Consider the following 72,089-nt stretch of genomic DNA (forward strand, 5'->3'; position numbering starts at 1 on the left):
CATATCTCACTACCCCATGCATGTCACCCTGTGAGGATTAGAAACAAAATAGATCACCATATGTCACTATCCCATGCTTGTCACCCTGTGAGGATTAGAACAACAGAGGTCACCAGTATCTCACTACCCCGATGCTTGTCACCCTGTGAGGATTCCTGAGCAAGGTGATCACCAGTACCTCACTACCCCATGCTTGTCTCTCTGAGTGGATTCCAGGGCAAGGAGATCACTAATACCTCACTACCCCATGCTTGTCTCCCTGTGTGGATTCCAGGGCAAGGAGATCACCAATACCTCACTACCCCATGCTTGTCTCCTTGAGTGGATTCCAGGGCAAGGTGATCACCAGTACCTCACTACCCCATGCTTGTCTCCCTGAGTGGATTCCAGGGCAAGGTGATCACCAGTACCTCACTACCCCATGCTTGTCTCCCTGTGTGGATTCCAGGGCAAGGAGATCACCAATACCTCACTACCCCATGCTTGTCTCCCTGAGTGGATTCCAGGGCAAGGAGATCACCAATACCTCACTACCCCATGCTTGTCTCCCTGTGTGGATTCCAGGGCAAGGTGATCACCAATACCTCACTACCCCATGCTTGTCTCCCTGAGTGGATTCCAGGGCAAGGAGATCACCAATACCTCACTACCCCATGCTTGTCTCCCTGAGTGGATTCCAGGGCAAGGAGATCACCAGTACCTCACTACCCCATGCTTGTCTCCCTGAGTGGATTCCAGGGCAAGGTGATCACCAGTACCTCACTACCCCATGCTTGTCTCCCTGAGTGGATTCCAGGGCAAGGTGATCACCAGTACCTCACTACCCCATGCTTGTCTCCCTGAGTGGATTCCAGGGCAAGGAGATCACCAATACCTCACTACCCCATGCTTGTCTCCCTGAGTGGATTCCAGGGCAAGGTGATCACCAATACCTCACTACCCCATGCTTGTCTCCCTGAGTGGATTCCAGGGCAAGGTGATCACCAATACCTCACTACCCCATGCTTGTCTCCCTGTGTGGATTCCAGGGCAAGGTGATCACCAGTACCTCACTACCCCATGCTTGTCTCCCTGAGTGGATTCCAGGGCAAGGAGATCACCAGTACCTCACTACCCCATGCTTGTCTCCCTGAGTGGATTCCAGGGCAAGGTGATCACCAGTATCTCACTATCCTATGCTTGTCACCCTGTGTGGATTCTAGGGCAAGGAGATCACCAGTACCTCACTACCCCATGCTTGTCTCCCTGAGTGGATTCCAGGGCAAGGAGATCACCTGTACCTCACTACACCATGCTTGTCTCCCTGAGTGGATTCCAGGGCAAGGAGATCACCAATACCTCACTACCCCATGCTTGTCTCCCTGAGTGGATTCCAGGGCAAGGTGATCACCAATACCTCACTACCCCATGCTTGTCTCCCTGTGTGGATTCCAGGGCAAGGTGATCACCAGTATCTCACTATCCTATGCTTGTCTCCCTGAGTGGATTCCAGGGCAAGGAGATCACCAGTACCTCACTACCCTATGCTTGTCTCCCTGAGTGGATTCCAGGGCAAGGTGATCACCAGTATCTCACTATCCTATGCTTGTCACCCGGTGTGGATTCCAGGGCAAGAAGATCACCATATCTCACTACCCTATGCTTGTTACCCTGTGTGGATTCCAGGGCAAGGAGATCACCATATCTCACTATCCTGTGCTTGTCACCCTGTGTGGATTCTAGGGCAAGAAGATCACCATATCTCACTACCCTATGCTTGTTACCCTGTGTGGATTCCAGGGCAAGGAGATCACCATATCTCACTATCCTATGCTTGTCACCCTGTGTGGATTCCAGGGCAAGAAGATCACCATATCTCACTACCCTATGCTTGTTACCCTGTGTGGATTCCAGGGCAAGGAGATCACCATATCTCACTATCCTATGCGTGTCACCCTGTGTGGATTCTAGGGCAAGAAGATCACCATATCTCACTATCCTATGCTTGTCTCCCTGTGTGGATTCCAGGGCAAGGAGATCACCATATCTCACTACCCTATGCGTGTCACCCTGTGTGGATTCTAGGGCAAGAAGATCACCATATCTCACTATCCAATGCTTGTCTCCCTGTGTGGATTCCAGGGCAAGGAGATCACCATATCTCACTATCCTATGCGTGTCACCCTGTGTGGATACCAGGGCAAGGAAGTAACCAGTATGCCACAGTCAGCAATATTCCAGCTGTACGACGACTGTCCGTAAATAATCGAGCTTTGACCAGCCATTGCACTGATTGACTTCATGAACATCGATCTACGCAATTGAGATACAATAACATGCATGGACCAAGTCAGCGAGCCTGCCCACCTGCTCTTTGTAGTCACCTCTTAGGACAAGCATGGGGTGCTGAAGTCCTGTTCTAACCATGATCTTCACAGGGATACAAGCATGTGGTGCTGAAGTCCTGTTCTAACCAGGATCTTCACAGGGATACAAGCATGGGGTGCTGAAGTCCTGTTCTAACCAGGATCTTCACAGGGATACAAGCATGGGGTGCTGAAGTCCTGTTCTAACCAGGATCTTCACAGGTGTCAGGCATGGATTGCTGAAGACCAATTCTTACAGGGATACAACCATGGGTTGCTGAAGGCCAATTCTTATCCGGATCTTCACGGGGATACAAGCATGGGTTGCTGAAGACCAATTCGTACCCAGATCTTCACGGTGACACAAGAAGGATTGCTGAAGGCCAATTCTTACCCGGATCGTCACGGGGATATAAGCACGGGTTGCTGAAGACCATTGCTCACCCGGTTCTTCACGGGGATACAAGCATGGGCTGCTGAAGACCAATTCTTACTCGGATCTTCACGGTGATCCAAGCATGGGTTGCTGAAGACCATTGCTGACCCGAATCGTCACGGGGATACAAGCATGGGTTGTTGACGACCCTTGCTGACCCGGATCTTCACTGGGGTACACATAGGAAAGTCTATGGAGTTACAACTTACAAACGCTTATAATATTACAACTCCACTAACGCATCGATAACATGATTAGAATATATTGACGGTTGGGTGACGATTCTACGAGCGCTTCTAGCAATTCGTTTTCCTCTTTGTCTCGGAGTTTCAGCTTGTTCGTGGTTTTCACTTAAAATCCACCCTATTAGCTCTTCCTAAGGCGGAGATCTAATGAGTTGCCGTTCTGATTATTGCTGTAAGCTCTTCCTAAGGTGGAGATATTCTCACTATCATGGATAACCTGTGTTGTTCATGTCATGGTTGATTTGGCCGTAGTAAATGTTCTTTTCAGTGACAAGTGTCGCAGTATAGACGCTCAAGCAATGACTTGAGACAGAAGAGGAAGGTCCGGACGGGACAACAGAGCCACCAAGATGCATGTCGGATCATAGCCAAGAACTGACGTTCACTTTGTGCGGGTTCACTGTGAACCTTCATAGAGTGAGGTCCAAACTGTATGCACATCAGAAAATCAACATTTCGATAAAAAAAAACAAATAATAGATTCAAATAATATCCATATTAGATGAGACGATTAAAATAAGAACTGCTTCTAAGTCAGTGACAGTTGCATTATACGTCTTATTTACACACCTGAAACAAGAAAACAGCATTATCACTATCCCCCGCCATGGGGCACATTACAATTTGGTTTGTTAACACAGTATAGAATAACATGAAGTTAATTGTTGAAAAACGTGGAGCGAGGGATGTAACTTTTGGAGAAAAAAATAAATATTTATGGCACCAACTTTCAAACTCGGTATCTCAGTATTGATAAGTATCGCTTGGATACGCTTGGGAAGTTTCATTCAACAAAAATAACCCCATTAGAGAAACTATACACCAAGAAAAGAAGGAAACATTGAAATGTTTATTTTTTAAATACCAAAACATCAAAAGTCACCAGTTCAGCATGTGTTTCGTGCAGTACAAAGTGTCATATTAAAATATTAAACTGGTTCCGAGTTGTGCTGCGGATACGACACGTGGCGTGTGAAAGAACAGCATTCGTTCCTGTATCCCCTTCCACTTCGTGGCGAGGGATAATCTTAGATATCTTATCTACAGAGGGACTACAGCAAACTTAACACTCTCCTAACTGAAAACGAAAATCAATAATAGTTCTGCAACACCTCATGTATGTTCGGGGCGGTCGTGTAGCCTAGTGGTTAAAGCGTTCGCTCGTCACGCCGAAGACCAGGTTCGATTCCCGACATGGGTACAATGTGTGAAGCCCATTTCTGGTGATATTGCCGTGATATTGCTGGAAAATTGCTAAAAGCGACGTAAAACCATACTCACTCACTCCCTCGTGTATGTTCAGTGTATCAAATCAAATCAAATTAACTGGTTCGGAAATATAATCTTAGACGTAGAACTATGGGTAACGACTAGACACTAATGCAAAATTAGTCATAATATGTAATCTCATTACATCAGAAATTGATTTGACAAGTGCATTTGCTACAGCTAATCTATATAGTTCAGTGAAGAGTTCCGCTGACTTCCGCCGGATGTGACGTCAAGTACTACACAGCGATGACTTACATCATCAAGCACAATTTACATATTACGTACCACGTCGTTACTTTCTCTTGTTTATAAACTAACGCGTTTATTCGGAATTCCAAGCAGCCCGGCCCAAATAGTTTCACAAAGTTATACCAATACGCTACTATAAGTGCGACAGCGAGGTGCATGACACTGTCTTACCACACCAAAGTGACCGTGTCGCCAGAAACCTATAAGGCTTCGATGGATGAACGTGGAGCCGAACCATTGTAAGAAAAAGTTTAGTGGAAACAGTTTTTATATAATATTTATCAATGAAGTTTAACAACTTCATCATATATTTATCTAAATGTGTTTCCTTTTTATAATGAAACAAATAAAAAATAGTATAAGTTGTAGCAGTATCGCGGGGTATATGTGGTTTCATGCGTCTCGCGTTAGGTTGTATATCAGGAGCCGAAGCCGACTGTTAAAAAAACTTACGACGAACGCATAAAATCCGCATCTACCCAGAGTGATACTGCTACAAGGTATTAATCTTACCGACATGTTTTAATCTGCCATTGTAAATAAATTAATACAAGTTCAAAATTCATAGAAAACAATTGAGGTGATCGGGTTAACATGCGCAAAGTGTGAGGCTTCTTGCTTCGGGGCGGGGTATAGTGATTTATTCTAAAGGTCAGTAATCCACCTTAAACCTGTCTTCTTCGTGGCGGGGTATAAGGGATTTAGTCTCCCGCTCAGGAATGTATTTATCTTCTATGAGGGATAAATCAGATCACGTCATTCGACTGTGTAAGAAGGTCTTGCAAGGATGTGAGAGTGGAGCTGAACGCTTATCATGGCGGAATATACCTGTTCCCACCTTGCGCAAGTTGAGGACGTGCATAGAGAGCCTGTTTGGTTTGTTGCTTAGTTGTTTTGTTGTTTAACGACGCACTCAGCAATATTCCAAGCTATATGACAGCGGTCTGTAAATAATCGAGTCTGGACCAGACAATCCAGTGATTAGTATCATGAGCACCCATCCACGCAATTGGGATCGATGACATGCATCAACCAAGTCAGCGAGCCTGACCACCCGATCCTGTTAGTCGCCTTTTACGACAAGCATGGGTTGCTGTAAACCTATTCTACCCCGGAATCTTCACGGGTCAGAGAGCCTGTTTCGAAGTAGCCAATCAGTATGTAGCAAGAATATTGATGCTGTGTGAGAATCATCTGCTCTGAATCTCGTCTTACAGACACTAATTGGTTGGTTTGTTGTTTTACGCCGCACTCAGCAATATTCCAACTATATGACGGCGGTCTGTAAATTATCGAGTCTGGATCAGACAATCCAGTGATTAATATCATGAGCATCGATCCACGCAACTGGGATCGATGACATGCATTAACAAAGTCAGCGAGCCTGACCACCCGACCCCGTTAGTCGCCTTTTACGACGAGCATGGTCGCCTTTTACTGCAAGCATGGGTTGCTGTAAACCTATTCTACCCCGGATCTTCACGGGTACTTACAGATACACTACTAGAAGTCGAAGTGGTTCAAACAATCTATGCTGGTCGCTAGCAGTGACTACATGGATAGGGCTGTCAGGTTGATTACTTGGATGATGACGTGTCATCGTGCCCCGACAGTGTTAATCGTTGCTCTCAATATCAATCAATGGATTGCCTGGTCCAGACTGGAATATTTAAAGGCCGCCGTAAAATAGCTTAGTGCGGCATTAAACAAAAAAGACGTTTCATGTGGGGATGCAAGTTAAATGTCAGCTATTGCTACGGCGTGCCCGAGATACAGACAGACAAACACACTGAGAGGGTTAAAACTGGGGCACAGCTTGATGAGGATCTCATGTTTACACGGTGAATGTCTCGTAGGTTTGTTGAAACGATGCCTGCAAGAAAAGGAACGTTTGAAGACAAATAGCGAAGTTACAGTTGCTATTCACAGTTCACCTCATCCCGTGACTAACGGGATCGGGTGGTCAGACTCGCTAACTTGCTTGATGAATGTCATCGTATCCCAATTGCGTTGATCGATGCTCATGATGTCAAGCACCGGATTGTCTGGTCCAGACTTAATAACAGACTGCCGTCATATTTATAGCTAGGATAGCTCCGTGATTCCGAGATATTATGTAGATTAACTGCAACTACTACTACTACAAAATCTGCTACTACAACAACTACTACTACAACTACAGAAAATACAAATACTACAACTACTACTACAGGTGCTGCAACAACTACAATCACAGCTACAACTACTACCACTGCGACAACTACTACTTTAACTACAGCTACTACTACGACCACTACAGTTACCACAACAACTACAACTACCGCGACAACTGCTACTATTACAACAGCTACTACTACTAGCCACACTTGTCGTGAGTCGCTTTGCACCTAAAAACTAAACAGCGTGATGTAAAAGATAATTAATTTTTCATCGAGACATTTTCATCATGGCATATGACTGTGTAGCCCCCCGGACGCCATGGTGGGTTAACGCTGAATATAATCCTATTCACGTTTCTCCTGATAATCAAAATGGACAAATATTTACTTCTCATGGTTAATTAACAAAATAAATCTACTGAACCAAGATTGTTAAACAGGCGTACATGTACTTGGCATAAAAATACTGATCAGAATGAGACGCTACACGCCCACGTGTTACTATATATAGCTGCTAAATTCCCCGCCGCTGATGTCGCCCCAACACGACCTTTGAAGGGAACGCGCGCCACCTGTAGTGTTGACGGACCTAACGACGTAAGATAGGTCGCCGGGGTGGTGTCTCCCACACATGAACTCCTCAGCTAAACGATAGTGATGACATTGGACACAAAAACGCCAGGTCAGGTATTTTCTATCTTCTTTTGCTTGAACCCGAAGCTCAAAAATAAAGAAGCGGAAAACTAAGGCTTCATGGCATAGAACATACCGTATTTCCTAAGTTACTTCCTTTGTTCGTTTGTTTGTTTGGTTTACGCCTCGCTCCAGCTATATGAGACCCGTAAAGATTCCGGGGTAGAATTGGTCTTCAGCAACCCATGCTTGCCGTAAAAGGCGACTAGGCTTGTCGTAAGAGGCGACTAACGGGATCGGGTGGTCAGGCTCCCTGACTTGGCTGATGCATGTCATCGGATCTCAATTGCGTGGATCGTTGCTCATTATTTCAATCACTGGATTGTCTGGTCCAGACTCGATTATTTACAGACCGCCGCCATATAGCTTGAATATTGCTGAGTGCGGTGTTAAACTACAAACCAAACCTAAACCAAAAAAACCCAGCTATATGACGACTATCTGTAAATCATCATGTCTGGACCATACAATCCAGTGATTAACATTATGATCATTGATCAGCGCAACAGAGATACTATGAGATACATCAACCAAGTCACCGAACCTGACCACCCGATCCCGCTAGTCGCCTTTTACGACAAGCATTGGTTCGTGAAGACCTTTTTTTCTAACCCGGAATCTTCACGGTCGTGATATCCGTGGACCTTATCAACTTCAGTGTAGACCCGGCACATGTTAACTTCTTGCCTCAGAAGTTACTTCAAGGAATAAACGCATGCGCTGTCTCCATGCTTCGTCTCGAATGTGATAGGCACCTCAGTTTAGTAAACTTAATATTAATCAAATGTAAATAACCCTGCCCTAACTCGCTCCATGGGGATTTGGGTTAGAAAGGATCCCCAGAGGTGACTTAATAGATCGGTGCCGTTGTTACGAGTCATCTTACTCCGACGAAGAGTTAGGTTAGAATGGGTCTTCAGCAACCCATGCTTGCCGTAAAAGGCGACTAGGCTTGTCGTAAGAGGCGACTAACTTGGTTGATGCATGCCATCGTATCTCGATTGCGTGGATCGATGCTCATGATTTCAATCACTGGATTGTCTGGCCCAGACTCGATTATTTACAGACCGCCGTCACATAGCTGGAATATTGCTGAGAGCGGCGTTTAACAACAACAAATAAACAAACAAACAAACTTGCACAATGCTTTCGGAATGCATGGGGACAGTCGGGTAGGCTGGTGGTTAAAGCGTTCTCTCGTCACGCGGAAGGTTCAATTCCCAACAATGTGTGAATCCCATGTCTGGTGTCCCCCGCCGTGATATTTCTGGAATATTGCTAAAAGCGGCGTAAAGCCATACTCAGGAATGCATGCGTTTACAATCGGTCACCTGTTTCCGATCATGCCACACCAAGCTAATTATTTATCAGAAAAACAACACACAATGAAATATTCTGTACTTTCCTACGTCGAACGCTAATGGAACATCGCGTGATTGAACATCATTGATAACAATATCATGTGATCATGATTACAGATTTGTTTGATTTATCGTAACTTAAAATAATTATCTGTTCCTAATAAGAACGGAACAGGTTCTCATGATTATGGTGATGCTCACATTGTACATACGTAATATATATCAGGACATGAAATCAATAATTACCGAAGCTATAAAAAAAACACGACAGTGTCAAAACACCGTACCGCCCTGTTTCACCTTTCGCCCTCCCCAAAGTAAAATGTCGCAATTAAAATATTTTTGTCTTAAACCTACATTTGGACCTTAGCATTTACCGACAGACGACTAAAGGTTGAGGTTGCCCTGACAACACAGTGGCCTATGGCGAATATTTACACGCCTCGCGGCTCCGAGGACATAAAGGTGAAAGAGGGAAGAGCTGATTGCATTCCCCGACATTCCGTGAACAGGTAACGGCTGTCAGTCGCTTTCTCCCCATAAAGACAAAAACGTCTTCTGACTCTCGTATTAAAACAAACTTTACTAACCATTTTGATAACTTCAGAAACAGTTAATCTAGAAACCTAGAAGACAGCATCCGTAAGAGACGGGAAGCCGAAATCGAAATCATCCTCGTCAGTCAAGGGTTTTATTTTCACGACCATGAGAGAGATACTCCACATCCAAGCGGGTCAGTGCGGAAACCAGATCGGGACCAAATTCTGGGAGGTTATTTCCTCGGAACACGGAATTGACGCATCCGGGTCCTACTACGGTGACTCCGACCAGCAGTTGGAGCGGATAGATGTCTACTACAAGGAAGGCCAGGGAGGAAAGTACGTCCCGAGATGCGTTCTACTCGACCTCGAACCAGGAACAATGGATTCCATCCGGTCCGGACCTCTCGGGAACCTTTTCCGACCGGATAACTTCATCTTCGGACACAGCGGTGCAGGTAACAACTGGGCGAAGGGACATTATACGGAAGGTGCCGAACTGGTGGATAGCGTTCTCGATGTTGTCCGGAAAGAGGCGGAAAGCTGCGATTGCATACAGGTACATAAAATACGTTTTTCTTGGGGTTTTTTGAGGATTTAATGAGGTGGGCTAGCAGAAATTATTTTTTTCAATGTTCTTTCGTAGTTAATGTTATGATCACAAACATGATTGCGTAGGAGGCCGTTAACATTACATACCTGCTGTTAAAGCACGGGGGTTACAGATTAATTATATCATTCAATACATAAGTAAAATATGTATCGCTTATCATGCACGATGAAAACATATAAGACATATCATTCATAAAAGTTACAACAATTTCAGCAATACATAAGTATTGTTAAAAACAATTCATTTAAAAGATGATAATCGTTTTTACATTACTAAAGGGGTCTTAGATAAACAATACTGTAAGTCGTCTGATTTCAACATAAAACATACCTTATGCATATCATAAGAGTATAAAAACTCTGGGATACATTTGAAGCTTCATAAAATATCCGTATCGTAAATCTTCAATATTTACGAATTCTATCACACAGTAGGGTTGGTGCTTTAGAATAGCGTCCAGTTTTTACAGCAAGGGGTAAACTTCCACATCGGAACAAAGCTACAACACCGCGTTTGTCCTTATATCTAAGCATAAAAATAAAACATTTAACAGTCAAGTCTGATTTAAAGTCCTGTATGTTCTCAACTTATCACCATTTAAGGTATTTCTGCCATCCCAATACGTTTACATTCACTTCTCGTGACGAAACGTAATATCAAGGGCAGTGCGAAGATTTGTCAACCCCAGTAGCCGCACTGATGAAGAACGTGTTTAAACGTAGACTCTATAATAACTAATGTTCATTATTGCCTTTTGTGTAGCTAGCACTCCCTGCCTTTGCTCTCTGTTATAAACCAAAGTGTTTAAACACAGGTTTTATTGCACTATTTTAGCACGATGAGTGACTTTATTTGAATTGACTGTTTAAGGGTCAGTGGCGTCTTATCGGCCCTACCTGGCCGGGCGTCGTATCACAATGTGATATGTTTTTATGATGTTGTTTTATTTAAAACATATACACGCTGGACACCTGAATATAAAATTTTCTCTTTCTCTTTCTCTATGTTACTGTGATAGTCATAGGGCCAAGGGCCTCAACACAGTTGTCAGATACCTTAAAATCAGAAATGCCTCGGCTGAGTTCTTCTACTATAAAATGCTTGTTGCCTTAGTGAGGTGAGGTGAAATTGGGTTTAACGTCGCGTCCAAGATTATTGCACTTATATAGCGACATGCATGCACGTGTGTGTGTGTGGCTGCTGCCGATTTCTAGTGCTAGCCCACTGAGATACCAGGCCGCAGTTTAACATGAATACTCCACACAGACACAGTATACTGACTCCGAGCCGACCAGTCCTTGCTTTAGCCCCTTAATGCCGAGCGCCAGACAGGGTAACAACAAGTACAATCTTTTAACGTCTTTTGGTATGACGCGGCCGGGGATCGAACCCCGGACCTTCCGCTCTCCGGGCGGACTCTCTACCACTAGACCACGGAAGCGTTCTTGTTGCCTTAGTGGTAACATGGATTAGTCCAGATCATACCCCAGTTGTGAGACACCTACATTTTGATTTTGATAGGCATTTAGAAGTTGGAGTTCTAAGTAAGGATAAGAATTTATGGATGAACAACTTCTTTATTACAATTAAGAGCAACGTTTCGGTGTAGGTTCTAACACCGTTATCAAACAAGTTAATTACTCTTAATTGTAATAAAGAAGTCGTTCATCCATAAATTCTTATCCTTACTCAGATGTTAATTTGTTTTCATGATCAAATGAGGAGATCAATTACTCTACCCATTAACTTCAAACATGTTTATGTATTTGATCCAAGGCATGCAGATGACAAAGTCTATTAGGACAGGGTACCGCTGTACAAAACAACACTAGCGCTACGACTGTCGTAAGTCTATGTTAAGGTATGGGAGTTACGATCAACTTAGCGCTATGATTGTCGTATGTCTATGTTCAGGTATATGAGTTACGATCAACTTAGCGCTACGACTGTCGTAAGTCTATGTTAATGTATGGGAGTTACAATCACCTTAGAGCTAGCATCGCTTTGTACAACGCAATCCCTGATCCTTTACCACAACAGCCATCTCTGCTTCACTGTCTAACAACTAGGGTATCTGACAACTGGGGTATCGGACAAATAGGACATGACCAGGCTTTGAATACCTAGGTCCCGTTCTCATACATTTTAGTCACGGGCCCTACAGTTTAACACAGACTTACGCCGGTCTTAGCGTAACATCACTCTGTTGGAAGGCACTGGTAAGGTGGACAATCTACAATCTGCAAAACTTAATGGTCTATTTCCGCAAAAAAAATTCCCGTGACACTCACACCGGGTTGTTGTTTTAGGGGTTCCAATTGTCTCACTCCCTTGGAGGGGGGACTGGCTCCGGCTTGGGGACGCTGATCTGCAGCAAGATCAGGGAGGAGTACCCAGACAGGATCATGAACACGTTCTCCGTCGTCCCGTCCCCAAAGGTAAGTCTGGAGATGATGGCTGGTAGGGTGCCGGGTATGTCTTCAGTTCCACTGTTTGACATCGGAAGATGGCTGGTAGGGTGCCGGGTATGTCTTCAGTTCCACTGTTTGAAGTCGGAAGATGGCTGGTAGGGTGCCGGGTATGTCTTCAGTTCCACCGTTTGACGTCGGAAGATGGCTGGTAGGGTGCCGGTATTGCCTCAGTTTCACCGTTTGACGTCGGAGGATATCTGGTATGGTGCCGGTATTGCTTCAGTTCCACCGTTTGATGTCGGAAGATGGCTGGTAGGGTGCCGGTATGTCTTCAGTTCCACCGTCTGACGTCGGAAGATGGCTGGCAGGGTGCCGGTATGGCTTCAGTTTCACAGTTTGATGTCGGAAGATTGCTTGAAGGGTGCCGGTATTGCTTCAGTTTCACCGTTTGACGTCGGAGGATGGCTGGTAGGGTACCGGTATGTCTTCAGTTCCACCGTCTGACGTCGGAAGATGGCTGGTAGGGTGCCGGTATGGCTTCAGTTTCACCGTTTGACGTCGGAAGATGGCTGGCAGGGTGCCGGTATGGTTTCAGTAACCCTGTTTGTCGTCAGAGGATGACCGCAGATGCAGTCTACGTTAAGGTCCACAACACCCCATGTTTGTCTCCAGTATCGACAAACGTGGATTGGATGGTCAGGGTCGGTGACGTGACTGACTGCGCGTCATGACGGAGATCGATGCTATTTCTTTAGTGACAGGTTTGTCTGGTCCATACTCAATTAATTACACTCACGCACCACCTTTGCAGCAAACATAACATGTAGTCCGAACTAAGTTGGAAGAACATGGATTACATGACACTTTTCATGGATAGCAAATTCTTTTATTCTTTGTCACGCAAGCAAAAATGAGTGAGTGAGTGAGTATGGTTTTACGCCGCTTTTAGCAATATTCCAGCAATATCACGGCGGGGTACACCAGAAATTTGTTTCACTCATTGTACCCATATTGGGAATCAAATCCGGGTCTTCGGCGTGACGAGCGAACACCTCAACCACTAGGCTACCCGACCGCCCACACAAGCAATAAGGCAAGATACCTACCCAGTATACATTTCACTGGTTATAATCACATCATCAGCTACTATGGACATATTGATTGCCTTATTGCTTTTGTCACAATGGCCAGCACCTTGTCATCTATACACTTACAGTGTAGTTAATTGAATCTCCTCCTGTTAATTGCATTGGCTTCGTCAGTATATTGTTATCTTTGTACAATCATCCCAACTTATGTTGTTTGAATATAACATGATATATATTAACTCTATGCACTGACTAAGCATTCATCTGATGAATGAGCAAGAAGTCGCTCTGAAACGTCTTGACAAGGAATAAAAGAAGTTACTATCCATAAAAAGTGACATGTATTCAGATTCTAAACTGCCTATCAAAATGCATTCCTCGTGACCTTGTGTGACAGCACCACATTATAATAGTTGAAACAATGTCTAAAAATGTAACAAATGTTATATCGGGGATAATACTTTCTCAGTAAAGTACAGGTTCTCGTACGTTTTTGGGTTGATTCCCGTCCAGAGTGAGGCACCTAATCGCCAGCACACAAAGTCAGCGATCTAACCCACTCCGCCACCGAGGCTTCCACAAAATGAAAGCCCGGTTGTCTAGAATGTTTGAAAACGGTATCAATACGGAATATGGGACTGCCTTAATATGACGCACTGTGTACAGTTGTTGTTGAATATGTTTCAGGTGTCGGACACGGTCGTGGAGCCATACAACTCCACACTTTCAGTTCATCAACTGGTGGAAAACACCGACGAGACGTACTGCATCGACAACGAGGCTCTCTATGACATCTGCTTCAACACTTTAAAGTTGACCACGCCCACGTATGGTGACCTCAACCACCTGGTGTCAGTGACCATGTCTGGAGTGACCACGTGCCTCCGCTTCCCTGGTCAGTTGAACGCCGATCTGAGGAAACTAGCCGTCAACATGGTGCCCTTCCCTCGCTTGCACTTCTTCATGCCAGGGTTCGCTCCCCTTACGTCCAGAAACAGCCAATCATATCGCGCTCTGACTGTACCGGAACTTACGACACAGATGTTTGATGCGAAGAACATGATGGCTGCCTGTGACCCCCGCCACGGCCGCTACCTCACCGTAGCAGCCATATTCAGGGGCCGCATGTCCATGAGGGAGGTTGATGAGCAGATGCTCAACGTCCAGAACAAGAACAGCAGCTACTTCGTCGAATGGATCCCCAACAACGTCAAGACGGCTGTTTGCGACATCCCGCCAAAGGGTCTCAAGATGTCTTCAACCTTCATCGGCAATAGCACCGCCATCCAGGAGCTGTTCAAGCGCATCTCCGAGCAGTTCACAGCCATGTTCAGACGCAAGGCTTTCCTCCATTGGTACACTGGCGAGGGCATGGACGAGATGGAGTTCACCGAGGCTGAGTCCAACATGAACGACTTGGTGTCCGAGTACCAGCAGTACCAGGACGCAGAGGTAGACGAGGAGGATGAGTTTGATGCAGAGAGAGATGACGTTGAGGTAGCTTAGGGGAGGGGGTAGTGTTAACATCGAGGGACAGGTCGTTTGTAGGGTGGGGTTATAAGAAAGAGTTGGTGTGGGATTGGTAGGGCGTGTAGAGGGTGGGGTGTTGATGAGATGTAGGGTGGGATTATAAGGAAGAGTTGGAGAGTTGGTGTTGGATAGGTAGGGCGTGTAGAGGGTGGGGTGTTGATGAGATGTAGGTTGGATTATAAGGAAGAGTTGGAGAGTTGGTGTTGGATAGGTAGGGCGTGTAGAGGGTGGGGTGTTGATGAGATGTAGGTTGGATTATAAGGAAGAGTTGGAGAGTTGGTGTGAGATAGGTGGGGCGTGTAGAGGGTGGGGTGTTGATGAGATGTAGGGTGGGATTATAAGGAAGAGTTGGAGAGTTGGTGTGGGATAGGTAGGGCGTGTAGAGGGTGGGGTGTTGATGAGATGTAGGGTGGGATTATAAGGTAGAGTTGGAGAGTTGGTGTGGGATAGTTAGGGCGTGTAGAGGGTTGGGTGTTGATGAGATGTAGGGTGGGATTATAAGGAAGAGTTGGAGAGTTGGTGTGGGATAGGTAGGGCGTGTAGAGGGTGGGGTGTTGATGAGATGTAGGGTGGGATTATAAGGGAGAGTTGGTGTGGGATAGGTAGGGCGTGTAGAGGACGGTGTGGTGGTGAAATGTAGGGTGGGATTATAAGGAAGAGTTGGAGAGTTGGTGTGGGATAGTTAGGGCGTGTAGAGGATGGGGTGTTGATGAGATGTAGTGTGGGATTATAGGGAGAGTTGGTGTCGGATAGGTGGGGCGTGTAGAGGGTGGGGTGTTGATGAGATGTAGGGTGGGATTATAAGGAAGAGTTGGAGAGTTGGTGTGGGATAGGTAGGGCGTGTAGAAGGAGGGGTGTTGATGAGACGTAGAGTGGGATTATAAGGAAGAGTTGGAGAGTTGGTGTGGGATAGGTAGGGCGTGTAGAGGGTGGGGTGTTGATGAGATGTAGGGTGGGATTATAAGGAAGAGTTGGAGAGTAAGTGTGGGATAGGTAGGGCGTGTAGAGGGTGGGGTGTTGATGAGATGTAGGGTGGGATTATAAGGAAGAGTTGGAGAGTTGATGTGGGATAGGCGGGGCGTGTAGAGGGTGGGGTGTTGATGAGATGTAGGGTGGGGTTATAAGGAAGAGTTGGAGAGTTGGTGTGGGATAGGTGGGGCGTGTAGAGGACGGTGTGGTGGTGAAATGTAGGGTGGGATTATAAGGAAGAGTTGGAGAGTTGGTGTGTGATTGGTGGGGCGTGTAGAGGGTGGGGTGTTGATGCGATTAGGGTGGGATTATAAGGAAGAGTTGGAGAGTTGGTGTGGGATAGGTAGGGCGTGTAGAGGGTTGGGTGTTTTTGAGATGTATACGTAGGATGCGGTGTAGTAGAGAGGGATAGTAGGGTGGGTGTGGGGTATAGGTGAGAGTCGAAGAGATGATAGGGTGGGTGTGGGGTATAGGTGAGAGTCGAAGAGATGATAGGGTGGGTGTGGGGTATAGGTGAGAGTCGCGGAAATGGTAGGGTGGGTGTGGGATATAGGTGAAAGTCGAAGAGATGATAGGGTGGGTGTGGGATATAGGTGAAAGTCGAAGAGATGATAGGGTGGGTGTGGGGTTTAGGTGAAAGTCGAAGAGATGATAGGGTAAGTGTGGGATATAGGTGAAAGTCGAAGAGATGATAGGGTGGGTGTGGGATATAGGTGAAAGTCGAAGAGATGATAGGGTGGGTGTGGGGTTTAGGTGAAAGTCGAAGAGATGATAGGGTGAGTGTGGGGTATAGGTGAAAGTCGAAGAGATGGTAGGGTGGGTTTTGGGTATAGGTGAAAGTCGAAGAGATGATAGGGTGGGTGTGGGGTATAGGTGAGAGTCGAAGAGATGATAGGGTGGGTGTGGGGTATAGGTGAGAGTCGAAGAGATGATAGGGAGGGTGTGGGATATAGGTGAGAGTCGAAGTGATGGTAGGGTGGGTGTGGGGTATAGATGAAAGTCGAAGAGATGATAGGGTGGGTGTGGGGTATAGATGAAAGTTGAAGAGATAGTAGGGAGGGTGTGGGGTATAGGTGAGAGTCGAAGAGATGATAGGGTGAGTGTGGGGTTTAGGTGAGAGTCGAAGAGATGATAGGGTGAGTGTGGGGTATAGGTGAGAGTCGAAGAGATGGTAGAGTGGGTTTTGGGTATAGGTGAGAGTCGAAGAGATGGTAGGGTGGGTTTTGGGTATAGGTGAGAGTCGAAGAGATGGTAGGGTTGGTTTTGGGTATAGGTGAGAGTCGAAGAGATGGTAGGGTGGGTTTTGTGTATAGAGGTGAGATGAAGAGCTGATAGGGTTAATCATAACAAACCAGCAGACAAAGTGGGGTTGAAGAGATTTGGACAACATTTGCAGGGACTGTCAAATACTCACACCCCGTCCTTTTTAAGAAACACTGACACTGTTGGACAAATACATGATTTTATAACGCTTCAAGTGGTTTGGATCAGGATTGTAAATCCTCAGCTCTTCTGAAACAAAACACATTCCCGGATTATTATTTGTAAAGTTCTAGCGTTGTAGCGATATATCCTGTAGCGATGCGATGTGTATCTAGGTCGCAACAACTTACAGATGCGTACATTACTTCATCATCAAAGAGACATGACTGGAGAACAAATCAACATGTCGGCTGCCCTTGTCGGTTCAAGCCGTTTCATTTCATACCATATAGAGTGTACTCCTTATAATTATTATCGATATGTGCGTGTTATAGTAATACTCCAATTAACCGTATCAGACGTGACTCTAACAAAGATTGGGAGTCCAGAATTCCAATTATCTGGAGTAGGTCAATATTTAAAAAAAAAAATTGTGCAGCTCAAATGTACTATTTTTTTAATGACATATACGTGTCACAACAGGCCTTTCTTACTCTTTTTGTATGAGAGCCATTTGATCTATTATTATCACAATCATTATTATAAAAAAAATGTTGACAGTTACTTTTGTTTGATTTTTGTAGACGTATCTAGGTTTTTTAATATCAAATCACTTGGAAAATAAAGAAAAGAAACTAAATATTTATATTTAATTCCTGTGCCTTTTGACTCCAGTTGGTCGAATCTTTTAAGAGTTAAAAATGTGTTGCCTTTGTGTCAAAATAAATAGTCACAGTGTACAAGACAATACTCCTGAAGCATGTACAATGTTTTCAGCGCTTGAATTTCATATTGGTGCTCTTAAAATAATGAAATAAAATTATTGTATATAACTGTTTGTCGTCATCAATGTTGTGAGGATACATGTATGCATTATGTCATCAATAGTGCGACTTACGTCCTGTATGACGTCATCAATATTGTGAGGTACGACCTGTATGACGTCATCAATATTGTGAGGTACACCTGTATGACGTCATCAATATTGTGTTTCACACCTGTATGACGGCATCATATGGGTACAACCATACAACGTTGTTACTATTTAGAGAGTGCATATATTATTCATATCGTTGACACTATTTGAAGTTTACCTGAAAAGCATTATGAATATTGTTATTCCTATATCAGCGGCAAAGGAAATTATTAAGATCATATATTTAATGTTATGCTTTGTTGTTTCTCGTTATTAAGGTATTGTATATATGATGGGGAAATAAGACATAAACATCGACATATATGGTGCATTTATGATTTATGAACAAACTGTATGTTGATGACTACAATAATATGACGTCAGTTGTTCGTTTTCATATAAGTGTTGGGGCGGTCGGGTAGCCTACTGGTTAAAGCGTTCGCTCGTCACGCCGGAGACCCGGGTTCGATTCCCGACATGGGTACAATGTGAGAAGCCCATTTCTGGTGTCCCCCGCCGTGATATTGCTGGAATATTGCTAAAAGCGGCGTAAAACCATACTCACTCACTCACTCATATGAGTGTTGGGCACACCACTGCCTAGACGTACATTCCCCTCACACGCATGGGCAAAGCGTGACGTCACCCGTGTGCACGCCGTTGGTGACTCGCGTGGAACTCGCGTGGAACTCGCGTGTGACATCCATGTGCCGGCGCGTTGAACACGGGTGTGCACGCCGTTGGTGACTCGCGTGGAACTCGCGTGGAACTCGCGTGTGACATCCATCTGCCCGCGCGTTGATTATGGGTGTGCACGCCGTTCGCCACTTGTGGGCAACGCGTGACACTCTCATTTCAGAGGGAACAAACTTTTGACCAAAAAAGGACCCATTTTTAGCTGAAACTGGAGGTAGTAACAAGAAGAGCAATATCTAATATCCTGACGACAAATTTTAAAACATATCTTATGATATGTACTTTTTGGATGTGATATTGTGGGCAAATATGTGTACCGTTATGATCAATCAGATCAATCATTTATACGACCATTGGCTTCAACATGATATTTTGCGATGGTGTAAGAGATTACATGGTCCTGGAAAATGTTATTGTCGTTGACAAGTTTGTGTGATTTGACATTAAACGTCTGCAGTACAATTGTTGTTGTTGCTCTTTGTGTTTATGAGGTCGCCTTCTGCACTTTCGGCTGACCCCAAACCCCATCAACCCACCCCTTCAAATTTTTGTTTTAACCCCGGGCTTGGCTTGGGCATGGTCTTGGCATGTCAGAAACAAGTGAGCAATGGATTGAGGATGATGGATTCAGGATGATGGATTCAGGATGATTGCAAGATGGGCATACCTTGTCATAGTGCTTTTTTGCGACCGAGTCTGAGGCCTGAGATGGCTACTTCAACTTTCCGTTCATTTGAGTAAGAGCATAGCTCCCGGCCGATCTTGGGTTATATTTTATATAGCCATCTGCCGATCTTACAATGTACTTGCTCCCCTCGGGGCTTGCCACTCTTGTGCATAGGAGGCTTTGGTTTTGATGTATTTCGTAGATCATTTCATATTCTGGCCGGGGGCCTGACGTATTTTCGAAAAACATAACTTGTCCCGGAAAATTCTTGAGAAAATGATTATGCTTCAGACTGCTGAATGAAAAAACATCTACCTGGAACAAAAAATAAACACATTGTCGCAAGGTGTTTTTCCTTAAAACATCAGGCTCATGTTTTTTAATAAAAGACTAATGGTTTTGTTGCTATAGCTGAACACAAATCTCGCAAAAACCAATGAATTTTTATTAAAAGGTTGTTCACAGGGAGTTCAGTGTGCAAAAACCATACAAAGGTATTTCCTTTTGATAACGTAAACAGCACTTGCAACCTCGTTCAAACAGCTGACACAGAATCAAAATGAACAGTGAAAAACTATTTTCCGACGGTTTATATTGAAATTGAGTGTATGTTCACAAGGGTTTTGAGCGAAGCAGCACTTCCATTACGCACCGAGATTGTGCAAGTCATCCAGGCTGTTTACTATACACGTGAAGTAGATATCTAGTAATTAGCCCGAAAAGATGATGTACATACCAGTTGACTTCCCCGAAAAGATGATGTACATACCAGTTGATTAGCCCGAAAAGATGATGTACAAACCAGTTGACTTGGCCCGAAAAGATGATGTACATACCAGTTAACTTCCCCAAAAAGATGATGTACATACCAGTTAACTTCCCCGAAAAGATGACATTCATACCAGTTGACTTGCCCGAAAAGATGATGTACATACCAGCTGACTTCCCCCAAAAGATGACGAACATACCAGCTGACTTCCCCGAAAAGATGACGTACATACCAGTTGACTTGACGGAAAAGATATCGTACATACCAGTTGACTTGCCCGAAAAGATGACGTATATACCAGTTGACTTGCCCGAAAAGATTATGTACATACCAGTTGACTTGCCCGAAAAGATGACGAACATACCAGTTGACTTGCCCGAAAAGATGATGTACATGCTAGTTGACTTGCCTGAAAAGATGACATTCATACCAGTTGACTTGCCCGAAAAGATGACGTACATGCCAGCTGACTTGCCCCAAAAGATGATGTACATACCAGTGGACTTGCCCGAAAAAATGACGTACATACCAGTTGATTTGCCCGAAAAGATGATGTACATACCAGTTGACTTGACGGAAAAGATGATGTACATACCAGCTGACTTCCCCGAAAAGATGACGAACATACCAGCTGACTTCCCCGAAAAGATGACGTACATACCAGTTGACTTGACGGAAAAGATATCGTACATACCAGTTGACTTGCCCGAAAAGATGACGTATATACCAGTTGACTTGCCCGAAAAGATGATGTACATACCAGTTGACTTGCCCGAAAAGATGACAAACATACCTGCTGACTTCCCCCAAAAGATGACGAACAAACCAGTTGACTTGCCCGAAAAGATGATGTACATACCAGTTGACTTGCCCGAAAAGATGACGAACATACCAGTTGACTTCCCCCAAAAGATATCGTACATACCAGTTGACTTGACCCGAAAAGATGACATTCATACCAGTTGACTTGCCCGAAAAGATGATGCACATACCAATTGACTTGCCCGAAAAGATGACGAACATACCAGTTGACTTCCCCGAAAAGATGACGTACATACCAGTTGACTTGACGGAAAAGATGATGTACATACCAGTTGACTTGCCCGAAAAGATGGCGAACATACCAGCTGACTTCCCCGAAAAGATGACGTACATACCAGTTGACTTGACGGAAAAGATATCGTACATACCAGTTGACTTGCCCAAAAAGATGACGTATATACCACTTGACTTGCCCGAAAAGATGATGTACATACCAGTTGACTTGCCCGAAAAGATGACGTACATACCAGCTGACTTGCCCGAAAAGATGACGTACATACCAGTTGACATGACGGAAAAGATGATGTACATACCAGTTGACTTGCCCGAAAAGATGACATTCATACCAGTTGACTTGCCCGAAAAGATGACGTACATACCAGTTGACTTGACAGAAAAGATGACATTCATACCAGTTGACTTGCCCGAAAAGATGATGTACATACCAGTTGACTTGCCCGAAAAGATGATGTACATGCTAGTTGACTTGACGGAAAAGATGACATTCATACCAGTTGACTTGCCCGAAAAGATGACGTACATACCAGTTGACTTGCCCGAAAAGATGACGTACATGCCAGTTGACTTGCCCCAAAAGATGATGTACATACCAGTTGACTTGCCCGAAAAGATGACGTGCATACCAGTTGACTTGCCCGAAAAAATGACGTACATACCAGTTGACTTGCCTGAAAAGATGATGTACATACCAGCTGACTTGACGGAAAAGATATCGTACATACCAGTTGACTTCCCCGAAAAGATGACATTCATACCAGTTGACTTGCCCGAAAAGATGACGAACATACCAGTTGACTTGCCCGAAAAGATGATGTACATGCCAGTTGACTTGCCTGAAAAGATGACATTCATACCAGTTGACTTGCCCGAAAAGATGACGTTCATGCCAGCTGACTTGCCCGAAAAGATGATGTACATACCAGTTGACTTGCCCGAAAAAATGACGTACATACCAGTTGATTTGCCCGAAAAGATGATGTACATACCAGTTGACTTGACGGAAAAGATGATGTACATACCAGTTGACTTCCCCGAAAAGATGACATTCATACCAGTTGACTTGACCCGAAAAGATGACGAACATACCAGTTGACTTGCCCGAAAAGATGATGTACATGCCAGTTGACTTGACGGAAAAGATGACGTACATACCAGTTGACTTGCCCGAAAAGATGACGTGTATGCCAGTTGACTTGCCCGAAAAGATGACGTACATACCAGTTGACTTGCCCGAAAAGATGACGTACATACCAGTTAACATCCCCGAAAAGATGATGTACATACCAGTTGACTTGCCCGAAAAGATGATGTACATACCAGTTGACTTGCCCGAAAAGATGACATTCATACCAGTTGACTTGCCCGAAAAGATGACGTATATGCCAGTTGACTTGCCCGAAAAGATGATGTACATACCAGTTGACTTGCCCGAAAAGATGACGTATATGCCAGTTGACTTGCCTGAAAAGATGACATTCATACCAGTTGACTTGCCCGAAAAGATGACATTCATACCAGTTGACTTGCCCGAAAAGATGACGTACATACCAGTTGACTTGCCCGAAAAGATGACGTACATACCAGTTGACTTGCCCGAAAAGATGACGTACATACCAGTTGACTTGCCCGAAAAGATGACGTACATCAGAAGAACCGACATATAACCGAAGCATAGAACCGACAACAGAATGTAGTAAATCAAGGTATTTATTCAATGACGTCATGAATAGGTACAAGGGGATGTGGCTGGGCAGGTGGGTGTGGCTATGTAGCCCAAAAGCCACAATTTCCACCATTTGTGACCCACAAGGAGAAAAAGGACCCTCTGGGTGCTAGGATACAATTGTGCTGTGACGTCATAAACACGTTTGACGTCAACTTTCGTCAATAAAAATTGCCATGTGTGCGGGCTGTAAAAAAAAATTCGTTAGTTCATGATGTCATAAAAATCATTATAAAAGAAACCTTTCTGCAAATATGTCGATTAATCAGGCATTATGTCTAAAAACTGCAATTATTACATAAACGGTTATAAGTCGGAAATGAGTCAAAATGTTTGGTTTCATGTAGCTCTATCATAAATATGAATTGAGGCTTGTCGTTTGTAGTTTTGTGTTCCTAAGATACTGTAGTTTTAAAATATAAGAAGAAGTACAAATGTGATTTTTCACCCATAAGGTCCCTTATCTTGTGATCGGTCATAATTTTAATGATCTGTAGAAACCTATGTTTTCGAATCCCGGTTCGCCCCGATTATGTTTCTAGGTTTGTCAGCGCCATACCCGTGCTCGTGGATTTCACCGAAGTGGTAAATGTCTGAGATCTGCATCACGCCCTGATACAACTGGAATAGTGTTAAAAGCGGCGTTAAACCCAACTCACTCACACACTCGCATACTCACTTTTCACAATTTAACATCGACATGGAAACAGTTGCAGCTCTTCGTGGAAGGAAACATAGATATTCTCCACATATCTTATCAGCTGGTCCCATAATGTACGCACAAAAACATTCATGACATTAATGTTTGTTGTCTAATCTCACAAAACGGTGACCTACTGATCAAAGGCGACTGATAAGAAAGCACACATGGCGATGACGGATTCCACGGGAGGAACGTCTCGGGCATTATTTGTCCTCGCGGCTGTGCTGTTCATTGTTCACAATGTAGTGTTTGTTGTGTTCACTGTCCGGCAGTTCAATGAGGAGGAGCTTCTCAGACAGCAGTACCAGGACCAACAGGAGAGAATACGACTCCTGAAGAGACGGTGCCCCAGTCTCCAAACCAAGGTAGACGTGGAGATAGGAATGAGTGCTTCGTTATCTGTGACGTAGTGGCCATGTACAGTCCGCGGTCACTCTCCGACATCTGCTGGTCGCTTATCGTTACATATCTCTGCCACAGTAATCACGATATAGTTCACTGGACTGTCTGGTCAAGACTCTATTGTATATATGCTGCCGTCCGTCTTCTGGCAAGATTATTGCTGTGTGTGACATTAGGCAACATGCAAACACTATATATTAATGAATATTTAGTTGCTTCGTTTAACATGTAGAACAGCACAGGCCTACCCCTTTCTCGAACATATGGTGTCATCACTGATTTTCAGTGAGCCATTCATATTATTTTCAACACGACAACTTATTATTCTCTGGCGTTGACGTTTGAATTATACTCCCACATCTCAAATCATTTACCTTTAGGCAAACAAAATACTTGGCTTTACATGTAAATTGTTAACCGAAGTTTATGGTATTATGAATCAAAAACTCAAAGCTCCCGGCTTTGGCCACTGTTACTATTTTTTAGCATACGGCTTCAGGGAAAGATTCGACTGGTTCACTGCCCGTCTTTCATATGGAGGTCCGGTTCCGGATGTGAACGATCAAGTTCTTGGAAGAGGAAGGGTGTTTCATTTTACCTTAGGGACGATTTCAAAGGGAATCTGAAGCTACCAGCAGTGAAGCTGAAATTGTAATTTACGTCGCGTCCAAGATTATTGCACTTATATAGCAATGTGCATGTACGTGTGTGTGTTGGTGTGGCTGCTTGTACTAGTCCGGACTGATGTCGATTTATAGTGCTAGTTCACTGAGATACCATGTCGCAGTTTAACATGAATACCCCACTCAGTCACAGTATACTGACTCTGAGCCGACCAGTCCTTGTTTTAGCCCTTAATACCGAGCGGTAACAACAAGTACCATATTTAAATGTATTTTGGTATGACGCGTCCGGGGATCGAACCCCGGATCTTCCGCTCTCCAGGCGGACGCGCTACCACTAGACTAAGGAGGCGGTCGGAGGCTACCAGAAAATCACCGCCTGACATGACAAGAAAGTTAGACAATAAATGCACGAGCGAATATTTTCTACAACATTATCAGTATTCTTACAGCCGTTGACCGTGTGGAATTTCCATTATTGAGTGTCAAACATCCAGAAAATCGTTGCCAGGGATATATTCCGCCTTAATCCGCAATGCTGAGTTGTGTCAATTTTTGTTGTCAGAATCGGCTGGTCGATCCCAGCATGCCTGTGTTTTACCATGTGTTCGGGGCATTAATTCGTCTTCCTACTACAGTATACTGACACACCAGGATACGCATGCAACTGTATCCTGACGTTAATGTGGTGGTGTACCCAAACTCAATACACTGGTGAGCAAGAAAATTCCATAACATTCTAAAGTATTGGGGCGGTGGTGGTAGCCTAGTGGTACAAGCTGTTGGTTACCATGACGTCACAATCACATGACATCACTAATGGCTCTGCTACTGAAGCTGTTAGCAGTACTTGTTACACTTCAGACACTGCTTATCAAAGTCTAAGAACTGAGAAGGTTGGAAGCCTGATGTTGGATGATAAATAAAACATCACAATCGTTTCTTTTGATATCAAATATATCAACACTTGTTGATAAAAGTGGAAAAACTCCTCAAAAGACACTTGGGTGAGATTCTCTATTTAAGTCTGGTAACGAGATCTTCCTGGATTAGACAGAAATCCAGTTCTAGCAATAGTTACCTCCCTTGGTGTCTCATATGCAATATAAACACTCAAGATGTAAATTATTCAACGTCAACGCCTGAGAACAACCAGTCTCGATTATCTTCCGAAACAGATCCAAAATAGCGTAAAAAATATATGATTGGATTACTGAATTTCACTGATGACACCAGGTATTCCTGAAAAGGGTAAGCATGTCCTGCCCGTATGTTTACATGTTTGTTCTGCTTCACTTGTACAAGAGGGAGGCGCTGGTGGACATCCTGGATACGCCGGAGGAAGACCACTCCAACAAACGACAGACGAATGCACTTTTGGAAAGGCTAATTACAGAACAGGTGTGTTGAAACTTTCATGAATTCATATCGTATGTCAAAATATAATCACATTCTTCGGTGTATGATATCCAACAACTCCCACTGCTATTTCTTGTGTTCTAGGAGCTGATTCTGGAGAAACACTGCAGTAACGGAACAGGATTTTGTGTTCAAGGTAACCCCAGAATGAGGATAATAATGTCACTGAAGAGAGGGATTTTCGAGTTTTGAAGAAAATTATTTCCGTAGTCGTTTTTTAAACAAAAACATCCTATTTCCCGATGAAGATGTTACGGATGAAATACGATTCCGATGGTCGAGAGTGTAAATACGATGGGGAGGGGAGGCCGAATACACAAGAGTGTTTCCATTTCAGCCAAACACGAGAGGGATTATCTCATTCTTAAACTGAAAAATATATCGAAAACAATTTTTTGTTTATGTTTCCAAGACACATTCAATGAACCTTAGGAAAGGTACGTGTATGAACTTAGAAAAGATCATTGTTAAAACTGTTAAAAGCATTATGGTTCATCAGCGCCTTTGAAGCCTTGTGGCGACACCAACGGAAGTTGCAAGTGCGATCCCACTGAAATATAGGTCGTTTCAGTTCAATTCATTCCCCACATGTTTAGTCTGATCCCAACACTCACTTTCTTGTCGTAAGAGGCGACGGAAGAGGATCGGGTGGTCAGACCCGGTGACCGAGTATCATCTCACCCTGTAAGCGTTGGACGCTGCTCATAATATCAGCCACTGGGTCTGTCCTAGACTCTGTTATTTAAAGGTCGCCATGATAGATATGGAATATCTGAAAACGTCGTTAATGATAAACAAATACATAACTCACTTGACTGACTGTACTCTCCCAACTGATTTCTCTTTGAAATGTTTGATGTTTGTATCCCACCTGTTCTCTCCCAACTGATTTCTCTTTGAAATGTTTTTTGTTTTTTTCTCACCTGTTGTATCCGACCTGTTGTATCCCATGTGACTGACTGTTCTCTCCCAACTGATTTCTCTTTGAAATGTTTGATGTTTGTATCCGACCTGTTGTATCCCACTTGACTGATTGTTCTCTCCCAACTGATTTCTCTTTGAAATGTTTGATGTTTGTATCCGACTTGTTGTATTCCACTTGACTGACTGTTCTCTCCCAACTGATTTCTCTTTGAAATGTTTAATGTTTGTATCCGACCTGTTGTATCCCACTTGACTGACTGTTCTCTCCCAACTGATTTCTCTTTGAAATGTTTGATGTGTGTATCCCACCTGTTGTATCCCATTTGACTAACTGTTCTCTCCCAACTGATTTCTCTTTGACATGTTTGATGTTTGTATCCGACCTGTTGTATCCCACCTGTTGTATCCCACTTGACTGACTGTTCTCTCCCAACTGATTTCTCTTTGAAATGTTTGATGTTTGTATCCGACCTGTTGTATCCCACTTGACTGACTGTTCTCTCCCAACTGATTTCTCTTTGACATGTTTAATGTTTGTATCCGACCTATTGTATCCCACTTGACTGACTGTTCTCTCCCAACTGATTTCTCTTTGACATGTTTAATGTTTGTATCCCACCTGTTGTATCCCACATGACTGACTGTTCTCTCCCAACTGATTTCTCTTTGACATGTTTGATGTTTGTATCCCACCTGTTGTATCCCACTTGACTGACTGTTCTCTCCAACTGATTTCTCTTTGAAACGTTTGATGTTTGTATCCGACCTGTTGTATCCCACTTGACTGACTGTTCTCTCCAACTGATTTCTCTTTGAAACGTTTGATGTCTGTATCCCATCTGTTGTATCCCACTTGACTGACTGTTCTCTCCAACTGATTTCTCTTTGAAACGTTTGATGTTTGTATCCGACCTGTTGTATCCCACTTGACTGACTGTTCTCTCCCAACTGATTTCTCTTTGACATGTTTAATGTTTGTATCCCACCTGTTGTATCCCACTTGACTGACTGTTCTCTCCCAACTGATTTCTCTTTGACATGTTTAATGTTTGTATCCCACCTGTTGTATCCCACTTGACTGACTGTTCTCTCCCAACTGATTTCTCTTTGACATGTTTGATGTTTGTATCCCACCTGTTGTATCCCACTTGACTGACTGTTCTCTCCAACTGATTTCTCTTTGAAACGTTTGATGTTTGTATCCGACCTGTTGTATCCCACTTGACTGACTGTTCTCTCCAACTGATTTCTCTTTGAAACGTTTGATGTCTGTATCCCATCTGTTGTATCCCACTTGACTGACTGTTCTCTCCAACTGATTTCTCTTTGAAACGTTTGATGTTTGTATCCGACCTGTTGTATCCCACTTGACTGACTGTTCTCTCCCAACTGATTTCTCTTTGAAACGTTTGATGTTTGTAACCCTTCTGACTAATCACCATTCAATAGTACTGACAATGATCCTTGTATGCAGGAGAGAAGGGAGACACTGGGCCATTAGGCGATACAGGTAAGTCAGTTAACAATATATGCTTTCACATGTGTATCAATCCAAGTGTGATATAACAGCAAAATAACTGGTTAATGAAGACTCCGTTCTTATTGGTCGGACGAGGACTAATAAAGGTTAAACATTTTATAAAACTATTACCATACATACGCAGAGTTGCGTCCCTTAGGCGTGCCAGAAACCTATGAACCTCGGATCGAGTCCCCGAATCCCTCGTTTTCCATTAGTATCACTAAAGTGGTAAACATCAGACCTGAGACCTGCATCACTTCGGGATGTCCACCCAAATCAAACTGACACGCTGTGGTATAACTGAAATATTGCTCAAGGCGGCGTTAAAGCAAACTTACCCAGCCAATCACTAATAAATGGTTTTCCAACTAAGGTTTGTCCCTCTTCTGAATTCTGTATCGTGGTTAGAATGGATCCCCAATGACCCATTCTGTTCGTGAGGCGATTAAATGGATCGGACGACCAGGTTGTAAGTGGATCGCCTGGACTAGTGTTAGACAGCCGTGGTATAGCTGGAAGAATGGTGACTGGGACGTTACACATTCACCAACACTTACACTTAGTTTGTAGCATCCCCCATCAGTACAGCGGTCACAATATGACACTACACTACCATACACATTCGCCAACACTTACACTTAGTTTGTAGCAGCCCTCATCAGATCAGCGGTCACAATATGACACTACACTACCATACTGATACCAGACATTCTCTGGCAACCATTCCTGACAAAACCCTTGTCAGAATTTTAACACTGTAATCAAACGCGCTGGAACTCTTTTTCAAAATTCTAAAGCATTTTCTGACGATGCCACATTCTCTGTGCAGGAGGGTGACCGACTTAATTGTCTGTATAATTATGTATAACAAGTATATGTATATTATACATGCGATAAGGTAACTGCATCATGACTGTCATTGTGCAATGACCATTAAACCTTCCATAAGTGTTATGACCAAGAAACAAACTTCCACTCAGTGGGGTTCCAGGTGAATATAGATCCCCAGCAAACTATGCTGGTCGTATGCTGTGACGTAATGGATAGGTGGTAGATATGATTAATAGGTTGATAGCGTGTTCTTGTAAACTGGCGGCGGGGATCGTTGCTCACAATCAAATCATATTTCCAAACCAGGTCCAAAGGGACTTTTGGGAACAGTTGGTCAAAATGGTGAAATGGGGGATAATGGCACTCAGGGGATTCAAGGGCCTCCAGGAATCAAAGGTCAAGCTGGACAGACCGGGGAGCCAGGCTTGAAAGGGGAACAAGGGATGGATGGTCTCCAGGGTGACAAAGGTCTTTCCGGGCAACAGGGCATTGAAGGGGAGCAGGGCATCAACGGAACGTCCGGGCTTCAGGGAGCCAAAGGTATGAAAGGTGATGCAGGCATGATCGGTGACCCCGGGGCCAAAGGTGAACCAGGAGGTGTAGGGGTCAAAGGTGACGCTGGTTTGCCAGGGGTCAAGGGTTCCAAGGGAGAACAAGGAATAGATGGACATACCCCATATGTCGATTCGAACTGCACATGCGTTGGTAAGTATCAAACTTACATTTATAACAGCAATACTTTTATTGTGTTTATTTGCAAAAGCACTTTTTTTTCTTTCGAGACACTATGATTGTATATAAATTTCGTAATCTAATATTCATCAGAACTTGTAGATAACGTAAACGTGTACCGTATCGTTGATTATGCTATAAACATAGTTTCATTACATTTGATAAGCATAGTATTTACGTCATGGACCGAACACAATAACCCGCCTTGTAAACTATGGGGACCTGCATCTTTTCCGGTTTTCTTCCCAAATCATGGTGTGATATTCCTTGCACAGGGCCACGATGTGATATAACGACTTTGAGTGAAAGCGACATCAACTCAACCCACTCCCTTCCACAAGAGTCTGTGATATGACTGAGATACTGTTCAAAGCATAACAAACTCAACCCATTCACTTCTACAAAAGTTTGTGATTTGACTGAGACACTGTTCAAAGCGACATCAACTCAACCCACTCCCTTTAACAAAAGTCTGTGATGTGACAGACATACTGTTCAAAGCGTAAGAAAACTAAACCGTGTCACTTCCACAAAAGTTTGTGATATGACTGACATACTGTTCAAAGCGATATTAACATAAAGTGTGGCAAACTCAACCCACTCCCTTCCACAAGAGTCTGTGATATGACTGAGATACTGTTCAAAGCATAACAAACTCAACCCATTCACTTCTACAAAAGTTTGTGATTTGATTGAGACACTGTTCAAAGCGACATCAACTCAACCCACTCCCTTTAACAAAAGTCTGTGATGTGACAGACATACTGTTCAAAGCGTAAGAAAACTAAACCGTGTCACTTCCACAAAAGTTTGTGATATGACTGACATACTGTTCAAAGCGATATTAACATAAAGTGTGGCAAACTCAACCCACTCAATTCCACAAAAGTCTGTGATGCGACTGGCATACTTTTGAAAGTGTAACAAACTCAACCATCTCACAGAAGTTAAATACTTTCTCAGGTTAACTCCCTCACACTTCATTCCCTGAATTTGATTGCAGTACAGCCATATATAATCGGCCCCACCAAAGAGACGATTGTAGGTAAACGCAATGGTGGGGTTACATTAAACTGCACCGTTGGGGGAGACCCACCGTCGAAGGTAACTTGGATGAAAACTGGATCGACTCTACCGCTTGACGCCACACAACAAGGGTCCCTGCTCATCATCCCTGGCTCCAGGTCAACAGATGCGGGGGAGTATAAGTGCCTGGCAGACAATGGAGCGGGGCATGTGGAGAAAACATTCAACGTTAAGTTTCTCGGTACGTCATCAAGGTTTCATCTCACTTTCACTGAAACTTTACAGGAGGCCTGCGATAGGGCAAATTGGCAAATGAAGCACGATTACTTAAAGTCTCCTGAATCCCAAATCGTTGTCGTCTTACTCAAAGTCACAATATATCAATTTAACAGTTAATGATTTTCCTAATTACGCTCTGTGTACACTTGCCTTTTAAATGGTATTTGTTTCAAATCTAGATCAAAGCGTTGTGCCTCCGTGTCATTATGTAATAATTAACAGGGAGATTCCTGTGCATTATACAATATTGAATTCTAAATTAAAAACGCAGATGATCACCAATAAATGGGTTCGCACAGATATATAGTGTGTGATCAGTAAATGACCACACAAGATCAATGAATAATCAATCAATTATGTTTAAATTATATTTCAATTATATTTAACCACACACTTTTAGGTTTACAACCCAAAAAGGCAATATGATAGGCCAAATTCATAGCAGGTTGAATTAATATTAGTGCACTTAGGACAATGTTAAGGATATGCTTCAGAATACTGTAAAATGTGACATGAAAGAGGCCTGTCCTGTTCTTGAATCAAGAATAGTGTTGGAACCTGGCAGGATTTTGGTGTTTCGACCAAACCGCAGTTGGTAGGTAAATTACAAACAAGTGAGGTCGAAAAAGGCAGAAAGCCGAATTCGATTCCCCACATGAGTTCAATGTGTGAAGCCCATTTCTGGTGTCCCCAGTCGCGATGTTGCTGGCATATTGCCTTACAGTGATGTAAAACCACACACACTCATTCGCTCTTAAATGTTTCGGCTACATTGTCAAAATGGTCTTTTGAAGGCATTGCCAAAGTTTTAGTGGGGAGAAATGATGCTACAACAAATTACATTATTACGTAAGTGGTTCAAAGATGCGATTGATGTTCAATATCTACAACATACATGTGACCCGTGAAGATTCCGGGGTAGAATAGGTCTTCAGCAACCCATGCTTGCCGTAAAAGGTGACTATTCTTGTCGTAAAAGGCGACTAACGGGATCTGGTGGTCAGAGTCGCTGACTTGGTTGATGCATGTCATCGATCCCAATTGCGTGGATCGATGATCATGATATCAATCACTGGATTGTCTGGTCCAGACTCGATTATTTACAGACTGCCGTCATGTTGCTGTAATATTGCTGAGTGCGGCGTAAAACAACAAACAACCAACTACAACATACGTGTAGCGGAAACTAATCTTTATTTTTCGCATCTGTCCATGTTCGTTCTTTTTTCGAAAAGTCACTGTTATGATAAGCAAGTAAAAGACTTGATTGTTACGAGATTGATGTTCCAATAATTTTTAAACGCATGGAATGTCATTATCAGTGAGTATCAAGTTGTACCTATAAATAGAAGAAGAACCATGGTTTTATGACCTTGTCGAGGATCACGTTAACACGACATCATCGAAATCAAAGTCAGGAGGGCGCACACGTTACAACAATGGCAGAACAGGAACTGGCAGAGCCCTGTTGTCGGATAGAATAGGGCGGAACAGGAACTGGCAGAGCCCTGTTGTCGGATAGAGTAGGGCAGAACAGGAACTGGCAGAGCCCTGTTGTCGGATAGAATAGGGCAGAACAGGAACTGGCAGAGCCCTGTTGTCGGATAGAGAAGGGCAGAACAGGAACTGGCAGAGCCCTGTTGTCGGATAGAATAGGGCAGAACAGGAACTGGCAGAGCCCTGTTGTCGGATAGAGTAGAGCAGAACAGGAACTGGCAGAGCCCTGTTGTCGGATAGAGAAGGGCAGAACAGGAACTGGCAGAGCCCTGTTGTCGGATAGAGTAGAGCAGAACAGGAACTGGCAGAGCCCTGTTGTCGGATAGAGTAGAGCAGAACAGGAACTGGCAGAGCCCTGTTGTCGGATAGAGAAGGGCAGAACAGGAACTGGCAGAGCCCTGTTGTCGGATAGAGTAGGGCAGAACAGGAACTGGCAGAGCCCTGTTGTCGGATAGAGTAGGGCAGAACAGGAACTGGCAGAGCCCTGTTGTCGGATATAGTAGGGCAGAACAGGAACTGGCAGAGCCCTGTTGTCGGATAGAGTAGAGCAGAACAGGAACTGGTAGAGCCCTGTTGTCGGATAGAGTAGGGCAGAACAGGATCTGGCAGAGCCCTGTTGTCGGATAGAGTAGGGCAGAACAGGAACTGGCAGAGCCTTGTTGTCGGATAGAGAAGGGCAGAACAGGTACTGGCAGAGCCTTGTTGTCGGATAGAGTAGGTCGCAAAATCATCGTCGTTGCAAATGTAAAATCATCATAGCACAGTCGACGAGGTATTGCGTCCAGTTGAGTTAACCATCCTACAATAGAACTAGCGGACCTTGTTTAAACACATTCCCCACGTTCTTGTAGTCCTCGTGGAGCATGTACTGTAGTGCTGTCTACTTGCCTGGTTGCCTTTTTCGTGATTACAAAACCCCATTTGGAATATTTTCCTGTCTTTTGTGCCAAGCATGGTATATAGTTTGGTATAGTTTTAAAACTCTGTTTGTTGTAGCTCTGAGCTGTGACTTTGAAAGGGACTTCTGTTCTTGGACCCAGAGTCAGAAAGACAACACGGACTGGATCTATCACACAGGGGGCACTCCGACAGGATCCACGGGACCAAGCTCAGATCATACCACCGGTATGTAACACGTGTCATATAAACTCAGATTGATCACTCCACATCTTAATCACTGCAAGGTCAACTGCCATCCGGAAAATCAAGGTCGATGTATTTTCCATTTTAGGTCATGGTTACTACGTCTATATGGAGACCAGCCTAGGCAATATCAACGACAAGGCAGACCTAGTGTCCCCGGTCTTGGGAGGAAATACAGTCACGTGTTTGCGGATGTGGTACCACATGTTTGGCACAGACGTCAACACACTGACAGTGTTTAAAGAGGTACATGTCTCAATACTGTTACCAGAAGTTTATGTTTCTTGTTTAACGCTGCTCTTAGCAACATTCCAGTTATATGACATCGGCCTGTAAATAATCAAATCTGGACAAGACAATCCAGTGATTGATATTATGAGCAACGATGCACGCCGTCGGGTTCGATGACACGTTTACATCCAGGTCACCAAGTCTTACCACCCGATACATTAAGACGTCTCTGACAAACATACGCTGTAGGGGCCTATAATTACTTGGAATCCCAACGGGGTCATTGAGATTGAGATTGTAGATTGTAAGCAAGTGTATAACTGCCTCTAATCCCAGGTATTGTGTGTTCACATCTTGCTTGAATTTATTTGTTATTTCTCTCTGAGATGTTTTTATATTAAAACCTCGTGACAAAACGACATGCAGGTTCATGTTTATCAGAGTGAGGTACATAATGAGGGGATATAAATTATGTCTTTTCAGATTTGTTTATCGACAATGTAAAATACGAAAGTTATTTTCCGAATCCTTACCCTAACCCTTTTCTCTCTCTCTCTCTCTCTCTCTCTCTCTCTCTCTCTCTCTCTCTCTCTCTCTCTCTCTCTCTCTCTCTCTGCGTGAGACACCCATGGCATCCCTCTTGAATGCTATGACGTCGCTTTGGAATGACAGTACGTTATGATACAACGTGTGACGGGTTTTTTTCAGATTTGCGATTAAAACAATGATGCTTATCCAGAAAATATTCATGCACAAAGTTAATAGTCAATGACATTTCCGGGCATCTAATCCTATTTAATCACGTCATCAACCCAACACATTGTAGCGCACACTCTCATCGATGAATATTTGAAATTTTCTTCTCAGTATCAAAACGGTTCCCGAACTTCCATATGGCACGAAGATGGCGACCAGGGTAACCAGTGGACGCACATGGCAGTGACTATACCCGCCACCCCACAGTCTTACAGGGTGGTGCTGGAGGCTCAGCGAGGAAAGTCCATCGAGGGGGACATCGCCCTGGATGATATTGAAGTTACAGACGGGGTTTGCACAATGACCGGTGGGTGTCACTGACCAATGTACACGTCCTGGGGTCTTCTTGGTATATACGGATGTTGGGAAGCGTATTAATGCCACATTCTAAATGAAATATCGTCGACGTAGATTTTGAAAGTACCATCGGCGTAGAATGTGTCACTAATACGCTTCCATATGGATGAATTATATACTGCTTCTCCTGTTCAATACTGCTCACAGCGCAGTCAAACCAGACTCACTCACTCACTCACTCACTTCAAAGTTGACATGGTGGGAACCTGCTGGCTCTTAATGCACGCTCTTGAGTGGAGGCATATTTTGATTGTCAAATTCTTTCTGTAAAGATGTACTTGTACACAAATGTATTTTAGTTAACACCATTTAGACATGCACCATGCCGGATTTATCTCTTGTATGTGCCATGTTGCATATATGTTAACTTTGTACAAACATAACTTGCTTCCGTGATTGTAGCCCTTGACCTGAATTGTGACTTTGAGTCTGGCACGTGCCTTTGGAATCAAGCAACAGATGACGAGAAAGATCTGATCATAAACAATGGCGCCACACCAAGCATGCAGACTGGACCGTCGGCTGATCACACTCGGAAAGATGGTGAGGTGATCACATCATCACATTTCCCCCAAGCGACTAAAGCACTAGCATATTATCTGTTCAGTGAAAATCACGCCCTTCCACCCTTCCACCCTTCCACCCTTCCACCTAACGAACTAGAACAGCTAGTTCTTAAGGACCAACCACCTGATAGTCTTGGAAATAATAATTTTGTTTGGCTGAACACGCTTGTTATTTGTTCAACTCCTGAATCCAAGACGAAAAAAACTACCATCCTCTCTGAAACAAAGAAACGCCAACCCATCCAGCCTCCATCCATCATATTAAATGGTCGACCTCTAAACAAGATAAACAAGCATCTGTCATATCATCAATATCATATAGTATGGATGGGATTATTGCATTTATTGTGCAACCATCGGCGATGATATTAAGTTTCTGTTTTCTATTCCTAACATGAGATATTTATGATACAGAAACACCCGAGGGTAATATTTATATTCCCGTTATCACATTGGATGATGTCATTCTTAAACATAATTGATGTTTCAGAATCACCCACACTTTGGGAAACCCAAAATCTAAAAATATTGGTAATAGTTTATGGAGCAATCATCAATGTATGGAACATTGCAGTAGTTTCTGCTAAGTGGTCTCATCTGTTGTAGCGTGATATCAGGTTTATTGTATTGGTTTCTAAAACACTTTCATTATGTGATAAAACACGTATGTTATCTTTGAGAACAGCACGAGGACACTATCTTTACCTGGAGACGTCCACTGGTACTGCAGGTGACACGGCCAGGATTGTCTCCCCCTTGCTCACCAACAAGGAGGCCATGTGCTTCAGTGTCTGGTACCATATGAGTGGTTCGGGGGTGGAATCTCTCAACGTGTATGTCCAGGTAGGGTATGTCATTGTAGACACACATGCCACATGAGTGGCTCGGGGGTGGAATCTCTCAACGTGTATGTCCAGGTAGGGTATGTCATTGTAGACACACATGCCACATGAGTGGCTCGGGGGTGGAATCTCTCAACATGTATGTCCAGGTAGGGTATGGCATTGTAGACACACGTGGAATTCAACCATTCGGTAAACGATAAATAAATATGGCTTCACTAGTGTTGTCTTGGTCCAGAGACAATGTATTCCAGGTATTTATGAGTGAGTGATTTCCGTTGACGGCTCAGTTTAATGTGTGGGAAGAAAGAATGCGGACTGACAAACGATAAGCTGTTTTACTTGGTATTGATTAGGAACACAAACACAGACGGCGGATCAGAACACACATGTAAAGGGTGAGAGTGGGTCCTTGAGTTGGGTTTAACGCCGCTCTGTATTTCAGTTAAACCATTGCTTGTCACGTTCATGTGGGAATAACCCCCAACGCTATTGAGGTCCTATACCTGTATCATCACGCTGGTGAAACCCACGCGCACGGACATGATACTGACCATGATGCTGACCATGATGATGACCATGATACTGACCATGATACTGACCATGATGCTGACCATGATGCTGACCATGATGCTGACCATGATACTGACCATGATACTGACCATGATGCTGACCATGATGCTGACCATGATACTGACCATGATACTGACCATGATGCTGACCATGATGCTGACCAACCAAGGACCAAGGCACAAACCCACAACAAATGTTTCAAACACAGTATATTTGACCCTTTTATAGCTCTGGGTCTATGCTCCTGCAAAAAATATTAATTAAGATCATATAGAATGACACATCGGAAAGTCCACACAAAGATATTTCAATGACTGCTCGTATATATTTGTGTGAATCGGGAATTCTTTACGACATATAAGTTTTTCCATCGAACATATGTAGAGATACAGCCACGTTTTTAAAAAAAACTGAGACTCAACTCGTCAACGAGACAGCGTTACACATGAAACAATATGCGAGTTTATTCCGAATTTACGAGTTGGGTATCGCAAACGACAGAGGTGATGTAGAATGAGAGAAGCGCCACCATACACTGCATGCAATGGCGTCATCAACTGAAATTGAGTATAAAGGATTTTGTTAATTTGATCAAACATTAGCACATATGTGGTCAGATATTTTGAAGTTAAATACAGTAACTTTTAACCAATTCTGTTAACACGGCGAGGGATTACCGTTATGTCTCGTTGTACATGCAAATTATTCATAATAAGAGCGCCTACCCTAATGGAATGGGCTGGGGACCATTCTGTTTCCTTATGATCTCCTTATGCGTTTTCGGCTTCCTCTACAGGCCCGCTAAGAATCGAATTAACAATCAAAATCAGCATTGACAGTTTTTTAATACCATCTAAAGTATGAAGTTAATTTCTCTGAATGTAGACCAGCGACTTTGCTTATATACTGTTGACGCTTAACAAGTCCTGTTCTTATCTGTAACAGAAACATGGGGAAGCCAGGCAAATGATGTGGACGCACAAGGGTAGTCAAGGCAACGAGTGGAAGCTGGCGAGGTTCACCGTTCCAGCGTCTGCCAAACAATACAACATCATCATAGAAATGACCAAAGGCGCCAACTCCTACGGCGACATTGCCATTGACGACATCACGGGTACAGCAAAGTCATGTCCACCACCAGGTCGGTATTTCATAACGGAACGTTTGGGAGTATTGTCAACTATTGCTTCCAGTTTACATTAATCGTTTCATTAAATAGGTAATATAAAACGCCAACGCCAGAGAATAATCAATTTGTGAAAAGAGGAAGCGTATCCTGTTCCACTGGTAGCCCCTGCCACTCACGCAATTTTCATTAAAAAAATCTGAGTTGGTTGCCAAAAGCCACATCCAGAAATACCCTGCCGTACGACGGCGGCCTGGAAACAACAGTGTATGGATCTAAAAATCCAGGGATAGCGAGTCTGGACCAGACAATCCAGTGATAGTGCGTTTTGTCTGCACTAGGTAAGTCCGGAAACCTCCCTTTCCGGAACATGACGACAGTGGGCGGTTATAAAGGACATTACCCCAATAATCAGTATTTCTGGAAGTGCGTTAAATGTTAGTAGGAGCGTGATTGACCGGATTGACGTGGTTCCACGCCTCTCAAATCACCATTTCCCACCCACAAACTCCCCGACACATTGTATGCTTATCTGGCTGGGATGAGCGTCAGCTTAGTCAATCTTAAGGAATCCAAGCCCATCACCAATCTTTGTTTGTGTAAGACGTCCCAGGAGTCCACATGGTGCAGATGAAAGAACCTTCAGCAGCTACTCATGTATTGCCGCTCCGAGACTGAGACGCATCTCTACGACACGCCTCTACGACACTCTCGAGGACCGTACCTCTAATTCCCTCTACACAAACATAACATAATTAACGCAACACACGATTTGATACTTACGGTTTTACTGCTCCTCAGTCCATTCTAACTTCACAATCTACTAGACAGGTCTGATCGTTACAGAATCGGCAACTGGAAGCACCCAAACAGCAAAGCCCGCACTAAAAACTTAACCCTGAGAAGGTCTGTTTAAGGCTTGCCTACGACGTACCCTGATGGTTAATTTTGATTGGTTTAGAAACACATGAGACCGTGGTCACATGTCACGTTTGTCGTGAGCGGAGGATCCATGCAAGGTCATTGACTGGGACCATCATCAGTCGGTTCTCCAACCACTTTGATACTATCTTTACAGAAAACTAAACACTGCATTTTGGAACGTCATCCTGTATGAATTTTCTCAGGTTTTTAGAATTATCTTTTGCCTTTCAACAGTGGTTTCCTGGTTAGAACTGGTCTAAGCTGGTCGTACGGGGTCGTACGGGGTCGCACGGGGTCGTACGGGGTCGCACGGGGTCGTACGGGGTCGTACGGGGTCGCACGGGGTCGTACGGGGTCTCATGGGGCGACTAAGTGGATTGGGGGGTCAGTCTCGGTGACTTTGTTGATTTTGTGTCAGCATGCCCGCGTTGCTCATAATATCAATCACTGATTTGTCTGGTCCAGCCTCGTTTACGTACCGGCCGCCTGGTTATATAGCTTGGTTGTACCGGAAGTGTAGCAGAAACACAAAGGACTTTGACGATGTATGATAACATCCACCTAACCAACATCCTCATAACTCTGGCTCCCACGTTCTGAAAATGAAATAACGAGTCATTATTTCATGTTTCAGCCAATTCCCTTGACTGTGACTTCGAGAGTCAGTTGTGCAGCTGGACGCAAGCAACAAAGGACGATTTTGATTGGTCGATTAAATCCGGACCACCAAGCAGGGGCTATGTGGGTCCACCGACAGACCACACTCTTCAAACGGGTAGATTATTAACTCCCAAAACACACTTTACTACAAACAACAGTTTTATTTCAATCAAGTTGGGGACAATAGATACTTGTACAAATATTTGTATCTATATTTATATCTAATGGCTACAAGAGGGGCACGAGTCGTTATTCGGCTTGTCCCGGAATAACGCGAGTTGGTCGTGAATGATCCGGACTTCGGCGTACAAATACATTCACTCACTCAATTCAAATGGATGTAATGGTTCATATATAACCTACCAAGGAGTGTTTTATAGGCGGGTCGTCGTAAATCTGTGATTTAAAGCACCAACCAACTGCAGGGCAGAACTCATGTATGCACAAAGCGTTAAGAAATCAATCTGCCAAAAGTATATGTTATATATCGATGGTGGCATCACACTGAGGTCTCACATTCCACACACAGGCAGTGGTCATTACATCTACCTGGATCCCAAGTTCGCCAGTGCAGAAACCGCGGGGTTGGTATCGCCGCTTCTGACATCCAACACCATCTTCTGTCTCGACTTTTGGTACTACATCGATGGCCAAAACATCGGCAGTCTTCGTATCCGCAGAATGGTATTGGCATGTTGGGTATTATTGCTGTGGTAGCTTCACGGGGGTACAGGGGTTCACATTAACCAATACACGTTATACTTTGAAAACTCACATATGGATATAAGCTTCAACGCAAATAGTTACATGTGCGAACTCTGTCCTACCAGAAGCGCTCTTAAAATTTCAAATATTGCCATCAAACAGATATGGATTTATCAGACAATACATATGAACCGTGTTGGGATTTTTAAAGATATGTCTAGTTACCTGTAGTAAACAGAGTGTAGATGTTAGACGATCAGTTAGCGTTCCTACCATGGCTCTGAACCTTTTATATCTAAATAATAATAGCATAAGAGCTTGCCTTAATATATCACATCATATAAATCACTCTGCAGGTATTCGACGTTCCAGTGGATACTCTGTCCTTGTTGGACGCCGATGCCGGAAAAGGTTGGCACCACACCACAGTGAAAATCGACAGCTACTGGACGCAGTTCAACCTCGACATCGAGGGCACTAGGGGAACCGTCTCCAACTCCTACATCGCCATCGACGACGTTACAGTCTCACAGGGAGGCTGTAAATAAAACTCCCAAACTGTGATTCTCACCTCAATAATCTGCAATACACCAACCGTGCAAAATTGTGTGTGGTTTGATTATTTAAAGGTCTTCTTTCAGGATGTGATGAGAGCAATGGTAAAGTCAGTGAACTGAATCGCAAAAAAACGTCACCTCAAGTAACAATACATGAACAGTTGTAATTTAAATATCTGGGTAATTTTTGTTCTAAAATTTAACATTACCTTGTCCGAAAAATGAAATTTGATGATAAAAAAACAAAGCAGATGACAATAAAACCGATCGCCCAAACACATCACGGCAACGGCCATGGTAACCCGATGCACGTGAGTTCCATGCAAATAGAAATACTCATGCGTTCCCCCATTTCTTGCCCTATAAAAATCCACCCAGATCGGATAACATTCATTCGTTATGGAATTGCTACCACATGCCAAGATTGAAAAGAAATCAGCGACACCAAGCACTTGGACGATTACAATCTGGACAAACCGCCCGGCAAGTAGCAAATGCATTTCAGGTTCACGTAATATAAGGACCGTATATAGGCTCCAGCAACGGTACCAGACCACCTACACTACAGCTGACGACCACGTAGTGGAAGACCACGATCGTCAGATTGTGCGACAGCATCTTCAAGATCGCTTTCTTACTGCTTGGGAAACTGCTCGATAGACCATGGGGGCACATCAGCGACACATAAGTGCGGACATCGTGCGTCGACGATTGACGAGCAGACACCTCCACTGGCCACACTGAGGACACCACGTCATCGCCGTCATCTTCAGTGGGCAACACCGCACCAGCAGTGGAGAAGTGTCCTCTTCTCAGACGAGAGCCGTTACTGTATCTCAACAGCAGATGGCAGAGAGAGAGAGTCTGGCGACGCCGTGGGGAACGATATTCGGATGTTGTGTTGTTGAATAGAGACTCGTGGGGTGGTCCGAGCATCATGATGTGGGGTGGAATTGGTCTTGCACAGAGGGTCGGCCCTGTGGTCTTATATATTTATAGTATATATTTACTGATGTTTCTCCTCGGTGGAACTAGTCAGTTCCAAGGACACAGAGACAAACACATCACACATAACCTCCACACGCTATTCAGAACAAGGCCAAGTACTCCCGAGACACACATAACACACATAACCTCCACACGCTATTCAGAACAAGGCCAAGTACACCCGAGACACACATTACACACACAACCTCCACACGCTATTCAGAACAAGGCCAAGTACTCCCGAGACACACATTACACACACAACCTCCACACGCTATTCAGAGAGAGTGAGTGAGTATGGTTTAACACCGCTTTTAGCAATATTACAGCAATATCATGGCGGGGGACACCAGAAATGGGATTCATACATTGTACCCATGTCGGGAATCGAACCCGGGTCTTCGGCGTGACGAGCGAACGCTTTAACCACTAGGCTACCCGACCGCCCCCACGCAATTCAGAACAAGGCCAAGTACTCCCGAGACACACATAACACACATAACCTCCACACGCTATTCAGAACAAGGCCAAGTACACCCGAGACACACATTACACACACAACCTCCACACGCTATTCAGAACAAGGCCAAGTACTCCCGAGACACACATTACACACACAACCTCCACACGCTATTCAGAGTGAGTAAGTGAGTATGGTTTAACACCGCTTTTAGCAATATTCCAGCAATATCATGGCGGGGGACACCAGAAATGGGATTCATACATTGTACCCATGTCGGGAATCGAACCCGGGTCTTCGGCGTGACGAGCGAACGCTTTAACCACTAGGCTACCCGACCGCCCCCACGCAATTCAGAACAAGGCCAAGTACTCCCTAGACACACATTACACACATAACCTCCACACGCTATTCAGAACAAGGCCAAGTACTCCCGAGACACACATTACACACACAACCTCCACACGCTATTCAGAACAAGGCCAAGCACTCCCGAGACACACATTACACACACAACCTCCACACGCTATTCAGAACAAGGCCAAGTACTTCCGAGACACACATTACACACACAACCTCCACAAGCTATTCAGAACAAGGCCAAGTACTCCCGAGACATACATTACACACACAACCTCCACACGCTATTCAAAACAAAGCCAAGTACTCCAGAGACACACATTACACACACAACCTCCACACGCTATTCAGAGTGAGTAAGTGAGTATGGTTTAACACCGCTTTTAGCAATATTCCAGCAATATCATGGCGGGGGACACCAGAAATGGGCTTCACACATTGTACCCATGTCGGGAATCGAACCCGGGTCTTCGGCGTGACGAGCGAACGCTTTAACCACTAGGCTACCCGACCGCCCCCACGCTATTCAGAACAAGGCCAAGTACTCCCGAGACACACATTACACACACAACCTCCACACGCTATTCAGAACAAGGCCAAGTACTCCCGAGACACACATTCCACACACAACCTCCACATGCTATTCAGAACAAGGCAAAGTACTCCCGAGACACACATTACACACACAACCTCCACACGCTATTCAGAACAAGGCCAAGTACTCCCGAGACACACATAACAGACATAACCTCCACACGCTATTCAGAACAAGGCCAAGTACTCCCGAGACACACATAACACACATAACCTCCACACGCTATTCAGAACAAGGCCAAGTACTCCCGAGACACACATTACACACATAACCTCCACACGCTATTCAGAACAAGGCCAAGTACTCCCGAAACACACATAACCTCCACACGTTATTCAAAACAAGGCCAAGTACTCCCGAGACACACATGACACACATAACCTCCACATGCTATTCAGAACAAGGCCAAGTACTCCCGAGACACACATTACACACATAACCTCCACACGCTATTCAGAACAAGGCCAAGTACTCCCGAGACATACATTACACACACAACCTCCACACGCTATTCAAAACAAGGCCAAGTACTCCCGAGACACACATTACACACATAACCTCCACACATGATTTTGACCAAGGCCCGGTACTCAATAGACACTTTACACACAACCACTTCACTTGATCAGAGTTATAAGGAAGCTGAACCCTGGACCGGAGTTAAGGCCACAACATGCCGCACCCCTGTGTCATATTGAAGGTATCCAACACAGACACATTGTACTTCCCTACCACTATCTCCATGTATCTGTTGAAGGATGCTGCGTGTTCATTCAGTCGCCACACTGTTTGAGTATAATTTGTTTAAGTAATGGAGAAACCATGACACCTCAGGAATGGTATGATTGTACAATCATACCATTCCTGAGGTGGAATGGTTTGTCCAACTTGTAAACCGCTATCCATTAATCTATGTCTTTTTTGGAGCTTATATTTACGCGGTATACGGGTCGCAAATAAGCGCGGTATAACGAGGCACGCTTTATAACAGTCGTTATCGCGGGCCGCTGTGCGGACTGCACGTGCAGAAGACGGCTGAAAGAACCGCGTGCGTCGTACCACATGGCATTGTGTCGTTGACTTTTCACAAGAGAGGATGTCTGACGATGACGATATTTTCCTTACTCAAAGTAAATTAATTGATGAAAATTCTGCAGAAAAAGGATGAGGATGACTTTTGTTTCCGTTTTGGTGACCCTTTGTCAGATGATGTTGAGTAGTATAGGTAATGATGGTTCTGGCTCACTTCCACTGGAGCGGGATTAATATACCTATACTGCTACTACAGGTAACATTTTTTATGTGTAAATGACTATGCGATTCAACGATAGTCATGAGATTCAGCTAAATTGACCACCACCTGGAGTCTATGATACAAATTTTTATAGGTAATGATGGTTCTGGCTCACTTCCACTGGAGCTGGATTCATATACCTATACTGCTACTACAGATGGAATTTTTTATGCCAAAATGATTATGCGATTCAACGATAGTCATGAGATTCAACTCTAGCTCACCAATATCTGGGGCCAATCATTGCTTTAGATGAGCCTAAATGGTAATAAAAATATTCTTCATTATTTTTATCGATAAAGCGATATTCAACATTTTTATTAAGTTCTTCGTTCATTTTATTAGGAGACCAGACTATATAACTACACTCTTCTTGTAAATTGATAAGAAACAATTGATTACCGTATTTGGTTGGTTTGACATCACTGATATAATAAAAACCTTGTGGTAATTCTCTCCATTTAATAGTTTTTTCCATTATTATATATTTATGTAAGCATTTGTCTAAATGTAATCACACGATAGTAAGCAATTTATTTTTAATCTCCAACCAGTTCTTTGGTTTTGGCACGGAATAATTGACGCGCTTGTTGCCTCCCTTGTTCTATGAACTTTTTTTTATCGTCTTCGCTAATACCATTGGTCTTACGAGAATTTGATCGAATCTCCTGCTTCATTTCATTGTATTTGGTGAGTTCCGACAGCACTAAACGAAACTCATCCTCGGATATCTTGCAATCGGCCATTGCTGTCGAAATATGATCCTCGATGCTGTTCAACTTTGCATCGGCGAGTATCCGAATACTATCGTGTTTTAATGCTTTCTTTTGCAACCTACGAGAAATGAATTTTATCGCTATTCCTGACAGTCCCGAGACTCCAGCGGCTATTTCCATGCCGAGCACGATAGGCGCAGCAATTATAGTTGATAGTAAACCGACACCGGCTACACCGAGTCCCATGCCAGCTACTACAAGAGCGGTGTCAACTCCGTCCAGAGCATTCACGGCTCTGCGATACTTTTTATACAATCCAAGTCTCAACTCCCTATCCTTTTCTATTCGATGTTTTATGTCGCTTATTTGATGTAATCGAAATCCATCAACAGTTTCCTTCATTTCATCGAGCGCTGGATATAAACTCATAGTGTATATTACGAATATATAATAGTCTTTAATTGGTCTTGCTTAAATGTTTTGAGAGTATACATCAACCTTATCAAATGTATATTATACGGCAAGAATATCTTAGAAAGGGAAATACTACCACTTTTAATAATTTGAACCCCCTCGAGGGATGTAACGGGTGATGCACCGACATGAATAATACTGCAACGTTGACGCTCGTGTTTCTTGAGCCATTTAATCGATAGACCTGGTAATATTTCGAAGGCATCTACCGGTGCATCTCCGAACAAGACTTCAATAATAAGCGTAGAAATATTAGGTATTGCACTCAAGTTAACTTTAATATCATTGAATTCGGTAACCAAATTTAAACTAACATTTTGGATTGCCGGACGACTATATAACATATGACCTGGTTTTTCTGGCAGGGGAGTGACTAACACACTTTTTTGTTTTGACGGGATATAGGCCGCGAGTAAGATGCCACTATTTATTATCTTAGTCAAATTATGTCCCTTACCCATCATCGCATAAGGTGGGGTAATGACGATATTCAGTAGCCACTTGATGTTTGCTTCGACCATAGTCCATTTATTCTCACTGTTGTAAATAATATTGTACGGAGTGGTTTTAAGGAGTCTACTAACGTCGACATCGCTTAAATCTTCTAGATTACCCGCGAATGTGACTTCTTTCCGCTTGTATACATTATCGTGTAAGTGTAAAGCGTATAACTTACCATTGTAACCGGGTTTATCAAATCCTTCTGTGTCTCCGAGATCGGAAAGCGCAATTGTATTACATTGTCTTATCGTTCCAGGGCCTGATGCATCAACCATTATTTATAATATGGAGTGTTACACTTAAGTATCCTATATGTACAGGTTGGTGTTTTGGTGTAATACAGAAATTTTGAGGTCTGAAATAATACCCCGCTTTAATTTTTTATATTGTAATGATGAGAAAGATTCCGTTCTACCACTATTATATTTTTCATTTTTCACTGGAACACTTCTGAGCAGAGTTGAAGGACTTTCTAGTTGAATATTATCCGTCGTGCTTATTTGATCAAGATGGATGAACAACTCTTTATAGGGAACTAAATCAGGTAATGTATCTCCATGTATTGTTATGTTGGGGTTTATAGGTTCATCGAGGAGTGGAAATCCAAGTTTAAGTATTAAGTTCCTGTAAGGAATAAAACCTTTTTCTCCAGCGGCTAATTTCAGCATCCCAGTCGCCTCATTTTGTGTGAGACTAGCTCCATTAGGCTTAAAAACTTCATCATTGAGTGAGCATACGCTGTAATACCCATCAGGTATAGTAATGGCACCATAAACATTACGTGAGAATATCGTAATTATCATATTATTTTCTTTCGCAGCACTTATATTGATCCACCTCGGGTAATACGTTACATCGCATAGAGCGACTTCGAGTTGTCCATCCGAGTTATCGATAGTACGAAGCAGTTGAATAGACTGACCATTTGTTATTCCCAGGAGTGTAACATACATATCAAATATACAATGATACTATATCATAACTTAAATATGGAATCAACCATTATTTATAATATGGAGTGTTACACTTAAGTATCCTATATGTACAGGTTGGTGTTTTACATCTAATACAGAAATTTTGAGGTCTGAAATAATACCACGCTTCAATTTTTTATATTGTAATGACGAGAAAGATTCCGTTCTACCGCTATTGTATTTTTCATTTTTCACTGGAACACTTCTGAGCAAAGTTGAAGGACTTTCTTGTTGAATATTATCCGTTGTGCTGATTTGATCAAGATGGATGCACAGCTCTTTATAGGGAACTAAATCGGGTAATGTATTTCCCTCATTTGATGAATCGACTATTATAGTATAATTGGTTGCAAATCCAATTGTAATTCTTAAGTTCCTGTAAGGAATTACACCCATTCCTCCAGGGGATAATTTCAGTCTCCCAGTCGCCTCATTTTGTGTTAGACTAGCTCCATAAGGCTTAAAAAATTCATCATTGAGTGAGCTTACGCTGTAATACCCATCAGGTATAGTAATAATTCTATCTCTTTCATGTGTTATTATTATCTCATTATTTCCTCTCGTAGCACTTATATTGGTCCACCGTGGGTAATACGTTACATCGCATAGAGCTACTTCGAGTTGTCCATCTGAGTTATCGATTGTATGAAGCAGTTCAATAGACTGGCCATTTGTTATTCCCGGGAGTGTAACATACATATTAAATATACAATGATACTATATCATAACTTAAATATGAAATCGAGATACATTACTAATCAATCGATTATAGTAACTGCCTCTGGTGCTGAATTTTTAGTTAAATTCCCCGATATCTTTGAAAAGTACAGGGTAACGGCAACTAGCGATAAAATGGTGCACGATTGGTTTCACAATCCGATGCAATTTTGGCAGAATCAGTTAAACTTTGCCGTATGGTGTGCCACAACGGGATGTGGCGTATCTCTTTACGCTCCAGGATTTGAACTGAATAAGTCTGTTATGTCATTTCACGTGTACTATCAGATTAGACGTATACTTAAAGAAATTAGTGCTCCATTACCGCAGGATCGAGCGTGGAATTCCACAAATAATAATTATGATAGGTCCGCGTATGAGCGTATTTGTCAGGAATTTAATGTTTCTACGAGTAAAGATTGGCGTATTAAAGGAGCAAACCATGGTCTAGGTGTTCCTTACGCAGAGGAAAATAAATCCGTCAAAGAAGAAAGCGATCATGTATATAGAGTACTTAATAAACTTCCAGTTAATTTTGGTAAGTTGTATAGTGCCAGCAAACTTTACGCAAGAATATATGATCATTGGCATAAAACCGGTGATTGGTATAAAGGCTGGGAACTTTATAGTAACGATTGGAGAGGGGATATTATGAGTTTTAAGAGTGGTTTAATTTATATTGTTACAAAATTTATACAAATGAATGATACCGCAAACGCTTGGAATGAATTCCTTAATGATAAAACGGAAAATAATTTTACTAACCCAGGATTTGTAAGAGTTAATGAATCGATAAGAACTTATGTATGGGCAATTCTCGGAGCGCAATCGCAAACACGAACGTCCATTATCGGTTCTGGGACGGCGCTCGATGCGCAAAAACAGTTTGTCGCAAACGTGGAGGACGCCATTAATTCGCCAGTTGACATACCATCGTCTATAAAGCGTTTTCAAGATGCATTACAGTACGCTCAATCCAAAGTGGACTTTGTTTATGCACCGGGACTATACATGTCTCCGAGTAATATGGAACTTAAGATCGGTCAAGTGATAGGCTATAATAATAAAATTGTTATCGCTACCGATCAACAAAAACCAGGTATAAATTCAGATATGAACGTCGAATTAATAACGCAAACGATCACGGGCGAAAAGGGAATAGTCAAACCACAAACACCAACTGTCGCGCAACCATCTACTGATGCACAAGTGTCACCGCATATTGCGGCTAAAAATCAACAACATATCGATGAAAAAACAGCGCTTGTAGTGGGTGGAGTCTCGGTTGGCTTACTCATGATTTGGTTAGCGAACTGATTTGGTGGTTAAATAGTTCTTAGCGAATACGTACAACAACCCTGCAATTGCTACGATCAACCCCCACAAGTTTTGACTAAGCCAAGTGGTGGTCTTAGCTAATAAATTCAATAGCCAGGAAACAACACTCCCTATTATACCGGGAAGTGCAGCCGCGGCTTTCTCAGCTAGCTTTCCCAGTGCTGAACCTAATGCTTTTAAATGCTTTTTTATCCACTCTCTTATACCGTTTTTATCGTTAGGCGGTGATCCGCCTCCACCACCTGTTAATGAGAGAGTCAAAGTCGATATAATAAATCCCAACGCGGTTAAAATACTAGCAATTGTTATTCCCTGTTCTCTGAACAATGTTTTAATTTTATCGGCCAGTGTAGTGTCATCGTTGAGGACTTGATCGATAGTTTCTCGAATACGACTGATTTGCGAACGAAGTGCCTTTCTATTACTGGAAGCTGCTTCGAGGCTGGCCAATCTTTCCTCTTCTAAGTTACGCAATCTTTCAGCAACGCGAGGTCTACTGAATTCATCGCCCGCCTGTTCGAGTTTTGTTTTCTCTTGAGCTATATGTTTGTCGATTTTGGATAGCTTGGCTATATTATTGATGAGTTCTCCCCGCATAGTTTGCATTGCCTTGTCAAGACCTCGTAATTCCCTAATACTGAACTCCGAATGTGGTACCTGTAACGTTGAATTATCGTAGTAGGTATCTAAGATTTCTCCGAGTCCGTCCGAGGCCACCATCGAGGCTGCTTCCAAATCATCTGTATTAACGAGTTCTTTCCTCATAGTCTGAAGAGCCTTAGTAGTCTTCGCGGGAAGTCGTCGGTAGTCTACAAAACCTAATTCATCACGAACAAAGCCGATGCCTTTTTTAGCGGCTATCGTAGACAAGGCTAGGGGCTTACGAGTACGAGAATGCATAAGATCAATATCCGGAGCACCACGCAGTCGCAATATTCCTTTACTATCTATCTCAAACTTTGAATATTCACGACCTATTGGAGTAGCATAATTTTTATCATCTTTTAATGCATCGTAATAATCATTGACGGTTGATTGTAAAATTTCATCATTAAGATTTGTGTCACCAAACCTGGTTTCATCAGTATCTTCGATTGGGTCACCAAAGGTACTTAGATCTAAGTCATTAATATCAAAATCAGTCATTTTTATATTAAACATAGGGTACATGTTTTCAATATAACAATGTCTTCGCAATACGGACGCAAGTTAAACCCACAACGCAGACTTCGAGATCCATTAGGGGTCAAGGCAATTCGTCAGTCTGTTACTATAACTAATAACCCTAGTACCATCGATCAGAATCAAACGCTTCTGGTTCGCTTTCCTAATCTCGGCGCACACGATGTGTTAGTTCCGGGAACTGTCCGACTAGCATTTACGATTGTTTTGACTTCTGCCGACGTTAACAGGGAGCCCATTCAGAACTTAGGTTGTGCTATCGTTAAGAAAATCGCCATTAAAATTAGCGGTAATGAGGTTTTGAGTATCGACGATAGCGATGTATACTATTGTTACATGGATCTCTGGAGAACAGATAAAGAGCGGGAAAACTTACAGTACCAAGGTATTTGTAATAAGAACACATTGAGACTGCGAGTAGATGCTTCTAATGGTGTTGGTACCAACGAAAAAGATCAGGCCGTTGCCGACGCATTAGGTAACAGATTCTATATTCCCCTAGACTTTGAATTACTAGATTCCCACATGCCCTTTTATCAAGCATCCCTAGGCGATAGGTTAGAATACGAACTCACTTTTAACGACTACGGTAGAGTAATCAGAGCTGCTGAAGAAGCTAGCTATTCCATTGACAATATCTCGCTCGAGTACGATATGATAACGGATCCCGAATTAGCCAGACAAATTCGTAACCAGTATTCGGGAAGTTTAGCCATTTTGTACGATCGCGTGCTGCGACACCGAAAGATCACGAAGGACAAAAAAGATACGATGTGGAATATCAATCTAAACGTCCCCACGAGGTCGTTGAAGGGTATTTTAATGTTGTTCGAGGACCCCTCCGATGCGTTTAAAAGAAATACCGAGAAGTTCTACAATCCCAAGATTACGAAAGTAGAATTGACTATCGAGGGCGTTCCTAATCAACTATATAGCCAAGGAATGCTAGCGTATCACCAGTGGGATGAGATTAAAAAACTTCCTTCTATAAAACGTTCTCCGGAAGTTAACGCGGTCGTGAAAGATCTGTCTCTCGGGAGTGTATCGATGGGTGAATACCTAACCTCGAAGTACTCGCTATGGCTCGACATGCGAACAACGGACGATGACCAACTACACGGCAGTGGGAGGAGAATAGAAAATGCTAGCGAGGGTGTCACCATACAGATAACGAAGCTCGGGGAATCAGCTGGTAAATTAAACATATATTTGTACGTGATTATGGATGCGCAACTTAATATACAAAATGGGAGATTCGTGCAAGCAATCTATTGATAATCTTTTACCTAAAGATCCGCACTGCGCTATCATATGCGGGCAAACGGGCTGCGGAAAAACAGCCTTTATTCTAAATATTTTAGAAAGTCATTATCGGGACGTTTTCGATCATATTATTATTCTGTGCCCGACTATAAGCGTTAATAAAACATACTTATCGAGAGATTGGTTAATGAATGACGACGGAATACACAGAGTCGATCCGGGCGATCGTTTACAAGACTGTCTCCGAGTATGTCACGAAAAATACAAAGGAGAATCAACCCTTTTCGTAATAGACGACTGCAGCGCGAGTAAAGAATTAACAAAAAAGAAGGATATGCTTTCGTATTTAGCATTCTCCGGACGGCATACTCAACATAGCGTTTGGGTACTTACTCAAAAATACAACTCTGTCCTGAAAGATCTCAGAGAGCAGACCAAATGGGTAGCGCTGTTTCATTGCAAAGATCGAGATTCATTCGAGGAATGTTTACGCGAAAATGACGTCATTTATACCAAGAATGAACGTGACAAAGTCAGAAAAGTGTTGGCAGCAACGAAGCACTGTAAACTCGTATTAAAAACCGATCAACCAGCTGCTTATGCAATTGCTTAGCAAAATGTAGCAAAATTATAGGAAAATTATAGCAAAATGTAGCAAAATGTAGCAAATTGAACATTAGCGGTTAATATTACATAAAATGTGGTTCGAAATCATCATTCTTTCGCAACAGTTCATTATTACGGGATGTATTGGATATGTCATATTATATTATGTTAGACTTAAATATCTCCTTAGGTATTACATTATGGAATGCGACGAACTCATCGAACAAATGCTCAAAGAATCTGATCAAAATGTAGATAAATCTTTAGATAAACATAGAGAAAGACTCGCGGCTTTGGTAGCCGGTGGAAAATGTTCCCAATATTTGGGAGAAAATTATACCATCGAAAAAATTGATAACATGACCGACGAAGAGATTAAAAAACTGTACGCGCGTTACGAGTCTAGACTGGGAGCTACCATGACTAAAACTATAGGGTCGTCTATATTACAACTATACACAGTCGTAGCTAGTACGTTTCTCCCCATCCCGGCAGAACATCGCATGTATTTATGTGAATCTCTAGAGAAAGACCCATTCATCGAACACGCTATAAGCTCAGTGAGCTGTGAGTTTTATCATAGATTCGGAATGTTCTTAGCTCCGTTCACCACAGCTTTAATAACGGCTAGGTATTGTCAATTTAAACATACGTGCCCACTTAATAATAATGGAGACACAACAGGTGACACCACAACAGATTGCGCAACCACAACAGATTGCGGAAACGCAACAACAGATTGCGGAAACAGAACCACATGTGAATGAGGAACCACAAGTGAATGCACCACAAACACAAAAACAAGCTAGAGTTACTAAGAACCCCAAAAAAATAGCCGCAGGAAGAAAGGGAGGGCTGGCGCGCAAAGCAAAATTAATAAATAATTCAAATCCGATTAAAACATGGGCACTAGTAGGAGTTGCTGGTATAGCGGCTGTATGGTTCTTTTATAAGACCGGAGAAGAGAAAACGTCACCCCCGCCGCAACAACAAGTTCAATTAGAGGTTAGCCCTCATATAATGCTATAAGAAGCATGACTACTCCAGTAACAGACGGTAAAATGTTGGTAAACGCGACGTATCATTCAGCGGTGGTCACCGGCTTGGCCATTGGCTATGCCCGTATGGCTAAAATGCTTACTAAAGCCACACCTCCCAAGCTAGATTTTAATGGATTTGATATAGGTATGATGATTCTGGATATTGGATTACCAATGGCAACGAAGGATATGCTCATCAAACAAGGACTTATCCCGGAAGACATAATGAAGTAATTAAACATTTGAATATTTTATATTATTGAATATGGCATCAATTGCGATGATGGTCGGTGGAGCTGTTGTTAATGCTCTAGCTTTTTCGGGGAGTAATTATTTATTTTCCAGTATGAGGGAATCAAACGCTAAAGAAGTTGAAGAGGAGCGTAAACGACATAATAAAGCATTAGAACAATACCAAGCAGCTCAGTTACAATATACGCAGCAGAGAATGAAGAGATTAGACTTTATTCATGAAAAACTGATTAAGGAAGGACATTCAATTCAAACATTTAAGGATGTCGAATCCGCCATGCACGAATACTACCTCGTTTATGGGAAAAAACTCGACCCAATACCTAGACCAACAATGAGTCAGTTTTATACACCCTCAGAGGCTCAGAAAGACCGAGAGGTCGCATTTGTGATTATTGGGTTATCCGCAGTATTGATTTTCAGCTATTCCCTAGTGTAGATGTGATTTGCATTTAGACAAATGATATGATAGATGTATATACCATGAATAACTGCAAGTTTACACTCATGGGGAAGACGACTCTATGTAACCGCCGCTGTGTTGATGTTTACTGCGGTATACACAATTATTACATCAAGCATGGACACATAAACTATAAGTGTTCTGAATGCGGGATAGGGGTCAAAGGTCGTTATTGTTTATGTAAGAAACACGGTGCTGATAGGGTCAGGAATCAGATTATTTATGCTAGGAAGAGAGATTACATCAATGAGAGGAATAGGTTGGGGAGGATACGTATTTAGATATATGAAAACAACCAATTAGACAAATGAATCATTTTGCATATACCATTCAACCACAATGGTTTTTGTCAGAGAGTTAAAAGTTATGGCAAAGCAACGTGGTCTACGTGGATATTCTCGTATGAGAAAAGCTGAATTGATTACCTTACTCGGTTTGGAACCACCACAGACTGTTAGAGAACTCAGAGTTCGAGCGAGAAACAGTGGGCTGAGAGGTTATTCTCGAATGAGAAGAGCTGAATTGATTGCTTTACTAGATAATAATAATGATGATAATGATAATGTTGATGATATTCAACATAATAATGATAATGTTAATCAACAACAACAACAATTAATATTTGTACCCACATCCGCCGGCGTTGGTAAATATCTAAGAGGTTGGAAGATGGATATTAATTCCAACATGGATGTTAACGATATTAATCCCATCATATCGAGTAAAATTAATGAGGAATTAGATGATTTACAAAGTATAAAATACCAGCTGACGATTAAAATGACATTGAGTAAAAGTAACGCAGACGATAGCGTCGAATATACCGAACCATATTTCCGTAGCAATCAAGAAGTTATAACCGAATCCGATACTATAAACGCATCATTAGATACATCAATTCAGAGGATACAGGAAACTTTAGAACGCTGGACTAATAGAGGTTCGGGTTGGGGTGTGGATAAAATCGATAGTTTATATTTAGATATAGCGAATTATATGCCCTTCAAAGGTGGTTCTTATATAGATTTACCCCCGTATTATAAGAAGAAAAAAGGCATAATTAACGTAAAAAATAAATCCGATGATTGTTTAAGAATGATGATAAGATCTGCATTGTTCCCCGTAGACAAAAATGCGGACAGACCTTCTAGCTATCCCCAAAACGATGGACTCAACTTCGATGGTATAGACAAACCTACACCAATATCACAAATTGATAAGGTGGAAAAGCAAAATAATTTAGCTATAAATGTTTTCGGACATTCTAAAGGAATTGTTGTACACAGGATAAGCTCCGCTCCGGAACATATTCCCAGAATCAATTCATTTCTGATCGAAAAAGATGGAAAATATCATTATACGTGGATAAAGAGTTTAAACAGGGTGCTATACGATCAAACAAAACATGCTAGAAAGAAATATTTCTGCGAAAGATGCCTGCATGGGTACAGCAGACAAGACCTATTAGAAGCGCATAAAGAAGACTGTAGAGGTGTTGGACAGACCGCTATCAGGATCGATATGCCTAAAGAGGGAAAAAATATATTAAAATTTGAACATTATTGTAATCAAATGCCAGTACCGTACGTAATTTACGCCGACTTCGAAGCGCTTATCAAGCCCATAGAAAATACTGAACGCAATAATCAAGAGAGTAGTTTTACGTACAAAACTCAAGAACATATTCCTTGTGGGTTTGGATATATAGTTGTAAGGTATGATGGGAAAACAAACACTCCCGTGATTTACAGAGGTCCCGATGCAGCGGGAAAGTTCCTAGAATATCTACAAAATGAAGAGAGAATAATCAGAGAAGAATTATCGTGTAAGAAACCCATGCGTTTGACGATAGATGATTGGAGGGCCCACAAGAAGTCAACGAGTTGTCACGTTTGTAATAAACCCCTGGATGGGGATTCCGTAAGAGATCATTGTCACGTCACGGGTAATTATCGGGGAGCCGCGCATAACGAGTGTAACTTGAAACTAAAAATGAATTCTCAAACAATACCCATCCCCGTTGTGTTTCATAACCTTAGAGGATACGATTCACATCTCATTATGCTAGCTATCTCAAAGACCGACGGCGGTTTAACGTGCATTCCTAACAACATGGAAAAATACATTTCGTTCTCGTTGACTAAACCTATACATTATAGGGACAAGGATGGGAAATCTAGAATAAAACAAAGTAATGGGCTTAGATTCATAGACTCGGTACAGTTTCTGTTATCTTCCCTGGACAATTTAGCTAAAGCGAACAATCCCGATGACTTCGCGATAACAAATAAATATACCGATAAGATAACTCGTTATTTGTTGCTGAGAAAAGGTGTATATCCTTACGAATATATGGATGATTGGTCTAGATTCGAAGAAACTGAATTACCACCCCTCGAATCATTCTATAGTAACTTAACAGAATCTAGAATAACAGATACCGATTATGAACACGCTCTGACGGTCTGGGATAAATTAGGTTGTAAGAATTTAGGCGATTATCACGATCTGTACTTAAAAACCGATGTACTGTTACTCGCCGATATATTCGAGATATTTAGAAAGACGTGTTTGAAACAATACGACTTGGACCCGGCATGGTACTATTGCAGTCCCGGACTATCGTGGGATGCATTGTTGAAGAAGACCGGCGTAGAACTAAAACTACTCACAGATTACGATATGCACTTGTTTATTGAGAAAGGATTAAGAGGGGGTATATCGATGGCAGCGAAAAGGTATTCTAAGGCTAATAATAAATTAGTGGAAGGATACGATCCGAGTAAACCCGACACGCATATATTATATCTCGACGCTAACAATTTGTACGGATGGGCTATGAGTCAACCTTTACCCACGGGTGTTTTTGAATGGGTCAATGATATCCATAATAATGATGAGAATAAAGGGTACATACTAGAAGTTGACTTGGAATATCCGAGTTCCTTACATAAAGACCATAACAGTTATCCGCTAGCTCCCGAAAGATTAATGGTTAATAAAGACTGGATGTCGGAATATCAACGTACATTGATGGGTAATAGTAGGTTAGCTAACGTAGAAAAACTCGTACCAAATTTGATGGATAAGACAAAATATATAGTTCACTACAGAAATCTCCAGTTGTATCTATCGTTAGGTATGAAACTTAAGAAAATACACAGAGTTCTTAAGTTCGATCAAAGCCCTTGGATGGAGCCCTATATAAGGTTGAACACAGATTTAAGAAAGATAGCCACCAGCGATTTCGAAAAGAATCTGTATAAGCTCATGAATAACTCGGTATTCGGTAAAACTATGGAGAATCTAAGGAAGCGTGTTGATGTTAAATTAGTCAGATCTAATGAGGAAGAAAGACTCAGGAAACTTATAGCCAGTCCGGCTTTTAACAGAAGCAAGATATTCGATAACGACTTAGCCGCGTTGCATATGCAGAAGAGTAATATAAAATTCAACAGACCGGTGTACGTCGGTATGAGTATTCTCGACTTGTCAAAACACTTAATGTATGACTTTTATTACAACGAACTTAAGAAGCAATACGGCGATAGATGCGAGGTGTTATATACCGACACAGATTCTTTGTTGATGGAAATACAAACCGAGGATGTGTATAAAGATATGGCAGAAAAAATAGATATGTATGACACGAGCGATTACCCTAAAGATAATCCACTGCACAGCGTAGTAAATAAAAAGGTATTAGGTAAGATGAAGGATGAATGTGCTGGGACTCCTATAGCGGAGTATGTAGGATTAAGACCTAAGATGTATTCTATAAAAAAGTCCGATAATGGAGAGATAAGAAAAGCCAAGGGTGTTAAGAAGTATGTTGTAAAAAAGCATATCAAACACGAACAGTATAAAGAATCATTATTCAATGGTAAAACGTTCAAACACGAGATGAACTCTTTAAGAAGTTACGATCATAGGATATATGGATTAAGAATGAACAAGACATCATTATCCCCCTTAGATACAAAGAGATGGATTGATAATGATGGTGTAACTACCTATGCTTATGGTTATGGTGGTAATACCGTACCGTCGGGAACTATGAACAATTCTTCTCGTACATCTACCCGGTCCATCTTGAAGATAATAAAGAATAGGCTCTCCTTCTTTCGTAACCAATCGACTAATGTTATACGTCTTAAGGGACCATATGGGATCGGTTGCGCGACGTAGGCCTCCTTCGAGTTCACCGGGCTGGTATAAATATCTTACCCTTACTCTATCCGGAAGTTTTCGTTCTTTGCCTCTCCTCGGTGCTGAAGATTCGGAAGTCACGGATTTCATTTTAATTGCATCAGATGGTTTCTTACCTATTAATCTTGTTACTTCATTATTCAGCGCTGATACAACGGCTGATAATCGTGTCACCCATTCGGTTGATCTCAATCGCTCGGATTTCATTTCGATCCCATACTGATAGCCAAACAAACGTTCCGCTAGAGTCCTGTTAAATCTTTCAACAATGGCTTGACTACGGTGGGCCTCTCTTTCACCACGGACGATTTTGACGTCGTGCTTTGTTAACAGTTTAGTTACCGATCCCATAAACTCTCGACCGGGATCTACTTGAAATAGCTTAGGCCATTTTAGTGGTCCGCGTTTATATATGCGGCTCAGTGCATTAGCTACTTCTGTTGATTCTTTCGATGTTAATGGCTCAGCCTCTTTGTATCGACTAGCCACATCCACTACTGTTAAAGCGTATTTATACGTTTTGCGTTTTACCTTATCGTGGGGAAGAAACAAGAGATCAGCCTGATGAACTTCATTCGTCGTAGAAATATCAAACTTCTTTCTCGGTATATAACGCGGTGCCGGTAAATATATTTGCCACAACGCTTGTTTCTTTAACCAATCCTTGGCCACATCTTTAGATACCTTAGCCGCGGTGGCTAATTTTTTTATTGCTCCTACACCTTTCCAATATCCTCGTGGGCTATAGTAAATTTTATTCATTATTAATTAATATTGATGTTTCGTTTAATACAACTCATGACTATCGTTGAATCGCATAATCATTTTGGCATAAAAAATTCCATCTGTAGTAGCAGTATAGGTATATGAATCCTGCTCCAGTGGAAGTGAGCCAGAACCCCCATTACCTATAAAAATTTATATCATAGACTCCAGGTGGTGGTCAATTTAGTTTAATCTCATGACTATCGTTGAATCGCATAGTCATTTTGGCATAAAAAATTCCTCCTGTAGTGGTGGTATAAGTATATGAATCCCGCTCCAGTGGAAGTGAGCCAGAACCATCATTACCTATACTACTTGTTGCTATAAAATGCGGAACAAAATTTCCGAGCGAACGTTGCTCCCCAGGTTTTACAATTGTAAAACCTGGGGAGCAATTGTAAAACCCGAGGAGCAATTGTAAAACCTGCTGAGTGGTCTTACTACAAAAGAAAGGTCGTCTGGGAGATGGTAACAACGCCATGATAGGTTTATAAGACTGTTTGAAACCATCCCCAGTCACCACCGCACCTTTGTTTATTGGGTCCACTGACACCAGTGCATCTTGAACAGGTTACAACTGAGTTGACCTAAACTGAAATTGAACAGAAATGTATGAATGTTGACGATGTAATGTGCTGTGTTCAGTAGAATGCTTATGTTAAGTTGGGTTCCCAAGTGTAATGTTGGTATTCAGATTATGTTTGTTTGTTTGTTTCCTTGTTTGAAGTTCAAGGCCATGGTCGACAATGTTCCAGCTTTATGATGGCGGCCTGAGATGATATAAACTGATGAGAAATGCAAGAGCAATGTGGGAATATTAACGGTTAATGTTAACTGCTGGGCTCAGTAGAATGCTTCATGTTAACAAAACGGGTCGCCGAGAATAATGTTGGTATCGGATTATTGATATGATGGCAGCCTTTAAATAACCAATTCAAGGTAAACGCCGTCCGGGTACTATGACAGGCAATAAAGCCCTCGAGTCTGACCAAGCCGACCTATTCAGTCGCCTCGTAAGACATTGTAAGCTGCTGGGAACCACTTCAAACTGGGATTGCCTAAAAGTCGGGCAAAGAATAGTCGAGCCTGGGCAGCGGGTAATACTAAAATTGTATTGCAGAATAATATAACGAAACGTGCATATCTAGGCAAATCTCAAATGTCAATTAATTAATTTTGTCAACAAACGTCTAGTAAACTCAATTAATTGAGTTTGAATCAAAATGTATATTCACAAATGTAATAAACTGATAATTATGACTACACACAGAGAGTCCTCGTAGAAACACAAGTGTCTTGGCTGGTGTTTCCTTTTCATGACAAGGTTTCTCACCGACCTTAGCATGTACGGATGGTATGTCCTTGACAGGAAATGACAGTGTTTCCTCGTTCAATAATTAACGGGTTGGGCATCCCCAGTCAACCTGTACATATTCATGTTAAGCCAACACAGGATCTTTCTTGGAAGTGGATATTCGCGAATGTCATATGGCTGACACGTTACGTGTTAATAACTGTTAAAGCACTTCTGAAGATACTAAATATACTTTACATCTATAGACTAGTATTATATCTACCTATATACCACTTAATAGTGTCTCATATTGCGGGCCCCGTGAAGATTCCGGGGTAGAATAGGTCTTCAGCAACCCATGCTTGCCTTAAAAGGCGACTGTGCTTGTCGTAAAAGGCGACTAACGGGATCGGGTGGTCAGGCTCGCTGACTTGGTTGATACATGTCATCGATCCAAATTGCGTGGACCGATGCTCATGATATCAACCACTGGATTGTCTGGTCCAGACTCGATTATTTACAGACCGCCGTCATATAGCTGGAATATTGCTGGGTGCGGCGTTAAACAACAAACCAACCAATCATATTGCGGTAGTTAAAGAAAACATTGTGCAAAAAGTGAAGTCCTTTTCCCTCCACATTCTCAACATAGCCTCTATCAGAAATATTTGGTCTGTGTTCGGTCTGTCTTGGTCCGGACTGTCAAATTCAACTTAAACCTCCGAATCACTCAACTATGGTGCACGTTTTTGGTTGGTGATTGTTCATTAATATCATGTATTTAATGTCATTATGGTCGCCGATAATGCAGTAATTAGCCAATAAAACTTTGGCCTGGCTTAGCCTGGCCCGGACCAACTTTAAGGCAATCCCCTTAAAACTCGGGTTTGAGAAACGATCCGGGAAACTTTGGGTACGGTGACACATGACCAGTCAGTCACACACACCCGAGACTCATTCGTCCATTGTTGGGTAAATTGTTTATCAAATCATCACGCAAAGAAGTATTGTAACTGACTATAAAATCTGATTGTAATGAAATTATTGCTATCCACCACTCACACGCATTTTTTTCGCTTTATCCAGTGGTACTCAAGAATTAGTTTTGTTGCCCATGAAATGTGCACACTGGGGTGAGTGAGTGAATATGATTTTACGCCGCTTTTAGCAATATTCCAGCGGAAAACACCAGAAATGGGCTTCACACATTGTACCCATATCGGGAATCGAACCCAGGTTTTCGGCGTGACGAGCGAACGCTTTAACCACTAGGCTACCCCACCGCCCCTGTGCACAATGGATGAAACACTTCTAAACTGCTGTGGTGATATTGCTTGAGTTCAAGATAATCCTCCATCAGCTGATCCCCCACATATAGGTCGTACGTCTTAATAATGGTTAACAAGAATTAGTATCCAGTTGCATGTGCAGGGAGGTTTCGAGGACGATCACGATTGCCGCTCGATTTGCTTAATGTGATAGTCACGTTCACTTGAGACAGTGGTAACTCAAGATCTACTATGAACACCGCCCATTGTAAACTGAGATTTCCCATGACACTGAGCTGGAGGTAAAGGTAAGTATCACCAACCAGCTTGTGATTCTTGGATATCATTATAGGAAAAATGACACTTTAAATCTCATAATGATTATTTGTTAAAATTGTTTATTGGCCGGGTATAAAGAATACAGTCATATTTTACTCATCCATATCTTAAAAAAAACCAGTTATTTCATCTGTAAATATGTCGCTTTACCTAGTGCCAAAATGCAAACACATCTTATATATCATATTGTATGAGATATTGTAAAAAGTTTGGAATGCAAGAAACTAAGGATTTATTTAAAAAGTAAAAATAACAATAACTAAACCATGCAACTATATGACGTTTTGATGATACAATGTAGATAGGTGATTAAAAAGGTTTGGTAAGAAGATAAGTGCACTATACAGACAATGAACATTTGGTTTCAACACATATGGCCAGGAGTAAAAGACATAAACATATACGTTAAGAGACACTGATCGCTGCTTGTGTGTTTGTGAGACGTTTTGCTGCCATACATTGACGTCCATTTGTCTTTGAGATATTTTCCTATCATACATTGATCTCCTCTTATGTGTCTTTGAGATATTTTCCTATCATGCATTGATCTCCTCTGATGGGTCTTTGAGATATTTTCCTATCATACATTGATCTCCTCTTATGTGTCTTTGAGATATTTTCCTATCATGCATTGATCTCCTCTGATGGGTCTTTGAGATATTTTCCTATCATACATTGATCTCCTCTGATGGGTCTTTTAGATATTTTCCTATCATACATTGATCTCCGCTGATGTGTCTTTGAGATATTTTCCTATCACACATTTATCTCCTCTGATGTGTCTTTGAGATATATTTTCCTATCATACAACGATCTCCTCTGATGTGTCTTTGAGATATTTTCCTATCGTACATTGGTTTCCTCTGATGGATCCATTTCATTCATAACAAGGGCTTAATATGTGAGTGAATAATGTTTTAAGGAATATTTCAGCAATATCAGAAAGCGATGGGTATCGTCATTGGGCTGAACATATTTTAACAATGTAGAAAATCGAACCTGGGCCTTTGGCATCACAAGAGATTACCACCGCCCTGAACTCATGAGACAATATTTGTGAATCTATCATTTTTACATGACAAAGTCTGTTAGCCCTGTGGTTAAATCGTTCTTTCGGCGCGCCAAAGGCCTGGTTTCGATGCCAAACATGACGTGATCAGGATCAGAACATCACAAAATGTTTTCTTAAATTACTTGAGATGCAAACTAACAAATACTTAGTTTCTTGCGACCTAAATTATTCATGCTCATACACATATAGGAACATTATCGCAAGCCCAAGAACTAACACACCGATATTGGATGTGCCTAAGGTCGAGGAGACCCCTACTCCGCCATTAACACCACAAGAGGGTGTGTCACAAAACTCCGGAATGCATGTGCCATTGGCAACCCATGTGCATTGAGATGGGTTCTGTTTGAAACAACAGTCGACAGGGCAGTTGTCCGTAGTTTCACCAACATCGCATACGTAATTGTAACAGGTGTCAGGCATAGAAGAAGTCGATGGGTCGACAACCTGCAAATTTAAACCGCTCCTCTGGTCACTGTATTGTTTTTTACAGTGTTTTTTGAAACATTTAGTAAACATCCAACATGTTCCAGGAATATCAAATAATTTGATGCTAGGTTTGCATATGTTCGCTACACTACCCTGTCCCACACAGCCCCCACATGCAAATTCTTCCCTCACAACACCATTTCCTTTGTCTTCTCCCCCGGGCTTGCAGTAGCTTGTACTTGACGCTCTCTGGTAGGTTCGTCCATCGCAGGATGAGTCGGTGCTATTGATGTTGTTGCAACACGCATAGAAATGCACTCGACTACTGCCACCTCTGTTGAAGGAGAGGCATTTACCTGGACAAGCAAAAAGACAACAACAGTTTACCTGTATGTGCGAGAAGACGTCTCGGGTGTGGCTATCACAATATATTGCTCGTGACACATGTCAGAGTGAGTGAGTGAGTGAGTGAGTGAGTGAGTGAGGGAGGTAGGTAGGGAGGTAGGTAGGTAGGTAGGTAGGTAGGTAGGTAGGTTTTACGCCGCTTTCAGCAATATTCCAGTAATATCACGGCGGGGGACACCAGAAATGGGCTTCACACATTGTACCCATGTCGGGAATCCAACCGGGTTTTCGGCATGACTAGCGAACGGACATATGTCAGAACAAGTTCTACTGAAGGGATACAATTTTGATATCGACAAGAATGGTACAATAGTCCGATAACCGATGAAGCTTTTTATCAGTGTTTGAAATATTTTTTAAGTACATCATTCTATTAAATTGACTGCTGTAAAACCGGACAATTTTGACATTTACTGTTGCTATCAAGATCATCAGAACTCCAGTTGAGAATAAGTACAGGAAGAAGGGAACTTGTCAAGTCAAGTAAGCCATAGGAGACGAATTCCATTTCCTTCTTGTGAGCAATGATGAATTATCGTCCACGTTTAAACGTTCTCAGAAATAACACTACCCGTGAAGATCCGGATTAGAATAGGTCTTCAGCAACCCATGTTTGTGTAAAAGGCGACAATGCTTGTCGTAAGAGGCGACTAACAGGATCGGGTGGTCAGGCTCGCTGGATTGGTTGATGCATGTCATCGATCCCAATTGCGTAGATCAATGTTCATGATGTCCATCACTGGATTGTCTGATCCAGACTCGTTTATGTACAGACAGCCGTCATATAGCTGGGATATTGCCGAGTACAACAAACAGACAAGCAAAACAGAAATAACACAACCTTCATGAATGGCTGGTTAGTTGGTGCATCATAATCACGCGTTTATGAATCATTATTCAATAGTGAATAAACCAGGTGTTCGCACAAAAAGGTGGGCGTATACTGCATCACCGGTAGCACCCGCCACAAACACATGCAAAGACAATTATGGATGACGGTCATTACCTGGTGCGGGGCGGTCTCCAGGCTTTCGTTTCACTCGGACATGTCCATGTGTGGAACCAGCATAGACCAATGTGGCGAAGCACACAGTCAACCATATATTCAGCCGTTGGGTGATCATGTTTGTTTTTCAACGCAACCAGGGCCTATGAAGTGAGAAAATGTCTTTAATCTGAAATATGAAAAGACATTGTTCTATGCGGGATTTATTATGGAAAGGTTTCTAATGTCAACTACTAGGTAAAGCCTTCTGCTTGGAGTGGAAGACCCGAGGTTGGATTCCCGACATGGTACAGTGTCCGAAGCAAATTGTCCATGTCACCCGCTGTTATATAGCTAAAATTTGAATGCGGCCTAAAACAACTTTGTTTAAATTTATATACAGTTAAAAACCGTTAATTTGGATGGTGTCGTATCAACAAAAATCGTTCAGATTAGCATATTTCTGGATTCCAGCATTGATATGTAGGACAGGACTTAAAACTCCCCACTCAATAAAAGGTTGGAAGAATTTATCCGATTTATGATATATAATTATGGTTATTAATATTTTCTTTTAATCTAAACGTAGTTATAATGGAATTATGATGTGGGTGCAGAGTTGTGTCCCTTACGCGTGCCAGGAACGTATGGCTGTGGGTTCGAATCCTGGTTGGCCCTGAGTACGTTCCTGATAGATGAATATTTATGACCTACGTCATATTTTTTCTCACATCAAGCTGACACGCCGCCATATATTTGATTCAGGAGTAATGTTCCAAGCGGGAATAACCCAAACTGACCCGTTCACTTTTATTGTATTATTATGATCACACAACGGGCGTTGAATATTTAACGTCAGGGTCGGTGAAGCACCATACAGTATCGGAAAGACTAGTTTTCGGGAAGATACACCAGTGATTTTATATCAGCACTGTTACGGACACGTACCCAGCAAAGCGAAATATCGCGTCGTATACGAGCTGACGTGGTTTGAGACGATACGGTAGCTTTCGTGATCATAATAAACTCCAAAATGTTTTATACCCGATAGTATACCCGGCGCACTCAGCAATGTTCCAGCTATATGACGGCGGTCTGTAAATAATCGAGTCTGGACCAGACAATCCAGTGATTGACATCATGAGCAATTGGGACATCAAACAAGTCAACGAACCTGACCATCCGATCCCGTTAGTCGCCTCTTACAACAAACATGGGTTGCTGAAGACCTATTCTATATCTTCACGGGTGTGCTCTTTCGTACGGGGCCTTACAGGACCGCTCGGTCGTGTGGTCACGCTTGCCGGAGTCCCTGATCCCAATGCGATATTTTTTTATATAATTATTTTTTATTTTTTTAAATTGGTTATCACTTTATTTTATGCGATATTTGTAGCTAATAGGTTGTGATACAGATCATCTCCAGCTCGACATGTTCCTCCCTAACACAGATGTATCCACAAACATCCAACTAAAGAGTGAGTGAGTATGGTTTTACGCCGCTTTTAGCAATATTACAGCAATATCATGGCGGGGGACACCAGAAATGGGCTTCACACATTGTACCCATGTTGGGAATCGAACCCGGGTCTTCGGCGTGACGAGCGAACGCTTTAACCACTGGGCTACCCGACCGCCCCTCCAACTAAAGAAAGCATAGCAGGTTGCTAATGATTCAATACGAGTGGAGGTGTCTGTAACTTTGTACCTTGTCGTAATTTATTACATCCGTTAAATATAATAGGATTGAGAGTTTGAAATTGGAGAAATATTAAGTAGCGACACTAATTTGCGAAGTATTGCATTATTATGTTATTGATAAATATTAAAATAAATCAATTTGTGCAAACGTTATGAAGAGTTGTTTAAATGCCTTTCAAATATTAATTGTTAATGTGGGAAGATATATAGATCTATATATATATATACGTTATAGCAATAGTGAAGGTCCTATATTGAATTTAATGGGCAAAATTGTCGTGTGCAAATGAATTTGACCATTTTTTTTCTAAAATTAAGGTAAATTACATTTTGACCACTAGGCTGTACTGGCTTATCGAGGATGACGTATTCAGATGTAAAGTTTATGTTATTGGATGATTGCCGTTGTCTTACCATATGTAAACTATACATACATTATCCTTCCATGACATGCTTATTTATTTGTGTGTTTGCCGAATTCAAATAATTAATTATGTAAATAACCGATTCTGGACTAGACACTCCTGAGATGACGATGATATGCATCAACCAAGTCAGCGAGTCTGACCACTCGATCCCGTTAGTCACCTCTCAGGACATGCACAGTCGCCTCTCCTAGCAAGGATGTGTAACCCGGATCTTTATGTGGGATCAAATGCACGTAGAATGCCGATTATATTATACTGGAGTACTGGAGTACAGTGTTGGGAGGCTCTAGCATGGCGAATATAGGCTGGAGTACAGTGTTGGGAGGTTCTAGCATGGCGAGTATAGGCTGGAGTACAGTGTTGGGAGGCTCTAGCATGGCGAGTATAGGCTGGAGTACAGTGTTGGGAGGTTCTAGCATGGCGAGTATAGGCTGGAGTACAGTGTTGGGAGGTTCTAGCATGGCGAGTATAGGCTGGAGTACAGTGTTGGGAGGTTCTAGCATGGCGAGTATAGGCTGGAATACAGAGTTGGGAGGCTCTAGCATGGTGAGTATAGGCTGGAGTACAGTGTTGGGAGGTTCTAGCATGGCGAGTATAGGCTGGAGTACAGTGCTGGGAGGTTCTAGCATGGCGAGTATATGCTGGAGTACAGTGTTGGGAGGTTCTAGCATGGCGAGTATAGGCTGGAGTACAGTGTTGGGAGGTTCTAGCATGGCGAGTATAGGCTGGAGTACAGTGTTGGGAGGTTCTAGCATGGCGAGTATAGGCTGGAGTACAGTGTTGGGAGGCTCTAGCATGGCGAGTATAGGCTGGAGTACAGTGTTGGGAGGCTCTAGCATGGCGAGTATAGGCTGGAGTACAGTGTTGGGAGGCTCTAGCATGGCGAGTATAGGCTGGAGTACAGTTTTGGAAGGCTCTAGCATGGCGAGTATATGCTGGAGTACAGTGTTGGGAGGCTCTAGCATGGCGAGTATAGGCTGGAGTACAGAGTTGGGAGGTTCTAACATGGCGAGTATAGGCTGGAGTACAGTGTTGGGAGGTTCTAGCATGGCGAGTATAGGCTGGAGTACAGTGTTGGGAGGCTCTAGCATGGTGAGTATAGGCTGGAGTACAGTGTTGGGAGGCTCGAGCATGGCGAGTATAGGCTGGAGTACAGTGTTGGAAGGCTCTAGCATGGCGAGTATAGGCTGGAGTACAGTGTTGGGAGGCTCTAGCATGGCGAGTATAGGCTGGAGTACAGTGTTGGGAGGTTCTAGCATGGCGAGTATAGGCTGGAGTACAGTGTTGGAAGGTCCTAGAATGGCGAGAGAAAAGCTATTTTGTCCCAATATGAAACAAGCTTGCGACAAGTTTTCATATTCTGAAACAGACTATACATTCTTCGGGACAGCAACGTTCCACTTGAGCAAGCAATTTTTGTGATCTGTTTCTTGATAGAGGTAAACGTACAAGCAGTGGCACAATACAGTCTACTGTACATAACACATATTAAGTATGTGGGATTTGTGTAGCTGAACAGACTGAAACAATGCGTCTAGCGGTATGACAATGTTGTTTGCGTGAGGTTAACAATTAAGCTATTCACTTCAGCAGAGCGTTCGCACAGTCACAGTAACCCGATAGTCCCCTAAGGGCGACATTGCAAGTGCAACTTCAAGTGGGAGTCAACACAAATATATACTTTCCACATCTTCTTGAAAACACAAGGGATAATATATATAGCTCCGTAGGGGCTCGGGTTAGCATAGGACCTGCTTGTCCGGAGAGATCAATACATTGTGTCGGGTGGTCATGTTCCTTATACCTTGCCTGATCACTTGTGTTTAAGGCCCAGCCTCGTTACATGAAGGCCGGGCTGACATAGCAGGACTACTGCGGCGTTAAACAACATTCATTTCACTTATTAACGAAGCTTATGTAAAAAAGCTTTTCCACTTCAGTGTTTATTCAAAAACTCCCGTCGACGTGTTTAACCCATTGCACAGTTAGGCTACTGTACCGATATAGCATATACTCGAACACATCTTTTAGACGGAGTCGGTATCGTGTAGTCAGGTTCGTTGACTTGGTTGATGCATGTCATCGTATCCCAACTGTGTAGGTCAATGCTCAAGAAGTGAATGAGTGAGTGAGTGAGTTGGCTTTAACGCCGCTTTTAACATTATTCCTGTGGGAGGAAAGCCCGAAGTGACGCAGGTCTCAGACGTTTACCACTTCAGTGAAACCCACGAGCACGGGTATGGTGCTGACAAACCTAGAAAATAATTGGGGCGAACCGGGATTCGAACCCACAATCATAGGTTTCTGGCGTGCCCAAAGGACGCAACTCTGCACAGCGAATAACGGCGCCTTAGACGACTGGGCCACCCGTGCCCCCAAAGAAGTTAATGACTGGATTGTCTCGAATATTTACAGACAGCCGTCATACATCTTGAATGTTGCCGAGTACTGCGTTAAACAACAAACCAACAAAGGAACAAACACATATACAGAGTTCGCCGTAGCGGTGAACAGGATAGAATACAGTTATCTCGGATCGATAAGTGTTCAATCATTGCTCGCAATGTGTTACCGAGGCCGCCTTGTCATGAAACTATACTATAGATAACAACATACCTGAGCTTACGCTGGCCTGGATTTTGCAGCTACACCGGATCAAAACATTCAGGATGTGAGCGAGAGACTCTCAAGCGTATTCTATTTATGCAGTACACGCAGCACAGCCGAACTATCGGATTGCGTCTTTCTCGGGAGGTCATTGATTCATTACGTTTCCTAGAAAACGCTCTTCCCCGGGATTTGTAGCGTTATTGCTTGATGCGTGGATGAGTTTTCAGGAGTAGGGGAAGGCTCCTATGTGCCGTGTGCCGGGAGCCACAAGGAAGTGCCAGTAAGCGTGAACCCAGGGGAGAGTTGGGTTACATAGACTGGCGGCAAGTCTCCCTCGCCAGATCCTTTATTACGAGGCTGTAGAAATACGGGACGCCCCTAACTCACATCTGTCTCCAGAACTCTCACGCCGACTTCTTCAGATAATTAAAATATTTTTTCAATGTTCTGCACTTTATAATATAAAAATGCATTTAGTGTTTGTCTGAAAAGTTAGTTACATAGTTTACTTAATCAATTCTGGTTTATTTACTGTAGACGAATTTATATGACCATATATCCCGGGCTGTTAGTTTGGGATATCTGTCCTTCAAACACAGGAGTCCATCCGTGGGTCCACAACACTTTATTTGTGATATAACAGTTACTGCATGTGCATAATCACGATTGTGGTGATGGGACAGACATGGCCAGGCAGCATATCAGAGGCGTCAGAGAGCCAACCTGCCTAGCCGCTCCCGAGGGTCAAGTCCCGACTAACCGAAAGTATTCTAATTTTATCTCGTTAAATCACTGACCAGCTGCCACGTTTCGAATACGATACCTCTCTGGTCAGCCTGCAGTATCCCGCACCTCATCCACAATGTCAAGCTTCAGTGACCAACCGGCCATTCTCTGGCCCTGACCTGCACATGACTCTGTGCTGTTGGCCATAGTATAAATAGCCCAGCTGGTGTTATAATTTGATTTGGGCAACGATGTGAATATTTATCTCTATATATATTTAACTTATTTAACTCAGGGAATATATTAGACATATATATATTCCCTGATAAAACCTATACTCTGCCAAACTGCCTATGATACATAGTGTTATTGGCAAACCCTTCAGTCAATTCTAATTGATCAAGACTGCACAATGTCAGGGGAAATCATCATTACATCTCTGTAGTGTTTTGGTACCGTTAACAAAGGTGAACATATTGCATTAGTGTGTCGCATCATGTATGACGAACAATACACAATACATTACTAAAAATACAACATCTGGCCGATTCAAATAACGGGGATTGCTGGTTGTAACAACCTGTAAATACCTCCTATGGAAGGTGAGACGCCGTTTATGCTCCTGATTAGAATTGGTCGTCATCAACCCATGCATGTCGATTAACAGGATCGGGTTGTCAGGCTCGCTGACTTAGTTGATGTATGTCATCTTATCCCAATTGCGTAGATAGATGCTCATGATGTTAATCACTGGATTGTCTGCAGGTTCGATTATTTACAGACGCCGTCATATAGCTAGAATACTGCTGAGTGCGGCGTTAAACAACAAACAAATCATCATTTATCACCATGCATTTGGTGAAGTCTACCGTAAGGACGAGCGCAGGATTCTCTAGAATGCTGAGAACACCGCAATCTATGTGTACAAAGCTTTGGAATTCCCTTTGCCTCCAACATTTGAGAGAATTACCCTATCGCATCAGCATTGCAATTGCACATTCATCCAATGGGCTTTTGACGTTCAATGTGTATTGTGTAGTGCAGTGGAATATCTGCTTCGGACTTCATTGCGT

At 42.7% G+C, this 72,089-nt stretch overlaps 5 protein-coding genes across 5 annotated transcripts; 2 read left to right on the top strand and 3 right to left on the bottom strand.

Annotated features, from left to right (window-relative positions):
- Positions 1-9,450: 9,450 nt before the first annotated feature.
- LOC139460721 (tubulin beta-4B chain-like) lies at positions 9,451-14,917 on the top strand. Its single transcript, XM_071242198.1, has 3 exons — positions 9,451-9,858; positions 12,222-12,350; positions 14,099-14,917. The coding sequence occupies exons 1-3, from the start codon at positions 9,466-9,468 to the stop codon at positions 14,915-14,917; spliced, it is 1,341 nt and encodes a 446-aa protein (XP_071098299.1). The 5' UTR covers positions 9,451-9,465.
- A 4,974-nt stretch (positions 14,918-19,891) lies between these two features.
- LOC139460372 (uncharacterized) lies at positions 19,892-23,102 on the bottom strand. Its single transcript, XM_071241864.1, has 4 exons — positions 22,529-23,102; positions 21,373-22,275; positions 20,712-20,789; positions 19,892-19,926 (listed from the first exon to the last, which is right to left on the bottom strand). Exons 1-4 carry the CDS (start codon positions 23,100-23,102, stop codon positions 19,892-19,894), a joined length of 1,590 nt encoding a protein of 529 aa, XP_071097965.1.
- Positions 23,103-24,032: 930 nt separating this feature from the next.
- LOC139460722 (MAM and LDL-receptor class A domain-containing protein 1-like) lies at positions 24,033-41,600 on the top strand. Its single transcript, XM_071242199.1, has 15 exons — positions 24,033-24,233; positions 26,199-26,294; positions 26,397-26,448; positions 28,711-28,746; positions 29,896-30,294; positions 31,325-31,588; positions 34,120-34,248; positions 34,355-34,512; positions 35,365-35,560; positions 36,013-36,153; positions 36,862-37,019; positions 38,537-38,732; positions 40,276-40,416; positions 40,831-40,985; positions 41,363-41,600. The coding sequence occupies exons 1-15, from the start codon at positions 24,033-24,035 to the stop codon at positions 41,552-41,554; spliced, it is 2,514 nt and encodes an 837-aa protein (XP_071098300.1). The 3' UTR covers positions 41,555-41,600.
- A 21,118-nt stretch (positions 41,601-62,718) lies between these two features.
- Positions 62,719-70,458, bottom strand: LOC139461194 (uncharacterized). Its single transcript, XM_071242788.1, has 3 exons — positions 70,297-70,458; positions 65,573-65,741; positions 62,719-64,517 (listed from the first exon to the last, which is right to left on the bottom strand). Exons 2-3 carry the CDS (start codon positions 65,688-65,690, stop codon positions 63,898-63,900), a joined length of 738 nt encoding a protein of 245 aa, XP_071098889.1. The 5' UTR covers positions 65,691-65,741; positions 70,297-70,458; the 3' UTR covers positions 62,719-63,897.
- Positions 67,926-68,939, bottom strand: LOC139460373 (SUMO-interacting motif-containing protein 1-like). The gene has a single exon (XM_071241865.1). It carries the CDS (start codon positions 68,937-68,939, stop codon positions 67,926-67,928), a length of 1,014 nt encoding a protein of 337 aa, XP_071097966.1.
- Positions 70,459-72,089: the final 1,631 nt, after the last annotated feature.

The sequence above is a fragment of the Haliotis cracherodii genome, unplaced genomic scaffold, assembly GCF_022045235.1.
Source record: "Haliotis cracherodii isolate W230 unplaced genomic scaffold, xgHalCrac1.p SCAF_14, whole genome shotgun sequence".
Lineage (NCBI taxonomy): Eukaryota > Metazoa > Mollusca > Gastropoda > Lepetellida > Haliotidae > Haliotis > Haliotis cracherodii.

Coding starts and splice junctions, on each gene's coding strand:
- LOC139460721 (XM_071242198.1), top strand. CDS start 9,466: ATGAGAGAGATACTCCACATCCAAGCGGGTCAGTGCGGAAACCAGATC. Junction 9,859..12,221: donor AAAGCTGCGATTGCATACAG/GTACATAAAATA, acceptor TTGTTGTTTTAG/GGGTTCCAATTGTCTCACTC. Junction 12,351..14,098: donor CCGTCGTCCCGTCCCCAAAG/GTAAGTCTGGAG, acceptor AATATGTTTCAG/GTGTCGGACACGGTCGTGGA.
- LOC139460372 (XM_071241864.1), bottom strand. CDS start 23,102: ATGTCGGTTCTTCTGATGTACGTCATCTTTTCGGGCAAGTCAACTGGT. Junction 22,276..22,528: donor CTTTTCGGGCAAGTCAACTG/GTATGTTCGTCA, acceptor TCATCTTTTCAG/GCAAGTCAACTGGCATGTAC. Junction 20,790..21,372: donor CTTTTCGGGCAAGTCAATTG/GTATGTGCATCA, acceptor TCATCTTTTCAG/GCAAGTCAACTAGCATGTAC.
- LOC139460722 (XM_071242199.1), top strand. CDS start 24,033: ATGGCGATGACGGATTCCACGGGAGGAACGTCTCGGGCATTATTTGTC. Junction 26,449..28,710: donor AACAGGATTTTGTGTTCAAG/GTAACCCCAGAA, acceptor CCTTGTATGCAG/GAGAGAAGGGAGACACTGGG. Junction 36,154..36,861: donor TGATCACACTCGGAAAGATG/GTGAGGTGATCA, acceptor CTTTGAGAACAG/CACGAGGACACTATCTTTAC.
- LOC139461194 (XM_071242788.1), bottom strand. CDS start 65,690: ATGATCACCCAACGGCTGAATATATGGTTGACTGTGTGCTTCGCCACA. Junction 64,518..65,572: donor TGGAGACCGCCCCGCACCAG/GTAATGACCGTC, acceptor TTGCTTGTCCAG/GTAAATGCCTCTCCTTCAAC.
- LOC139460373 (XM_071241865.1), bottom strand. CDS start 68,939: ATGCTAGAACCTCCCAACACTGTACTCCAGCCTATACTCGCCATGCTA.